The following is a 72,089-nucleotide window of genomic DNA, read 5'->3' on the forward strand; positions in this document are numbered from 1 at the left end:
TGGAATTTTAGAGAAAGTGCAAGGGCAAAATGGGAACACATGCTTATATTAATTGATATAAGGCTTTATTTGAAGAAACCCTAACCCATATCCAGCCCTTGTTCATGCCACTCTACCCCATTTTTCTCTCAATTTTCTTCACTAAACTTCAAAGGAAAATCATAGGATTTGGCCTAGATTTTTGGAGATTTTCAATCTTCAAGCATCCTAAGGTAAAATTCTAGCAAAAAGGAGTGTGATTAAACTTTAAAGTTTTAAATTCTTATGGTTTTGATATGATTTAGGTCCAAGAGAAAGAGATTTGGAGAAAAAGGGAAGTGATCTCACATATTCAAGGTAAGTAAACCTACTTTGAAACTTAATTTGAGCAAAACATGTGTTGAATGAATTTTTGCATGTTTGTTTGTGATGGTATAAGAGAATTGTGGGCTGTTCTTGATGTATTAATTCTAGCCATGAGAAATAGTGTATGGTTATGTGAAGAGTTGGTGAAGTTGTGGAAGATTTGGTGTTGAAATTTTTGAAGTGTAGAGAATTGTGAAAATGGACAGGTTTGATGCTATAATTAGTGAGTTTTTGGCTCACAATTTGGTTGAATTAGAGAGTTGTTGAAGTGTAGCCAACAAGGTAGTTGCATGTGCATATGAAGTGTTTGATGAAAATCCAAAGAGAAATTGCATGCATGAGTTGGCTAAACCCTAATGAGGAAAGAGTTAGAGAAAGGAAAGACTTGAAGTTTGAATGTATTTTAGTGATCTTTTAACCTGTTTTCACAGGGTATAATGGTTAGGAAAGGTTAGGGAGTAAGTGGAGGTAAATAGGTATGGAAAAGCTTTAAAGTAGGCATGTTACCAAGGTTGCCCTGTCAAACCCGTGACCTTCTGAGTGATTTTTTGGCATCTTGTCTTTCGAACTGGGTTGAGTCATAAACATAAACGTTGTAGCCCTTTCTCTAAGCTTTAAAATGAGACCAAGATCATAGCAATCTGATGTGTATACTGGAGATATGCCTTCTTGAATATGACATGTGCAGAATGACTATCTCAAGAGTGCTTCCACTTTATTAGTTTATTTGTAGTCTAATAATCTATAATTGATTCCAAGTACGAAAATGATGCTTAAAGGGTTGTGAAGCATGTTTGAATGAGTGGTCTTTGTGATTATTTAATGATTGTATGAACATATATGTTTGATGTAATGAATGACCATGGAGGCTATGTTCAGAGAATGCAAGTGTAGAATTTCCATAGCTTGGAAATTCATGTTGAAATGTGCATAGTATCTCTTTCTATTCTCTTTCTATATTATACTATGATATAAGGTTTTTGCGATGGGGAACTCGTGAGTGATAGAGATGCCCACATACACGCCGCCACGAGCGAGCGGCATCAGCAGCGAGATATAGTATTTGTACAGTCCTTGAGTAGTGTATGTGGATGAGGACTGTACCCAGTATAGTATACCTACGTGCACGCCGCCACGAGTGAGCGGCCACATCAGAGAGATACAGTACTTGTACAGTCCGTGAGTAGTGCATGTAGATGAGGACTGTACCCACTCACATGGCCAGGGTTCCAAATCCATGCATCAACCTGATCCGATCGGCAAACTAGAAAGAAGAAATAAAAGAAAGAGAATCAGAAAAGAAAAGAGAGAGATTACAACATAAGAGAAACAGAAACAGGAAAGAATGAAGAGTATAATCAAAGAATAAAGTGAGAAAAGAAAAATCAGAATATGAGTAACGGAGGAAACACAGTAGTGTAGTTTGGTTTACTTACTGAGCAATTAATGCTCACTCCGTTAATTTACTGTTTTGCAGGTACTAGATGATTTGCAATCGGGTGGGACGTCAAGAAGTGGTGGAGTTTGGCGGCACTGTTCAAGATTACCTTATGTTACTAAAGTATATCAATGTTATGTGTATATATATATTTATGAATTAAAAATTAGAATTTTTGGATTTACATTATGTATATATGTTTGTAAAAGTTATCTAATATAAAATTTTATCTTATATTTCTTACAGAATTAATAGCTATATAGTATATTACAAGAACGCAAATTTATGGCATTAAAATTTGTATTTAGAAAGTTGTACAAGACATGTTTGTAACATTAGAAAATATTAGAAAGTAGTTTATATATATATATATATAAATTTGAGAAAATCTAGTAGCACAATTGGGCAAGTTAGTAGACTTAATACCTAAGTTGTGGCATAGATTTTTATTGAAGAAATTGGATTGCCCAGAATGTAGAATTCATTCCCTAGTTGAATTGTGCCGTTTTAATATCTCACTAATAGAATTATAGAAGAGTAGAATTTGTGAGAGATAATGTAATTGTGTGTGTGTGTACATTTTACATAGCATGATAAAATTGAAGAATTACATAATTATGTAGAAATTATAGAATCGCGTACATACACACGATGTATAGAATTCAGAAATAAAGAATAAAATAGAAAATGTTTAAGTCAAGCGTGTTACTAGAATAAAACTTTGGGCTTTCCAGAAAAGTATAGAAATAAAAGCCTTAGAATTAATAGAATACATGCCAAAGTTAGACATTTATTTTGCAATCATGCATAGATAGCATATAAATACAAGACATAGCATAGCATGTATTTAAGAAATTTTAAAATTATTGGAAAATGTCTAGCTAGTTATTTTTCAAATGTACATAGTATGTTTTCAGAGGGCTGTTGCGATGGCAAACTTGTGAGCATTCATTGCGTTAGTTAGTGGCGACAGAGATGCAGAAGTTTCCCACATGCATGCTGCCATCAGTGAGCAGCCTCCGAATAGAAAACAAAATTGTACAGTCCGCTAAAAGTACATGTGGATGAGGACTATACCCAAAAAGAATTTCAGAATACGCTCACATCCAAATCCATGCCTTAACCTAGTCCGATTGGCAAACAGTAAAAAAAGAAAGAAAAGAATTCCAGAAAGAAAAGAAAAGAATTTCATAAAGAATTAGAAAAGAATTTTTAGAAAGAATACAAACATGATCATTTGCATATGCATTAGACATTTTATGTGCATTGCATTTTATGCATTTATGCATAGGTTAAAGAGTTTATTTTATCATTGCGTGTCTGACTAGCCAAGAAAAGAAAATAGAAGCCCATGAGAATGGAGAAGAAAAGAAAATAGAAGCCTACGAGAATAGAAAAGAAATTAGAGATATACGAGAAATGAACAGAAATTAGATACATGCTAGAAAAGAATAGAAATTAGAAACATGACAAATAGTAAGGAAACTTAGCGATTCGTTGAGTAGAGAAGGAAATAAAAAGATGTAATCTAGCAGAGAAGATAAATAAAATGATAAAGAATGGCATAACACTAGAAAGATTTAGAAAGATTTGAGAAAAAAATAGAAGACTGTTAAGGAGTACACCTAAGAATAAAGAGAAAGAGCAAGCATAAATTTAGAAGCAGTACAGCGAAAACAGGGACGATGGAGTAAGAGCGCAATTAGGTTTCATTTAGTTACTGAATATTTATAGCTCACCTCGTTGTTTTCTTTATTTTTGCAGGTATTAGATTGTAGCGGTCGAAAGACGTCAAGCCGGTGAGAGGGTTGCACACATTGTCTCAGTGAAGGAATTAATGTGGATTTATGTATGTATTTTTGGTAATAATAATATTTGGAAAACATCTTCACGCTTTCCAGTTCATTAGAAAATAATTCTATTTATTTTTATATATGTGAGAAATGGTCATTGTGTAACAGTATTTTATAACTGGATTAAGGATAAAAAATTTAGACAAACACTTTTTTTAAGCTAGCAATTCTCTGGATTCTCTCTATAGGATACTCAGTGAATACTTGCCTAGTGAGAGATTACAATCTTCGACTTGCAAATCTTTCTAGAGGTCAGTTTATGATTGTATACCAACGATTAGTAACATTCGGATTGACTCCTCTGGCACGTTTGCTACCTTACTCTGCTCGTTTTAGAATCACGTGAGGTATGCAGTTAAGGTCTCGCCCTTTTCTTGTGGAATGTTACTTAAATAACTTAAGGGCATGGCAAAACATCTCCTACCCTGGAATTACTAGAGGTACAATGTTGTGAATTGTCACCACGAGCAAACCAAGTTTGCCTGCAGGCGCTTATACCACCTTGTCTCATCACCAATCAGTATGATCGCAAAGCAGTGGCACTTCGTGTGCTCTAAGACCTGATGTAGTTCCATAAGTCATTGAAAGCATTAAGATGATCTTAGGGGTTGCCTTTGCTGTCAAACTTCGTACCTAGAGCTTTGAAGTTTGTGGACAAAAAGGCGTACAAACTTCTTCTATAAACGAGGAATCGACTATCCCTGCTGATGGGTCATCCTATTGATTTCTCAGGTTGTCAAGCAGTCTCTGTACATGGTCCATTTGGTCATTGTCTTGAGGATTTTGTGGTTGTGCTTAGTAGGTCATTAGATCGATTGGGTGATTTTGGTATTCTCTTCGTCTTGCGTTAGGGTAGTTGAGCTTATGGTGCACACTTATTCGTGTTGTTGAGTTATTGCCACCAGGATGGTAATTGCTATCGTCGTTCAGACTGGTTCTTTGATGATGAGTATTTGCATCAACTTGTAAAGGTCAGCTGTTATCCAAATGAATGGTTTCTTGATGACCTGCTTGCCTCGTCGTTGGTTCTTTTCCTAGCCTCCTGCTAAGAGACTTCTGCCTTTGAGCTTCTCGCTCCCACGTTTCTTTCATGGTTTGCACCAGAGGGCGTTGTATGCTCTCTTGTCCGAACAAGGTTGATTCAGAACCTATCGTTTCAAGCTTCCAACTTGGAGTTGGTTGGTTTTGGGTGTTCATAGGCAGGTGAAGTCCTTCCTACGCCTCCCTTATCTCAGGTGCATTCTATCGTAGGGCTTGTATCATGTTAGTTAGCGACTTTAGCGTATCCATCATATGGACATTATTGGAAGTGCCCTCCTCAAGTGGATCCGTTGTTGGGACGATCGGTGAGGGTAGGACTGCCGTAAGGGGAGTGGCCTAGGCCCCCTATTGAGTTTCTTGGTGCCTAGTTTCCTTGAGGCCGACTACTCAACTTCTAGAGGTCTTGGTAAGGACCATGTTATCTTATTTTGTATATAGCTTGTAACTGGTGTATTGTGTGCGGAAGGATGTTTTCTCTGGAAAATTGTTCAACAGGAAGGCCCTCATTCTAGTGCCAAAATGGTGATGCGATAAATCATATCAATCAGAGATACTCAGCCTGCCTCAGGAGGGGCTAAGCAAGATGTATGTGTGGCCATGAGTGGCCAATAAGGTCACTAAAGCAACATAGTAAAGTAAAGGACACAAGAATTTTATGTTGGTTCGGTGGTTATCAGAACCAAACCTACATCCACTGTTCTACTATTATTGCAAGGGTTTTAAATAATGTCATGAATTTAAATAAGGTTACAAACAGGGGTAGATCACGGGCATAGACTGAGGGTCCCTAGATTCCGTGACCAATCTACTATCTAACTCTCTTTAAAAAATCACTGTATTTTCTCCTTGAGCTTTACTAATGCTGGAAGAGTGTCCCTTTCAACGGAGGTCAAGGGCTCCTTTTGTACTCGTTCTATCTAATAGTTGGTGGGAATGCGTGTTGCAGAATTCCTTGCACGCATAATCCCTTTAATTAGGATCTGGATCAGTAATCCTATGCTTGTTGCAGGTTAGACCATACTAATGGCTACTTACCATGTACTTATGGCAGTAATTGATGCGTGTTTCCTACAACATGCAATATGTAGCAAGTATACTAGTCGCACTAAGTAATAAAGTGATGAGTGAGTATCGTTCCCACGAGGATAGTGTTACTAAGTACCGATTTTTCTAGTTAAAGTCCTAATTGAAGCAACAATATATTGGATTGATGGACGATTAACAAACTAAAAACAAATGAAAAACCCAACAACTTAATTAATTAAACAATGCTAAAAAATGCTAGGGTGTTGATTTCACCTAGATACGCTAACTCAAATCATAGAATCTATTACCCAAGTTCTAATTCCTTGATTGAAAATCGAATTCCCTAAGTTGTAAAACATACATTCTCATGCTACATTTCCCTACTTATCCCTATTAAGCTTCCGCACCCAACAAAATGAAGATTAATAGTTCAAAGGATTTTAAGCTTTGTGGAATTCTATCTAGATTTCATAGATCGCTAAACCTATCTCTAGCGTTTGCTAATCTATGGTATTTATCCCAAGAGGCACAATCACAAATCACTTCTCAGTCTCATTGTGAACAACACACATTTGAATGGTGATCAAGCATCCAAAAGACATTAAGCAAAGAGATAAACACTCAATCATGAAATTAAAACTCAAAGTAAATCAATCCATATAAATTTGAATCATTGTATCAAGATTACATCAAACTCTAGCTAAACAACTCAGTTCATACTCAAAAACGAAATAAAACAACAAAAACAAACTGAATCAAGATTCATCATTGAAAAGCAAGCAAAAGATGGAGAAATCTTCTTTAATTTGAAGCCCAAATCTTCTCCTTCCATGAGCTGCCTCCCAAATCACGAACCAAGACCTCTTTTCTCTTCCTTTTCGCTCTAATTTATACCTCTCTCACTTAAGGATGAAGCCCTAGCAAGCCAAAACGCGTCATTTTATTTTTACATCTGGCAGGTTTCACCACGGCGAAGACTTTTGGGCCAAATATGAGCATGATATAGTCTGAATATAAAAAAGTGTTAAACATATGAATTATATCCCTTTAAATTATCTTTCGTTTAGTTCAAGAATCAGCACAATCCGAGGTCTTCAGCTAAAGTTATGGCAAAAATACTGAAGCACGTCCAAAGACGTTTTTCTTCAGTTCCCAGCGTACTTTTCACGACTTCAAGCCAAGTTTTCACCATTGTCCAGTCAGAATTAGGAAAAACCCAAAACATGAAAGTTGTAGCTCTTCTTCTTAGCTTTCCAAAGCTTCTTAATTCAGGTCATTCCGAGTTTCTAATCTCAAGTTACACAATTTACGCTCAAAACTATTATTTATGCTCAAAATCATCGTTTAGGCCTGCAAAGACAAATTAATAGAATTAGGTAGCAATTATGGCCCAAATTGAATGAAAAGTATCCTAAATCCTATCAAAATTCAATGAAAAATCATAGTGTAAAATATGATTATCAGTAATCGCCTTGTAAGATAAGTTAAACACCATGAAGATGACACATAGGAAGATCTTGGACGTTAGGTTGCTATGTACTTTAGAGACACGTGTCATTAATCAGGCCATTCGGGGATTAGGCATAACATTATGTCACTAAGATGTCAAAGCTTATTTATTCATAATATTATAAATCTCAGATGGATTCAATAAGTTAAATTGTTGTAGTAAGTAATATCTATGTGTTTAATCTGTGTAATCTCAACCTTTTGTTTTTATATGTTAAATAAAAAATATTAAAAGGTATTGTTGATGACTTTAAATTCGCAATGCTTTGAACTTTTGAGATTGATAATCTTATGACATTTAATAATATTTTGCTTTGATAGTGCATACGGTGCCAAATAATCTGGCCTATATATATTTAAGTTAGGATCTTGTTGTTGAGTGTTGGAAATGCAGATTTATTTAGTGATTCAGGGGTGAAACTGGAAAGAATTTAAGGTTTAATGCATGATTTATGATGTGAATTCTTGCATGTTTCGTTATCTTCTGGAATCACGGGTGTTGTGTGTGTTTTCAAGTATTCAAGTGCAAAAGAATGGATTATTCATGCTTGTGTTGGTGTTCTGACATCCTAGACCCATTGAGTGCGAATAAATCAAGACGAGAAAAAAAAAGAGAGAGAAATTCTGACTTTGCATCGCAGCACGTTTTCTTGAGCTGCAACGTGGTACGGTTTTTATCAAAGAAGAAATCGCCTGAAACGTGTTATAGGGCACAATTTAACTGCGTCGTGGTGCAAATAAACTCCGTTGGGGTGCATATCGCGCAGAATGTAAAAATGTTGCATTTCAAACCCTAATTTCGACGACCAGTATTTACAAGTTTGCCATTTTGTCTAAAAACTGTATAAAGGCAACTTTAGTCCATTTTTAGGAGAGTTAAGGTTTGACATACACATTTTGGAGAGAATTCATTTGCGGCTTCTTAGAAAGGTGGAGATTGGAGAGGTGATAAGAGGAGGTTATCTTCCTCTCCTCCTCCTTTGTTCTTCATATTATGGTTCCAGGTGTTGTTGTTTCTTTTCCTTTATGTTGTAGTTTGTTTTGTTAGGAAACGATCCATATACGTAGCGGAAAACAAAAATCATAATACAAGGATCATTCCAAAGAGCCAATATCAAAGGTATAATTTTACAGTTTATAGTAGAAATCTGCAGAAAAATTAATCAGGAGTTTAGAAAACATACGCACATTTGGAGGCTCCTCCAAATTTGTCTTTGAATGTTTTGCTACCGACCCAAGTGTAGGATTGAACCGACGTAGTTCACACGAAGACAATCACAAAGAACTAAAGAGGGATTTGCTAGATCCTCTTTAGCTTTAAGATTAAAGAAGAAAAGAAATGTTTTGATTTTTCCAATCAATGAATGAAATGAAAAATTCACTTCTGCTGTGGGAGAGGAAATATGGGGCTGCTGTGTTTTGCTTTTCAAAGAAAAGGTGAGTAATGAATTAACTCTATTTTACAATTAACATTTTCTTTTATATTGAAATTTTGGTTGCCCTATTCCCATATGGAATAGGCTTGGGTCCCAACCCAAACACCCCATGTTACCAAACACTCCCAATTAGATATTTATTTTAATTCATCATTATCTCAATTAAAAATCAATTAATATATATTTAATATATATATTAATATTTAAAAATAATGATGATTTAATTAAACATATACGAACACATATTTAAACGTAATTTAACTTACTTAATTTTTTTAATAAATTAAATAAGGGCTACGACCTCAGCAAATTTAATTGCACTATGAAATTACCAACATACCCTTTCACCTAAAAAGACGAAAACGCCCTTTTTTCTTCTTGGCTCTTAAATTATCTTCTATGTGTGTGACCCATAGGCTCCTCATCATACCGGCAGTGTATAGTATCGCGATTAAAACCAATTAATCGTCTCACTAATACACAGACCAAGATTGGCCCCTATCAAGGCATCATGGCCACCCGATAGATTCGGATTCAGCAAAGTAGCTACCTGTCAACGATATGGTTACTGTACAATTTGATCCTTTCATCATACGTTAACTCGATGAGATGAAGGCATAGAAATAGTGTCAACCTTCAGTTACTCTCGATATTATGTATTCAGTTTCTGGACCAATGACTTGTATTATAATCTGGATAGAGCAATAACTCAATCCCACTATGGCCATAGTTTTAGTGTCATTGCCATATACTGAATTGCGCCATGAGATAACTTCTCCCGTACCCGGGAGTGATGAATCCTCTGTCTATCCACCATAGTCTTGATAGACTCCTCGATGCAGCCAATCACCACCGTATTGACAACTCTGAAAAGAACTGCGTTAGGCTAATGTCAAACTACACCAATCAGTGCACAAGGCGCTTTGGTGATCTCAAGTCTAAGGATCACATGCACCACCATTCGTTAGAGGATTTGTTCCATAGACACTGGGGTTACCATCCATATGGAATCCTCTGGTGGGTCAGTCCAGTGAACTTGCTGCGGTATATCCGCCTACAACAAGCACCCATGTGTTGCACCAGGTTGTCACCAAACAACCTTGACAAGTGAGATCAGTCACTGCCTTTCGACAGGGTCGTTCAACACTATGATAGCCTTACCGTATTATCTGTGCCCTTACTTCAGAATAATACCGGGGCTACGGACGTTTCTAGAATGGCCACCATATGTGCTCATAGGGTTCTTACTATCAAGATTTGAAACACTTGATACCCTCGTCACGGTTCTACCATTCTAAGGACATATATCAATACATATTGCAATAATAATGATTTACGCGGTATAGAATAAAATGCCATTTATTATTGATTTATGAACATTATTACAAAGAGTCAATTCTACAATAATTGATTGACTCTAGGGTATCTACTCTAACAATCTCCCACTTGCACTATAGCCAATCATTCATGTATTTAATACCAAATGATCTCAAGTGCCTTTCATGCTTCAGCTACGACAGAGGCTTTGTTAGTAGATCTACGAGATTGTCGTTAGTATGCACTTTACTAATCTGCACGTCTTTCCTCTCAACTATCTCTCTGATGAGATGGAATCATCTAAGTATTTGTCTGGACTTTTGATGAGACCGTGGTTCCCTGGCTTGAGCAATTGCTCCATTGTTGTCATAATAGATGTCTATAGGATCAACAATCGTGGGAACCACACGAAGTTCGATAACGAACTTCTTAATCTAGACTGCCTCCTTGGCCGCATCTGACAATGTAATATACTTAGCCTCCATTGTAGAGTCCGCTACCGCTACAATGCTTTGGTTTGAGCTCTTCCAGCTCATTGCACCGCCATTGAGACAAAATACAAACCCTGATTGTGATCGATAATCATTTTTGTCTGTTTGGAAACTAGCATCACTGTATCCTCTTACAGTGAGCTCATCTTCCCCTCCATAAATCAAGAACATATCCTTAGTCCACATTAGATACTTAAGAATATTCTTGACAGCCATCCAGTGACGCTCACATGGATCCGATTGATATCTACTACAAGTGCTTAAAGCACATGAGACATCAATCCGAGTACATAGCATGGCATACATGATAGATCCAATTGCTGATGCGTATAGGATCCTCTTCATCTTATCTCTCTCATCTTGTGTTCTAGGACACAATTCCTTAGAGAGATAAACACTATGTGACATTGGAAGAAATCCCTTCTTAGATTCTTCCATACTGAATCTTTTCAGTACCTTGTCAATATATGCACTCTGACTTAGGCCAAGCAATCTACGAGATCTATCAAGATGGATCTTTATACCAAGGATGTAGGTTACTTCTCCTAAGTCCTTCATGGAGAAGCACTTGGATATCCAAGTCTTTACCGACAACAAGTTCGGTATATCATTCTCGATCAGAAGTATGTCATCGACATACAACACTAGGAATACTACTACACTCCCACTCACTTTCTTGTAAACATAGGGCTCATCTTCGTTCTTGATAAAACCGAATTCTTTTACAGCTTCATCAAAACGAATGTTCCAGCTCCTTGAAGCTTGCTTTAGTCCATAAATGGATCTCTGCAACTTGCATACCTTATTAGCTTGACTATCAAGAACGAAACCATCAAGTTGTGTCATATACACATCCTCCTCAAGGTTTCCGTTCAAGAAAGCAGTTTTGACATCCATTAGCCAAATATCATGGTCATGATATGCAACAGTTGCAAGCATAATCCGGATGGATTTAATCATGGCAACAGGCAAAAAGGTTTCTTCATAGTCAATGCCATAAATTTGTTTGAAACCTTTGGCAACCAGTCGTGCTTTATAAGTATGCACATTGCCATCCATGTCGGTCTTCTTCTTGAAGACCTATTTACACCCTATGGGTTTTACCCCTTCAGGTGGTTCCACCAGAGACCACACTTGGTTCTGGTACATGAAGTCCATCTTAGATTTCATGGCTTCAAGCCATTTTACAGAATCTGGATCCGATATAGGGTCTTCATAGGTTCTGGGTTTATCATCTTGGTAGACTAGTGCGTCACCATGTTGAGTCACGAGATAACCGTATCTCTCGGGCTCATGGCGTACTCTCCCAGATCTACGTAGCTCCTATGCTACTTGAGGTGGTTCACTTTGATAATCCAAGATTTATACTGTTTTTATTAGCTTTTTGGTCGGATTGTAGATACTTCTTAGTTCATTTTTGCCTGAATTGCTACTTAATTCTTTACATTTTTGTGTTTCAGGCCAAAATAGACATTTTGAGCAAATAATGAGCGAATTGGAGTTTCTGGACTCAGAAGTAAGCGAATCTCAGAAGTTGGGAGAGTTCTGAAGCAGAGTAAAGCACTATGAAGCTTGTTCCCACGGGGGAGCATCGAAGATCGAAGATCGAAGATCGAAGATTCAAGCAAAGAAGCAAGCGGAGGGCAATTCTGTAATTTTAGAATTCTTCATGAAGATTCGCCATGGCGAAATGAGTTGCGCACAAGAGTTACTTTTATTTCGTCACCGTGGCGAGATTCCTTCTTCGTTGCGGCGAAGTCTGCAAATTTCAGTTTCTTTAAAACGCACAGTTTCATTTTTAGGCAAAGTTTTAGGTTTTAGGTTTTTGGTCGAAGTATAAAAGCAAAACTTTTCCATTTTTGAGGGGGTCGTGTTTTCTTAGTAGAGAGCAGTGATGCGTGTTTCCTACAACATGCAAATGTAGCAAGTGCACTAGTCGCTCAAGTAATATAATGATGAGTGAGTATCGTTCCCACGAGGATTGTTACCTAAGCACTAAGTTTCCTAATGTTCTCAAGTTGAAGCAATCGATTTCTTTTGGATTGATGGGAGCTATTTCTAATTAAAACTGAACAATAAATTTTAAACTAAAATTAACTATGAATGCGAGATGAAAACATGGATAGCAATCAATTCAAGTAAAACGGGTAGGGTTTTGACTTCATTCAGATTTTATGGGTTAAACCTAAGAATTAAACTAAATTCATATTCATATGTATTGGTTGTAAATTGAACTCTCTAAAGTGTTAAACATACCTTCTCAGGCTATGTTTTCCTACTCTTCCTTATTAACTTTCCGCACCCAACAATTTGAAAGTTAACAATTCCAAGCTTATTAAGCAATATAATTCTACAATGATTTGATTGATTTTTGAATCTATCTCTAGCATCCAATACTACATTGCTGATTACCCAAGAAGCCTAACATGATTCATTTCTCAATCTCACCATGTTCATCACATATAAGCATTAAAATTCAGAGTAAACACACAATCAAAGCATAATCATTTGAAAATAAAACAATCAATCACTTAACCCATTATAATCCGAATTACAATCAAAACCCTAACCCAAAATGGGTTAGTTCATAGCTAAATCAACACTGCAAACAAGAAAAACGATAATATTAAAGTTCAGCATAATGAAATGAGAGAAAAGACAGAAATCTCCCCAAATGATGAATTCCCTGGTTCGAAATCGAATCTTCACCCTTGTTGCAGCTCAAAATCGCTCAAAACTGAAAACTAAGAAAATGTAAAAGCTGCTCAAACCCTATTCGACCCCCCTTCCAAAAAGGCTAAGTGTTTCTTTTATACCTCGCCCAAATTCCCCAAAAAAACACGCACAAAGTAAAACTGTGCATTTTACAAAATTGGAATTTACGACCGTCGTCGTGGCAAAGAAGAAATCTCGCCGCGGTGGAGAAGGAAGCAGAAATGGTACTTGACTGGCACACTTCGCCGCGGCGACGTACAAGTCTTCGCCGCGGCGAAGCTTCTTGAAAAGTTCTGAAATTACAAAACTGCCACTCTGCTTGCATCTTCGCTTGATTCTTCGATCCTAGTTGCTCTCCCTCGGGAACAAGCCTCATAGTGCTTTATCCTGCTTCAGAACTCTCCCAACTTCTGAGATCCGCCAACTTCTGAGTCCAGAATTTCCAATTTTGTCCTTATTTGCTCAAAATGACCAATTTAAACTGAAACACGAAATGTAACGAATTAAGCAACAATTCAGGTTAAAATGAACTAGAAAGTACCTGAAATCCGACTAAAAAGTCTAATGAAAATGGTATAATCCACGGATTATCAAATACCCCCAAACCAAACATATGCTCGTCCCCGAGTATACGGTACAAAACTAAAGGAAACAAAAACAACAAACTACTAACAAAAACACAAAACACACACACATCAAAACTGAAAAATGAACAAAAACCAATAAGAATCAAATTCAACAAACGAATTGCCTAGAATTTACACAAGTCTCAAAAGTTGTTGAAAAATTATTATCAGGAAATGTTCAACACTCCAAGAAGTTATAAGCTATATCGACTATCTTTCTCAATCAGTCCACCAAGTAGGTGATCCCCACTTCAATCCACATTCCAACTTCCCGGATTATTTTATGCAAAAATGTAAAGTTTATCAAATGGTGACGGACTCCATAAGCCTAAATATCGAACTACTCTCCACTAATGAGGACTAGACAGAGATGAGAATCACAAGGTCTTTAAAAGCTTGTAACGTTAGGCTCGGGTAGTGGGTTCCAAGAATAAGGATAGGAAAAACAAAGTAAGAAAACTCGGTTTTTCTAATGCAAAACTGACATCAAATCGAACTCCACTTCTTCTTAACCACTAATTGAAATGTCCACTAATTCACAACCCTCAAAAGTGTATTTTTCTTATTTCGAAAACCATAAATGCGGGGGAATTTTTTTTAAGGTGTATGTGGCGTTGTTATACCAGAGGTTGCCAAGTACTGCTAGGAAGTTTTTAAGGCGGGTTCTGGTTTCCAGCCGGTATACCCTTAAACTAGGCAGAATTCGTATATTTTTTTTTTTTTTTGAAAATAAAACAACAATTCAATTGAATTGAGGTGACTACCTCTTTTGTTTTTATTTCTCTTCTCCCAACCCCCAAACTATTCTTTTGGCTTATTCGTACAACCCTTTTGTTTGCATTAGGACCGAATTCTCCTAAGGGTACGATAAAGTGTTTAGGGTATAAGGATTGGACAATTTTGTTGTTTTCCAAGAAAAATAAAGCAATAGAATTCATATAGCTCAAATGGGTGACTAGGGACAATTTCATTCATGGGTTGGCTAGAAAGGCTCAAACGTTTCGAAAAATGCCTAAATCATTTTCCCAACCCTGTCTAATCCTAGAATTTCGCCTCAAGCACTTCTCTACTAGGTTCTAGAGTCCACCAACATTATCAAACTTCACCTAACCACATAAAATGAATCTAAGCATGCCGAAATAAATGAATATTGTGGCTGAACCACTCAACAAACCTTAATCAAAATCCAGTCAATAAACATAAACTTGAAGCAATGCTTAACATTTCTCAACAATAAAATTGCAACAACCCTATTCTCATCATTGATTTATACAATTCATCATCGGCAAAAACAATCAAACTAAAGAAGAAATTTTTTTTTTTTTTTTTTTCCGTTTAAGGTGTACGTGGCGTTGTTATACCAAAGGTTGCCAAGTACTGCTAGGCAGTTTTTAAGGCGGGTTCTGGTTTCCAGCCAATATACCCTTAAACTAGGTTTTATTTCTATTTCCTACCCTCAAAATAAACATGACATTGTCCCCAATGTTCCATTACGCATAGATCAGGAATAGAAAATCAGAATTAACAAAGGTACGAGAAAACTCCCTGGTTAATCCATGAAGTGTCGCTCCACAATGCACACCCGGTCTCGGACTTATCATCACCCAAAATCTGTCAAAACAATTAAAACTGTGGTGTCCCTTGTGTTAGCACAAATTCACAAACTAACTTGAAAATATTACAACCTAATCTCGTCTTTTCAACAACTACAAATTAACAGAAATAACTAAAACAACTAAACAAAATCCAAAACAAAAATAAAACTGAGTTTAATGTTTAAAATGAACAACAAAATTAAATAAAAACAAATAAACATAAAGACAAACAAAAACAGGTGCTCTGGCTCATTCTTCTTCTTCCTCATCTTCCTCATCTTCCTCATCTTCCTCGGAGCCCATCCATTCTTCTGAGTCTTAGTTGGCCCCTTGGTATGCTGAAGTGTCAACGTGGAGCTTTTTAAAGCTATTCTTCTGCATCTCATACATCATGTGGGTCTGTTCAACCACCCAATCCTGATGCTTTGTCATCCGTTTCATCATACCCATCATCTGATGCATCATCTCTTTCTGTGTAGCTGCGGAGCTTGATGATGTGGCAAGGCCTGTTCTCTGCCTTTTTGCCCCTACTCTTGGTTACGCATCTTCCAGACGGTCAAGGTGCTTCCTATAATACTCTGAGTTTAGAACTGGGGTAGCATGAATACGGTGCTCGTCATCCTGAACCTCGACTCCAGCTCTAAGACACAAGGCTATGATGAGATGTGGGAAACCGTAACTTGTTCGCCCTGGTTTGGAGGCCTGCTTAATGCTGTTCCAGATCATGTCTCCCACATCGATACACTTCCCTGTGGCAATAGAGTAAATCAATACCGCCTTCTCGTGAGTAACTGTGCTGTAGTGCGATTCTGGCATCAATTTTGCACTGACAAAATATTGCCACAGTCGAGCCATCGGTGTCAACTGAGTTCCCTTGAGAGTCTTCTTCTGTTTCTTCGAAACTGCCCAATCTGCATCCGGTTTTGCAATTACTGGAAGGATGATACTGTCCTCAAACTGTGATCTCTTAAACTGTACGTACTCATCCTGGAAAATTTCAGTCAGGTCATAGAACTCATTAATCACCCTTTCCGTAAATGGCACATTAGCCCCTCTTACAAAAACTGTACCTTCCTGACAATCCGGGNAAACAAATAAACATAAAGACAAACAAAAACAGGTGCTCCGGTTCATTCTTCTTCTTCCTCTTCTTCCTCATCTTCTTCATCTTCCTCGGAGCCCATCCATGCTTCTGAGTCCCAGTCGGCGCATTGGTATGCTGAAGTGTCAACATTGAGCTCCTTAAAGCTATTCTTCTGCATCTCATACATCATGTGGGTCTGCTCAACCAACCAATCCTGACGATTTGTCATCTGTTGCATCATACCCATCATCTGCTGCATCATCTCTTTCTGTGTTGCTGTGGAGCTAGATGATGTGGCAAGGCTTGTTCTCTGCCTTTTCGCCCCTGCTCTTGGTTGTGCAGCTTCCGGACGGTCAAGGTGCTTCCTATAGTACTCTGAGTCTAAAACTGGGGCAGCATGAATACGGTGCTCGTCATCCTAAACCTCGACTCCAACTCTAAGGCATAAGGCTGTGATGAGATGTGGGAACCCGTAACTTGTTCACCCTAGTTTGGAAGCTAGCTTAATACTGTTCCAGATCATGTCTCCCATATTGATTCTCTTCCCTGTGGCAATAGAGTAAAGCAATACTGCCTTCTCGTGAGTAACTGTGCTGTAGTACGATTCTGGCATCATTTTCGCACTGACAAAATATTACCACAGTCGAGCCATCGGTGTCAATTGAGTTCCCTTGAGAGTCTTCTTCTGTTTCTTCGAAACTGCCCAATTTGCATCCGGTTTTGCAATGACCGGAAGGATGATACTGTCCTCAAACTGTGATCTCTTAAACTGTACGTACTCATCCTGGAAAGTTTCATTCAGGTTATAGAATTCATTGATCTCCTTTACCGTAAATGACACGTCAACGCCTCTTACTAAACTTTTAACTTCCTGACAATCCGGGAGATTGGCATAGAACTCATTTACTAGCGGCTCTACAGCCGGTTGTGCAGGAGCACTCATAAACATCTCCCAACGTCTCCCTCTACTACAGTCCAAGGACTGACTCGCTGTCAATCTGCACTCAGGAATAATACCCTTATCCTTTCTTTGGATCGCCCCTTTATACCTTTTATGGGCTTCATCATTAACAAAACGGTTGTCAACATTCTTTCCTTTGGCCTTACCCTTACCCTTGTATGGATGCTTAATTTTGGCAGGCATTGTTCGCAATTTAAGTTCACTCAAAAATGATATCCCAACAATTCAAACCTAGTTGTTCTACACAACCAATTCAATCCTGCAAAAACAACAACACTTCCAAAAATTTGCGCTTTACCCCCAAACTACGAATTTTTCAAATCCACACAAACACTTCAATTTTTCAAAATCCCATACTCCACACAATCACCCAAAGCATGAAATACTCTTCCTCTAACAAAATCAATGCTCAAAATCACCCAAATTCCACAACTCAATCGTAACAAAAAATTGCAGATCTACAATTAAAAACTTGAAATTGTGCGATAAAAAGCTTTGGGTACTTGAGATCTTACCAATATGAACGAGTATTCGCCACCAATTGAACCAGAAATAGCCCAGATTGAAAAGTCCAAAATTTTTTATCCAAAAATTTTCGTGAAATTTTCACAAAAATTGTTGTTGAAATGGGTTGTTTTGGTGTTTATGAAGGTTAGGGAGTAAGAATTTTGGTTAGAAAAGCACTAGGAAAGCAAAAGGTTGAATTTTGAAAATTTTTCTCTCAAGTGAAAATGAAAAGTTGCGTGAAGAATGAAAAAGAAGAGTGAGTATTTATAGAAAAATACCGTCGCCGCGGCGACGTTCTTCGTGCATGAACCCTAAAAAATTACCCAGGTTTCGCCGCGGCGAAGAAACATTCTTCGCCGGGGCGAAAACATACAGAGGCAACTCGCCTCGGCGAAGAATTTTCTTCGCCGCGGCGACAATGCCTTAGAAAATTTTCCAAATTTTTATCCTACTTTCTTCGCTGCGGCGAAGACAATTCCTTCGCCGGGGGGAAAACTTCCAGGAGCTGACCTTTTTGTTTTCGATTGCTTTGCCGCGGCGAAGAAAACTTTTTCGCCTTGGCAAAGTTTGGAGCATTTTGTGTCCTTTCCTTCTCTGAAAATTTCACCTGAAACACCCACAAACACACCAATAAAAAATCATTCAAAATCATAAAGAATTCAAACAAATTCAGACACAACGAAATGAAAAACAAATAATTAAAAACACTTGGGTTGCCTCCCAAGAAGCGCTTGTTTATAGTCGATAGCTCGACTCTCTCAATCCTTCAAGTTAGGATGTCAAGCCGGATTGGGGTGGATTTGCAACTCATCATCCCAACTATGTAGGGCTTCAATCTCTGTCCATTTACTGTAAAGGTGCCCTTTTCTTCATGTGACACTTCCACCGCTCCGTATGGGTGAACTCTTGTCACTGTGAACGGTCCGAACCATCTAGACTTCAGTTTTTTGGGGAAAAGCCTAAGTCTAAAATTGAACAACAACACCTTCTGTCCTACTTCAAAGTCCTTCTTTTGGATATGCTTGTCATGCCACCTTTTTGTCTTCTCCTTGTAAATCCGGGCATTCTCATATGCATCGAGACGAAACTCATCGAGTTCATTCAAAGTTAATAACCTTTCTTCTCCAGCAGCTTTCAAGTCCATGTTTAGTTGCTTGACTGCCCAATATGCTTTATGCTCGAGTTCTACCAGCAAGTGGCATGCTTTCCCATAAACCATCCTAAATAGAGACATTTCAATAGGAGTCTTAAAAGCGGTTCGGTATGCCTAAAGCGCATCATCCAGCTTCCGTGACCAATCTTTCCTAGATGCATTAAATGTCTTTTCTAAAAGCCCATTGAGTTCTCTATTCAACAGTTCCACTTGCCCGCTCGTTTGCGGATGGTAAGGTGTTGCAACTCTATGTGTCACTCCATACTTACTCAATAGTGCATCCATTTGCCTATTGCAAAAGTAAGATCCTCCATCACTAATGATTTCCCGTGGTACCCCAAACCTTGAGAAAATATTCTTTCTCACAAACTTAATCACTACCGTAGCATCATTAGTCGGCAATGCAACTGCCTCAACCCACTTCGACACGTAATCCCCCACTACCAAGATAAATCTGTTCCCAAAAGAACTTGGGAAAGGACCCATGAAATCAATCCCCCACACATCAAAAAGTTCAACCACTAGGATGTTGTTCAATGACATCTCATCTCTTTTTGAAATATTACCCATCCGTTGACATTGATCACACTCTTGAATCATCTGGAAGGAATCCTTAAAGAGGGTTGGCTAGTAAAACCCCGATTGTAAAACCTTGGCTGCTATTCTAGCTCCCCCAAAATGGCCACCTACTTCATTCTCGTGACAATGCCGTAGAATGCTTTCCATCTCCTCCTCCGAGACATATCTCCTCCTCCGGGACATATCTCCGTATCATCTGATTAATATAGTGTCTGTGTAAGAATGGTTCTTCCAAAAAGTAGTACTTCAAATCTGAGAAGAATTTTCTCTTTTGTTGGTACGTCATACCACTTAGGAGCACCCTTGATGACAAATAGTTTGCAAAATCCGCATACCATGGTGCTTCTTCCACTCTCATCAACTTCTCATCCGGAAATGTTTCTGTAATTGGCATTTCCTCCTCATTTCTGTTGTTTGGTCTCTCAATTCTCGACAAGTGATCAGCCACCACATTTTTCGACCCCTTTTTGTCTCAAATTTCCAACTCGAACTCCTGAAGTAGTAAAATCCATCGTATCAGCTGAGGTTTTACTTCTTGCTTTGCCAATAGGTACCTGAGTGCTGAATGGTCTATGTAGACGATCACCTTTGCACCTAACAAATAAGAATGAAACTTGTCAAAAGCAAAAACTACAGCCAACAATTCTTTTTTAGTGGTGGTATAATTCAATTGTGCATCAACGAGTGTTTTGCTAGCATACTGAATTACATGCAACACTTTGTTTTTCCTCTGTCCTAAAACTACCCCTAAAGCAAAATCACTAGCATCACACATCAATTCGAAGGGTAGTCCCCAATCGTTAACTGCAATTATAGGTTCAGATTCTAATAATTTTTTTAGAGTTAGATAGGCATGCATGCAATCATCATTAAAGTCAAAAACAACATCTTTATTCAACAAATTGCAAAGGGGTTTAGAAATCTTATAAAAATCCTTGATGAAGCGTCTGTAAAACCCCACATGCCCAAGAAACTTTGGACTGCTTTGACATTTGATGGTGGTGGTAGCTTCCCAATCACTTCCATCTTTGCTCGATCAACTTCTATTCCATCCTTGTAGATCCTATGCCCGAGCACTATTCCCTCTTGGACCATGAAGTGACACTTCTCCCAATTGAGCACCAAATTTGTCTCTTTACATCGCTGCAAAACAAAAGAGAGATTAGTTAGACAGTTATCAAATGATGAACAAAAAATTGAGAAGTCATCCATGAAGACTTCTATAAACCGTTCCACCATGTCTCCAAAGATTGACATCATGCATCTTTAGAATGTTGCTGGTGCATTGCATAACCCGAAAGGCATTCTTCGATAAGCAAAAGTGCCGTAGGGGCAAGTGAAGGTAGTATTCTCTTGATCCTCAGGAGCGATGGTTATATCCTGAATACCCATCTAGGAAACAGTAACAGGCATGTCCTACCAACCTCTTCAACATCTGATCAATGAAAGGTAATGAAAAATGATTCTTCCTTGTCGCCTCATTCAATTTACGGTAATCAATGCATACTCTCCAGCCCATCACCGTCCTTGTTGGTATCAACTCGTTACTCTCATTCTTTACCACCGTGATACCTCCCTTCTTCGAAACTACTTGTACTGGGCTTACCCATGGGCTATCAAAAATAGGATAAATAATCCCCGCATCTAAGAGTTTCACCACCTCTTTTCTCACCACTTCCTTCATCGAAGGATTCAATCTCCATTGTGGTTGCACCCTAGGCTTAAAATCATCCTCTATGAGAATCTTATGCATGCAAAATGATGGCGAGATTCCTTTAATGTCCGAGATGGTCCATCCAATTGCTAGTTTATGTTCCCTCAACACCCTAATCAACCACTCTTCCTCTAATGTACTCAAACCTGAACTAATAATCACCGAAAAAGTTTCTGAGTCTCCAAGATAAACATATTTGAGTTGCGAAGGTAAAGGTTTCAATTCAAGCTTTGGAGGTTCTTCATTTTTTTCCTTCTCCTTCTCTTTGTCAAAATCAAACTCCTCAAATTCTATATCTTGACTCTCATCAATCGGTTGAAGTGCTTCTAACATCCTCGCACAATCATTACTCGTCGACTCTTCTACCTCTACTATTTTTGATTTGGCTATACACGTTTCTAGAGGTAATTGTGGGGTGTTTTCTTCCATCGACTCCTCAACCAATTTGTCCACCACATCGACACTAAAACATGAATCCGTTTAAGCCGAAAACTTCATCGCCTCGAAGACATTGAAAGTTACTGTTTCATCTTGAACTCTCAACAGTAACTTTCCTTCCTGCACATCAATAAGTGCTCTCCCCGTGGCCAAGAATGGTCGGCCCAAAATCAGAGGAATTTCCTTATCCTCTTCCATGTCCAACACCAGAAAATCTGCTGGAAAAATTATTTTTCCCACCTTCACCAATACATCCTCTACTATCCCCCTCGAGTGTTTTATCGACCTATCCGCTAGTTCAAACGACATGGTCGTTGGCTTCACTTCACCAATCCCCAATCTTCTGAAAACAGAAAAGGGCATCAAATTAATACTAGCTCCTAGATCACACAAAACACGATCAAATGTAATATCTCCTATAATACAAGGAATAGTAAAACTCCCTGGATCTTTGAGCTTTAGAGGTAACTTCTTCTGGATGATGGCACTACACTCCTCCGTGAGCATCACCGTTTCCTCGTCGTCTAACTTCCTTTTGTTCGATAAGATTTCCTTAAGGAACTTCGCATAGCTCGGCATCTGCTGCAATGCATTTGCAAAAGGAATGTTAATATGCAATTTTTTAAAAAATTTCAATAAACTTTGAAAATTGCTTATCCTGATTTTTTTTCTTCAATCTCTGAGGAAAAGGCACGGGTGGGGTGTGATGTTGTCACGCCTGCGGCCCCACACAGGAGTTCCTCACGGTGCCCACACAGGTACGTGACTCACAAAGTACTGTCTCCCCCCTTAAGGGATTTCTTTTGCCTCCCCCACCACTCGAACCCAAGACCAAGGGCCATGCTTCCCAATTGACTATAGCCCCTTGGTCTTGGGTTCGAGTGGTGGGGGAGGCGAAAGAAATCCCTTAAGGGGGGGGGGGGNCAAACAGGTTCCAAACAGGGTACCCTTTTTACAGGTTCAGGTTCCGGTTCCGGTTCCGGTTCCTCTGGGGGTAAGAACCGGAACCAAAACCGCACAGTAGCGGTTCCAAAAAATTGGAACCGGAACCTACCCGCACAGTGTAGGTTCTGGGTAGGTTCCGGTTCCGGTTCTTACCCCCGGTTCCGGTTCTACCCGCTACCCATGCTCACCCCTACTCAAAACAATTGAAACAGTGGTGTCCCTTGTGTTAGCACAAATTCACAAACTAACTTGAAAATATTACAACCTAATCTCGTCCTTTCAAAAACTACAAATTAACAGAAACAACTAAAACAACCAAACAAAATCCAAAACAGAAATAAAACTGAGTTTAATGTTTAAAACGAACAACAAAATTAAAAAAACAAATAAACAAATAAACATAAAGAAAAACAAAAACAGGTGCTCCGGCTCATTCTTCTTCTTCCTCATCTTCCTCGAAGCCCATCCACTCATCCGATTCCCAGTCGGCCTACTGGTATGCTGAAGTGTCAATGTTGAGCTCTTTAAAGCTATTCTTTTGCATCTCATACATCATGTGGGTCTGTTCAACCACTCAATCCTGACGCTTTGTCATCCGTTTCATCATACCCATCATCTGATGCATCATCTCTTTCTGTGTAGCTGCGGAGCTAGAAGATGTGGTAGGGCCTTGTGTGGTTCTCCGTCGTTTTGCCCCTGCTCTTGGTTGCGCAGCTTCCGGACGGTCAAGGTGCTTCCTATAATACTCTAAGTCTAGAACTGGGGTAGCATGAATACGGTGCTCGTCATCCTGAACCTTGACTCCAGCTCTAAGGCATAAGGTTGTGATGAGATGTGGGAAACCGTAACTTGTTCGCCCTGGTTTGGAGGCTAGCTTAATGCTGTTCTAGATCATGTCTCCCACATCGATTCTCTTCCCTATGGCAATAGAGTAAAGCAATACTACCTTCTCGTGAGTAACTGTGCTGTAGTGCGATTCTGGCATCAAGTTCACACTGACAAAATATTGCCACAATCGAGCCATCAGTGTCAACTGAGTTCCCTTGAGAGTCTTCTTTTGTTTCTTCGATACTGACCAATCTGCATCCGGTTTTGCAATGACCGGAAGGATGATACTATCCTCAAACCGTGATCTCTTAAACTGTACGTACTCATCCTAGAAAATTTCATGCATGTTATAGAACTCATTGATCACCCTTTCCGTAAATGGCACGTCAACCCCTCTTACAAAAACTGTACCTTCCTGACAATCCGGGAGATTAGCATAGAACTCCCTTACTAACGGCTTTGCAGTCGCTTGTTCAGGAGCACGCATAAACATCTCCCAATGTCTCCCTCTAATCCAGTCCAAGGCCTGACTCGCGGTCAATCCGCGCTCAGGAATAATACCCTTATCCTTTCTTTGGATTGCCCCCTCATACCTTTTACGGGCTTCCTCATTAACAAAATGGTTGTCAACATTCTTTCCTTTGCCCTTACCCTTACCCTTGTATGGATGCTTAATTTTGGCAGGCATTGTTCACAATTCAAGTTCACTCAAAAATTATATCCCAACAATTCAAACATAGTTGTTCTACACACCCAATTTAATCCTGCAAAAACAAACAACACTTCCAAAAATTTGCACTTTAACCCCAAACTACAAATTTTTCAAATCCACACAAAACTCCAATTTTTCAAAAACCCACACTCCTCACAATCACCCAATGCACAAACTACTGTTCCTCTAACAAAATCAACGCTCAAAATCACCCAAATTCCACAACTCAATCACAATAAAAATTTGCAGATCTACAATTAAAAACTTGAAATGGTGCGATAAAAAGCTTTGGGTACTTGAGATCTTACCAATATGAAAGAGTATTCGCCACCAATTGAACCAGAAACAACCCAGATTGAAAAGCTCCAAATTTTTGCTCCAAAAATTTTCGTGAAATTTTCGCGAAAATTATTGTTGAAATGGGTTGTTTTGGTGTTTAGAAAGGTTAAGGAGTAAGAATTTTGGTTGGAAAAGCACTAGGAAGGCAAAAGATTGAATTTTGAAAATTTTTCTCTCAAGTGAAAATGAAAAGTTGCGTGAAGAATGAAAAAAGAAGAGTGGGTATTTATAGAAAAGTACCGTCGCCGTGGCGAAGAACAAGCTTCGCCGTGGCGACGTTCTTCGTGCATGAACCCTAAAAAATACCCAGGTTTCACTGCAGCGAAGAATAATTCTTCACTGGGGCGAAAACATACAGAGGCAACTTGGCCCGGCGAAAGAATTTTCTTCGCCGCGGCGACAATGCCTTAGAAAATTTTCACAAATTTTATCCTCCTTTCTTCGCCGCGGCGAAGACAATTCCTTCGCCGGGGTGAAAACGTCCAGGAGCTTACACAATTTTCAGGTTGCTTCGCCTTGGCGAAGAACAATCTTCGCCGCAGCGAAGTCTGGAACTTTCACACCGAATTCTTCTTTACAATTCTTCACCGCAGCGATGAATACTTCTTCGCCTCGGCGAAGTCTGGAGCATTTTAATTCATTTCTTTGGCTGAAAACTTCACCTGAAACACCCAAAAACACACACATTAAAAATCATACAAACTCATAATGAATTCAAACAAATTCAAACAACCAAAATGAAAAACAAACAATTAAAAACACTTGGGTTGCCTCCCAAGAATTGCTTGTTTATAGTCGATAGCTCGACTCTCTCAATCCTTCAATTCAGCCCGGACAATCCAAGTACATCACATCCCGGAAATTTCCCTTGTACTGGAGCTTCATTTGCTAATGATCTTTTTCACACAGTGGCTTTGTTGAGAGTTTCACCACCCATTTACATCCCTTGGTTATAACTTTGGTAGCTCGACTCTTGTCACCTACCGCCTTCCGTTTTCTTGGCTTTACTTCACTCTTTTTGATCTTAGAGACCCGTTCCTTGTGCGAACTCAAACTCAACTGCGGCTTGTCTCGAAATTTTGTGCAACCCCTTTCGTAATGGTCCTCACTCTCGAATTGATTCAGTTTGACAATGCAACTCTTAACTTGCACCATAGGATTATTCAGTTGGAAGGTTTCAATTCTTGACTGATCCACCACATCGATTTTTAAACACGACTCTTGTTTAGGTGGGGCTCTCATTGATTCAAGGACATTAAATGTTATTTCTTCATCTTGCATCCTCATGATCAACTTCCTTTCTTGAACGTCAATTAATGCTCTTCCTGTTGCTACGAATGGTCGCCTCAAGATAAGAGGAATCTCTTTGTCTTCTTCCATATCCAACACAAAGAAATCCGCAGGAAAAATTAACTTGTCCACCTTAATCAACACATCTTCCACTATGCCCCTCGGATTCTTTATTGATCGATCTGCAAGTTGCAAGCATATGGTTGTCGGCTTTACTTCACCAATTCCGAGTTTCCCGAAAACAGAAAAAGGCATAAGGTTAATGCTAGCACCTAGGTCACATAAAACTCGATCAAAGTTTATATCTCCTATAGTGCAAGGGATAGTAAAACTCCCTGGATTTTTGAGTTTCGGGGGCAGCTTCTTCTGGAGAATAGCGCTGCACTCTTCCGTAAGCATCACCGTTTCCTTATCTTTTAGCTTCCTCTTGTTCGATAAAATTTCTCTCAGAAATTTCGCGTAGCTCGACATCTGTTGCAATGCATCTGCAAAATGAATGTTAATATGCAGTTTTTTAAAAACATCAAGAAATTTAATAAACTGCTTATCCTGATTTTCTTTTCTGAGTCTTTGAGGAAAGGGTACGGGTGGTGTGTGATGTGCCAACTCTTGTGGTATCTCGGGGAATGGCAATTTCTCCATCCTTTTCTTTTTCCCCTCTTTCTGCTTCTGATCATCTTTCCTTAGGCTAGGTGGTTTCTCTTCAGCTTCAATTTCTTCATCAACTTCCTCATCAGATTCTTCATTTTTCTTTGATGAAGTTTCCTCTTTCATTGAATTTCTCACCTCTTCTAAAATGTCCCACTTCTCAACGAAATTGCATTTACTTGCTCACGTGGGTTAGTTACTGTATTGCTTGGTAAGGAACCCTGCGGTCTCTCATTTAGTTTCTCGGCCAATTGGCCCATCTGTACCTCAAGATTCTGAATGGATGCCCCTTGATTTCTAAAATTCGTCCTCGTCTCATTCATGAATCCCGTGGTCTCCTGCATAAATTTCCCAAACATATCTTCCAACTTTGTCACTCTTAGATCTCTCGGTTGATTATTCACCCCTAGTTGGTAATTTGGAACTGTCCTCTGGTTCCATTGATTATTTTGCTGGTTCTGATTTCCCCAAGCCAGATTTGGATGATTTCTCCACCCCGGGTTGTATGTGTTGGAGTATGGGTTGTTTGGTTGTCTCTGATTTCCTGCCAAGTAATTTACTTGCTTCGTTGATGAAGATGACAAAGCAAATGTGTTCCCAACTTGACACTCGCTGCTCACATGGTTTCCTGCACAAAAATCACAAGTTAGTTGAGGTGCTTGGATAGAGTTTACCTGCATAGTTCCTAACTATTTTTGAAGTGCCGTGAGTTGGGCTGAGATGGCTGTAAAGGCATCAACTTCATGAAGACCCGAAGATTTCCTTGGTGTTGCTCTCTCATTTGGTCTTTGATAGTTGTTGCTTGCCAAAACCTTAAGCAACTCATAGGCCTCTTCTGGTGTCTTATTCTGCAAGGCCCCTCCTGAAGCTGCATCCACCATGGTTTGCACATTACCCATCAATCCATTGTAGAATGTTTGGACTTAAAGCCAATCTGGCAAGCCATGGTGTGGGCATTTCCTCATTAACTCCTTGTATCTCTCCCAAGCCTCATACAATGACTCGGACTCATCTTGTAGAAATGATGTGATATCATTCTTAATTTTGCCGATTTTGCTGGAGGGAAGAACTTAGTAAGGAATTTCTGTGCTAGATCATTCCAAGTTGTGATAGTTCCCGGTGGTAGTGCCATTAACCACCCCTTGGCTTTATCCCCCAATGAGAATGGGAATTACCTCAACCTAATAGCGTCATCTGACACTCCGTTCGACTTGAAGGTGTCACAAATTTCCAAGAAATTTGCAATATGCTGATTCGAATCTTCCTTCAAATCACCATTAAATCTAACCGACTGCTGGATCATCTGGATGATTGTCGGCTTGATCTCGAAGTTGTTGGCTTGCACCGTAGGTCTAGTAATACTCGACCCATTACCATTCACTGTGGGAACTGAAAATTCCCTCAGTGTCCTGTTTTCTGGTTCTGCCATTTCAACAACTGTTTCTTCTGCTTCAACAACTATTTCCTTTCTTTCTCTTCTCTCTCTGTTACGTCGTCTGATGGTTCTCTCAATCTCAAGATCAATAGGAACCACTGGTTGACGTCTCGCTCTTCGCATAAACTGCAAAAACAAAAATGAAGGAAAGTGAGACCACAAACCAACTGAAAATTAAAAACAAAATAAAAACTCCAGTCTAGCTAACTATAGAAAAACTCAATGTTAACTTAAAACAAATCCCCGGCAACGGCGCCAAAAACTTGATGCGTGTTTCCTACAACATGCAATATGTAGCAAGTATACTAATCACACAAGTAATATAATGATGAGTGAGTATCGTTCCCACGAGGATTGTTAGCTAAGCACTAAGCTTCCTACTATTCTCAAGTTGAAGCAATTGATTTCTTTTGGATTGATGGGAGCTATTTCTAATAAAAACTAAACAATGAATTCTAAACTGAAATTAACTATGAACGCAAGATTACAAAAAAAAAAAACACGGATAGCAATCAATTAAAGCAAAATGGTTAGGGTTTTGACTTCATTCGGATTTTATGGGTTAAACCTAAAAATTAAACTAAATTCATATTCATATGCATTGGTTGTAAATCGAACTCTCCAAAGTGTTAAACATACCTTCTCAGGCTATGTTTTCCTACTCTTCCTTATTAACTTTCCGCACCCAACAATTTGAATGTTAACAAATCCAAGCTCATTAAGCATTAGAATCCTATAATGATTTCATTGATTTTTGAATCTATCTCTAGCATCCAATACTACAATGGTGATTACCCAAGAAGCCTAACATGATTCATTTCTCAATCTCACCATGTTCATCACATATAAGCATTAAAAATTCAGAGTAAACACACAATCAAAGCATAATCATATGAAAATAAAACAATAAATCACTTAACCCATTAAAATCCGAATTACAATCAAAACCCTAACCCAAAATAGGTTAGTTCACAGCTAAATCAACACTACAACAAGAAAAACGATAATATTAAAGTTCAGCATAATTAAATTAGAGAAAAGACAAGAAATCTCCCCAAATGATGAATCCTCTGGTTCGAAATTGAATCTTCACCCTTGTTACAGCTCAAAGTTGTTCAAAAATAAAATCAAAGGAAACGCAAAAAGCTTCTCAAAACCCTATTCGATTCCCCTCAAAAAGGCTAAGTGTTCTCTTTTATACCTCGTCCAAATTCCCCAGCAAAAACACGCACAAAGTAAAACTATGCGTTTTACAAAACTGGAATTTACAACTGTCGTCGCGGTGAAGAAGAAATCTCGCCGCGACGAAAAGAGAAGTAGACATGTTTGTGTCTGGCGTACTTCGCCGTGGCGAAGCTTCTTGAAAAGTTCTAAAATTACAGAACTGCCACTCTGCTTGCATCTTCGCTTGATTCTTCGATCTTCGGTGCTCTCCCTTGGAAGCGAACTTCTTAGTGCTTTATTCTACTTCAGAACTCTCCCAACTTCTGAGATCCGCTTACTTCTGAGTTATGAATTTCCAAATTTGTCCTTATTTGCTCAAAATGTCCATTTTAACCTAAAACACGAAATGTAAAGAATTAAGCAACAATTCAGGTTAAAATGAACTAGAAAGTACCTAAAATCCGACTAAAAAGTCTAATGAAAACGGTATAATCCACGGATTATCACTCTACTCGAGCTGGATTGCCAACCTAGTTTTAGTAAAGACGCCCAACGGTAAGTGGCAGACCTGTGTTGACTTCACTGACCTCAACAAAGCCTACCTAAAGGACAGTTTTCCCATACCCAGGATCGACCAGCTCATTGATGCCACCTTCGAGCACGAGCTGCTGAGTTTTATGGACGCATACTTGAGATACAATCAAATCCCGATGTATGCGCCGGATGAAGAGTATACCTCATTTGTTACAGATCGAGGGCTGTATTGCTATAAGGTTATACCCTTCGGCCTGAAAAACGCTGGAGCGACTTACTAGCGGATGGTTAACCGAATGTTTTTCCAGTAGATTAGAAAGTCAATGGAAGTCTATGTTGATGACATGCTAGTTAAGTCGCATGTCGTTTCAGATCACATACAGCATCTCGCTGAGATGTTTGACATCCTCCGAAAGTACATAATGAAGCTCAATCCTTTCAAATGCTCATTCAGAGTATCCTCAAGAAAATTTATAGGGTACATGGTTAACCAGAGGGGAATAGAGATCAACCCCGAGAAAATCCAAGCTCTCCTCGACATGAAAAGCATGACTAACTGAAAACAGGTTCAAAGTCTCAATGGGCGAATAGCGGCACTTAGTTGCTTCATATCGAGGGTAATAGATCACTGTTTGTCGTTCTTCAACATCCTTAGGGCCAATAAGAAGTTCGAGTGGACTCCCGAGTGTGAACAGGCGTTTCAGAGCATTAAAGAGCACCTCGGAAAACCACCTTTTCTGTCCAAGCCTCTCCCGCAGGAAATTCTACTCCTGTATTTGTCTATCTCTCAGTACGCGGTCAGTGCAGCTTTAGTTCTGGAAGAGAGTAGGGTTCAATGGCCGGTTTATTACGCGAGCAAGGGTCTGTTGGATGCCGAGATACGGTATCCAGAAATAGAGCGATTGGCTTATGCCCTGCTGATCGCTTCCAGAAAGTTGCGACCTTACTTCCACGCCCACACAATCCATATAATGACCAGTTACCCGCTCAAGTAAGTCCTCCAGAAGCTCGAGGCATTGGGTAAATTGTTCAAGTAGGCCATGGAACTAAGTCAATTCAATCTGCAGTATAGACCGAAAGCAACCATCAAAGGGCAGGCTGTTGCAGATTTCATGGCGTGTTGTCGTAGGCACCCAGAATTAAAACCCTAAAAATACACGTAGTAGTGTGAGTAGGGATCGTTCCCACGGAGAGTGTCTAACCGAATTTTATGTTATGTGAACAAGGCTGGGGGGGATTTTAGTAAAAACGTAAACAATTTCAGGAAAATAAATTCAACCTAAATTACCGAAATCAATCAAAATAACAAAACTTGGTCTAAGTCAACATCCACCATCGGAATCTTACAACTGATCATTGATGTAAAATAAATCAATTCTTTTTGTCCTACTCCGGAACTCTCCTAACTTCTGAAATCCTTCAATTCTGAGTCAAAACTTGTCAAATTTTGTCTTTATTCACTAAAAGAGTCCATTTTAACCTGAAATACGAAAAGTAGAGAATTACGCACCAATTCAGGTAAAAATGCACTAGAAAGTACCTGAAATCCGACAAAAAGATTAAATAAAAACTGTATAATTTACGGATTATCAGGGCGTCATTATAATTTTTTCATACTATATAAGTCAACCATCTCTCAAGCCCTAATCCTTCTTTACTCTCCCTCATGGCTCACACAAACAAACCAGTGGCACTATGCATTTCCTGGTGATTGACGAGGCTGTCATCACCATGGAGACAACCTCGTGAGTCACCAGTCCCTTCTACCTTACTCTGTTTCTAGTACTGGGTTTCAGTTTTTTACGATACCGTATTCTACGTCTAAATCCGTGCAGTTTAGAAAACATTTGCCTTGAGTGGACGTCGAATCTCAAAGTTATCGCCTTCTGAACATTCTTCGACAATCCAAACCCCTTAGGGGGTTAATTAAAATAAAGGCATTACCTAGGGGGTCATTATAATTTTTTCATACTATATAAGTCAACCATCTCTCAAGCCCTAATTCTTCTTCATTCTCCCTCACGCCTCACACAAAAAAACCTCCCACATGCCTCACAGAAACAAACCAGTGGCACTATGCATTTCCTAGCGACTCACGAGGCTGTTGGTGTGCTGTCGCAGGCAACCAAAATTAAAGCCTAAAAACACATGTAGTAGTATGAGTACGGATCGTTCCCACGGAGAGTGTCTAGTCGAGTTTTATGTTACGTGAACGGGGGGGGGGAGGGGGTTGGGATTGAGTAAAACGGAAACAATTTCAAGAAAAACAATTCAAATTAATTAATCAAAATAACAAACGTTGGTATAAGTCAACATCTACCATCAGAATTTTACAACTAATCATCGATGCAAGTATATATCAATTGCTACTTCGAGTATTCACCATTGGAACTATTTTCCTATCTCTCGTTAGTTGTAGTTAATTAGGAAACAAGCGATCTAATTAATCTTACTCCTAAACAACCCTAGACAAGCGCTAAAGGTTTAATCCAGTAGCAGCCTTAAGGGCTAGAGAAATCGATGAAGTTGAACAACACAAACACAAGCGGTTGTATTTAATTTAGTTGATTGTTCTTCTTAAGATTTAATAATTCCTGACGTAGCAAATTCTTAAACCTTAATTACTCACAAGTTAGAGGGTTCAAACAATTACGGATTTGATATTTAACTTAGCAGTAGATTGCAACAAACAATAAACTAATAGGCCTCTTAGTAATTAAATGAAACAATCATGAAAATAGGCATAGAAGAACATCCAATACTCAAAACATATATTGAACACTAAAAAAATAGATTAGATCTCACAGTTTTATTGATTCTGAGGCCTCCGTTTCCTTCGACCAATTTATAAAAGTTTTAGCCGCTCATGGCCATAATCAAAACTCAAAAGAGAAAAATTGCAGAAGAGAAGAAGGAGAGGCGTGTGTGTTTTTTTTCTCCCTCAATCTGATCTCTCTCCCCCTTTAAAAATATCCAATTCAAATCTTTTAATTCTATTCAATCTCCTAAAAATATTCTAATATCATAAAATAACATTTATCCTAATCTGATTAATTGCAAATAAAATAAAGTCCTAAAATAAAATAGGAAAGTGGTGTTTCCAACTGTAAATTGCGTGCACTAGGCCTTCAAAACTTCCAATAATAAACTGCCTATTTGACTTGCATGATAAGGCGGAATGTTCCAAAACGTCAGTAGTGCAGGTACGTCAACTTTAAGCCCGATTACAACCTTGATGCAGCGAGTATCTCTCCAAACACAAAACATGAAAGTTGTATATCTCTTTCTTAGGGTTCCACAACATTTTGAATCATCTAAATCTAAGTTTGGATGAGAGACTTATGCCCTGATTACAAAGCGATGTTGAAACTATCCGAATTCAACTAATTAGTTTTGTTTTGCATTTAACGCCTCCATTTGCATCCTAAATCAAAATAGAATAATAATGAGTACATTTAGTCAAAAAATAAGTATAAAATACTAACATTAAGAGGGTAAATATGACATTTTGCATTCTCATCAGTTGTCATCACCATAAAGACAACCTCGTGAGTCACCAGTCCCTTCTACCTTACTTTGTTCCTAGTACTGGGCTTCAGTTCTGTACCATACCATATTCTATGTCCAAATCTGTGCAGTTTAAAAAAAAAAAATCACCCCAATCGGACATCAGATCGTAAAGTTATCGCTTCCGATCATTCTTCGACAATCCAAACCCCCTAGGGGGTTAATTAACATAAAGGCATTTCCTAGGGGGTCATTATAATTTTTTCATACTATATAAGTCAACCATCTCTCAAGCCCTAATCCTTCTTCACCCCACCTCATGCCTCACACAAACAAACCTCCCTCACGCCTTACACAAACAAACCAATGGCATTATGCATTTCCTGGTGACTCATGAGGCTGTTATCACCACGAAGATAGCCTCGTGAGTCACCAGTCCCTTCTACCTTACTTTGTTTCTAGTACTGGGTTTCAGTTCTATACCATACCGTATTCTACGTCAAAATTCGTGCGGTTTAAAAAAAAAAATCACCCTAATCAAACATCGGATCGCAAAGTTATCGCCTTCCGAACATTCTTCGACAATCCAAACCCCCTAAGGGGTTAATTAAAATAAAGGCATTACCTAGGGGGTCATTATAATTTTTTCATACCATATAAGTCATCCATCTCTCAAGCCCTAATCTTTCTGCACTCTCCCTCATGCCTCACACAAACAAACGTCCCTCACGCCTCACACAAACAAACCAGTGGCACTATGCATTTCTTGGTGACTCACGAGGCTGTCATCACCACGGAGACAGCCTCGTGAGTCACCAGTCTCTTCTATCTTACTCTGTTTCTAGTACTGGGTTTCAATTTTGTACCATATCGTATTCAACGTCCAAATCCGTGCGGTTTAAAAAAAATCACCTCGATCGGATGTCGGATCGCAAGGTTATCGCTTTCCGAACATTCTTCAACAATCCAAACCCCCTAGGGTGTTAATTAAAATAAAGGCATTACCTAGGGGGTCATTATAATTTTTTCATACTATGTCAGCCAGCCATCTCTTAAGCCCTAATCCTTCTTCGCTCTCCCTCACGCCTCACACAAACAAACCTCCCTCACGCCTCACACAAACAAACCCAGTGGCACTATGCATTTCCTGGTAACTCATAAGGCTGTCATCACCACGGAGGTAGCCTCGTGAGTCACCAGTCCCTTCTACCTTACTCTTTTTCTAGTATTGGGTTTCAGTTCTGCACCATACCGTATTCTATGTCCAAATCTGTGCGGTTTAAAAAAAAAAAAATCACCCCGATCGAACGTCGGATCACAAAGTTATCACCTTTCGAACATTCTTCGACAATCCAAACCCCCTAGGGGGTTCATTAAAATAAAGGCATTACCTAGGGGGTCATTAGAATTTTTTCATACTATTCAAGTCAACCATCTCTTAAGCCCTAATCCTTCTTCACTCTCCCTCACGCCTCACACAAACCTACCTCCCTCAAGCCTCACACAAACAAACCAGTGGCACTATGCATTTCCTGGTGACTCACGAGGCTATCATCACCACGGAGACAGCCTTGTGAGTCACCAGTAGCTTTTACCTTACTCTGTTTCTAGTACTGGGTTTTAGTTCTGTACAATTTCTTTTTTTCAAAATTTAAAACTTTACTACGCATGAAAAGAAGTTGAAAAGTTCTTGTTTGATGTTTGTAGTTTTTGTTTCTGGGTGTGAAAAGAAATTCAAGATCTAGATGTTGGGTTGCCGTTTTGAGCTACCCTTGGATCCCCATGTAAATAAAACCGGAGACATCTGGCACATGCATATCAAGGTAGTCTTGCTGTTGGGTTTCGTATATCTCTATCTATGTTTATGGGTTATGTAAATCTTTCTTTTTAATGTTCAATGATTAGGTTTCAGCTATATTAATTTTTATTAGCATTTATACCTTTCAGTTCATTGAATATCATGGATTGAGTTTGCAATATTATAAGATTTCTAATAAAGTTTGAAAACTGATACAACTGTCTAAGGGCCAACTTTAGTTTAATTGGCAAGAACCATTTTTCTTTAAATTACAAACACCTATTTTACTGGATTATTGTTAATGCTGTTGACATACTTCTGTTAATGTAGGATCTGCCTCGGAGCAATATTCTCTATTGCATTGATTGGGGAGAAAATTACAAGCTTCCAGTAAAATTTTCAGTTGCTGGTAGAGGGTTCAAGTAACCACTGAGCATCAAAATTTTCAATTGCTGATGTTCTTTCCCTGCCGATATATATGGAAGTAATATCTGTTACAAAAGCTTTTCTTGCGAAACTTATCTGTCTTTTTATACATTAGTAGCTGCAGAAGTCCGTGATTATTGCATTTTCATATATTCCTGAAATATCTTATCTGAAATTTTTTGACGATTCCACATCTTTTAGAGCGAAGTGTCAAAGCTGTGGAGTTGCTGCCAGTCTTTGAGTTTTAGTTTCAAAGGCGCCCAAAAATTTGCTGCCAATCTTGGTGTGTATTGTGGCTTGCCTTCAACTTTTCATGTACCTGTTATTGTGAAATTTCAGAAAGCTTTTGCAACATAATTTTTTCTTTGACTATTTGTTACATCCCAGTTGTTGAGTCTTATATGATAAATTCTTTATTACTTGCTCTAAAACACGAATTTTCCTATCAAAAAGCTGAACTCTTATGTGATTCATTTTTAAACTTCTATTTTTTATATTAAGTTAATTGCCTCATGCAATGTTTTGTTTTTTTAACGTGAATACCATATGTTGTTCATCTGTGAACATAGTTGATAATCCCATGGATATAGGCTCACTTTGGATTTCTATATGTGAGAAATTTGACCATTGAATTTAAAAGTTATAAGTTCTAAAATTTTCCTCCTTTGTTATTCTTTTTTCCTGTGTGCCAAACTTAACCCTAGTCAATCCGCGAGGCCAAATCTCTAGTGGAAATTTTTGCAATCTTGTGGCCTAATTTACTATTTTTTTTTTAACTTCAAAAAATGGTTCGAAGATGAGAGATCGGTAGGAAGATGAAGAATTAGCTAAATAGATATGTCCAGATTTGTTGTGGATGAGTGTAGCACTATTTCATGAACAAAACTTTGCATTTATGTTGTTTTCTTTTTAATTATGAATAAATTAGCCTAAGTTGGGCTGCTAGGAATTCACACTTCTGTCTTCACGATTTCAGGAGGAATTCATAGTAATAAGAGTAATAAGAAAAGTTGTTACATAATTTACTCGTTCATTCATTGTTTTCTTTTCCATTATTGTTTTCCATGATCCAAAACTATATAAACTATAATGTTAATAACAAAAAGCATCCTTTCATATGCATAAACTATGGTAGAATTCTATTTATCTGTTTCCTGAATTCTGTGTAAACATATGACTCAGTCCAAAGTTCTCTTTACCAAGACTTTTACCGAGTTTCAGCTGAAGATTCTGTATCGGCAGATTCATAAGACGAACCCAGACTTCACATTGACGGATGGATTGATGGTAACTTGATAATATTGCTATTATAAGATTATGTACCACCTTATGCTGTACAAATTTGTCAACCCATTTAATTATGTCAATTTATGTATGCTGTGTTATTGCAACCCACCTATTTGCATTTTATTTTAAGATTCTTGTACAGTAATGTGTACTATATCTGTGGGCCAGTTCTTTTTCAAATAATAGTTTTTTTTATGACTTTTAAGATTCTTTCCATGTGTACTTGAAACCCTAGTATAGATATCTATACCAAATGAATGAATACAATTTTGTTTGCACTTCACCATAATTCCGCTGGTGCTATACTCTATTCCAGGAGTACGAGAATTTCTTTTTAAAGCTTATATCAACATCTAATTACTTCGTTGACATTAATCCTATGCTTTATCTAGATTTTCGTCATTGTGCTTGAGAATTAAAAATTCGAGAAAGTAATTGTATCTTAGTACTTGAAATAAGATATCATCAGTAGTTTACCGCAAACTCAAATTTCTCCAGCTTTAAACAAATACATTGAATGTTTCATCTGAATTTGTTTTCCAATTTTTGTTTTAGGAATGGGTGTTGGGATTGAAATATGCTTTACAATATCGTATGTTTACAGGTATATTATCATTAGTATCATTAAGTGCTACCAAAACTTGTCGAAACATGTATTGAAGATGCAAAAGAAATCTAAAAGTGATGTCGAATGCATCGGTCTTGTTCCTTGTATCGACACAGGTTTGCGTCGGCCATTTCTGTAGAACACACTGCAATCTAAAGCAATATTTTTTTTGTCATCAAAACTTGTATACTCTATAATTGTAAAATGTTCAGTATTTTTTATATTCTAGATCTATACTGGGTACCTTACAAATGCTTAGAACATGTTCATTTCATTTCTCATTTCTCAAAGACAATATTTAATTGGTCCTCAATTTTTTGTATATATTATGAGGAGCTTTCATCTTCAGGCAAGTATACCACCCGATCCCACTTTCCTGTACATAATATTGCAAACCAGGCATATCAATAGGAGTCTCACATGTTATGTGATTACAATGAAATGAATTCAGATATCTTGAACACGATCATGGGCATAAATATTTTTTACATAAAAAGAAAAGTTGTCAACTTACATTAGTCCTCACAGAAGCGTCTTCTCATCATTGCCCTCTTCTTTTGAAGACCTACAGTTTTTGGCACTCTCTGCATCAGGCATACACTGAAAAGTTCTGATACTATAATTTTACAACCCTAATCCCCACATTCTCTAAACAATTCTATAAAAGGCCCCAAAATCAAACAAACTACAACTTCTATGGCAATTAGGTTCTTGGTTCACATAAAAGACTCACCACCTAGCAAAATTTTCATTAGGTAATCAAACAGCAACGAATCACGGCAATTTATATTTTTTCACCATACAACTTATGTCCCCAACCTAAATATACTCATCTCACTAAAATTGCAAAATTTCACCTTAATAATAAACTAAACTAGAGTAAGAAAACAACATAATAATTTTTTAGTGGTTGCAAACTACCTGCAATCCTCGTTCACATTGATAATCATAAAACACTATTCATTTTATGTACACATCTCAATCAGTTTTGAGTGGTTGCTAACTACAAATCATCTGGAAATTTACAAGTGAAGAGCAATCTGGTTCCAAACATCACTTGAACCTCCAACAATTCCATTATATGATTGTCTGGAATGAAGGCAGAACATCAAATACAGAGGCTTCCAGTCTTTAACAAGAAGAGACACATCTTCAAAATCTCTTCATAAGTTTGTAGTATTTTGGTACTTCCCCACACAAACCACAAGAAGAGACACATGATCAGATATCAAAACTGATGACTGGTATCAACAAATTGTGATTAACTGATAAGAGTTGGTTCAAGGTTCATCACTTTATCCCTTTTTTTAGTATTTAAATTGTATTATGTTGACACTAATGTAATGTTAACAGTGTAAGTGTAAGAGCCATAGATTCTTAACCTCGAGGGTCCTTTGGCTCTTTAGTGAAGCACAGATTGAAGGAAATCTCTAGTAAATTATTGATAAGTGTTAGGGCTAAAAATCGTCTTGGGCCTGACGAGGCCCAATCACGAAATAAACATGTCATGGCCCAAGGCCCCAGCCCAATCCCGATTGGGCCTATGCTTAAAATCACCTTGTGAACTACCCACTCTATGAGTTTGGCTATCCTACAAGTTAAGCTGAACTGAGTTCTGGCCCATTAGCCTGCAATAGTCCATAAATAGGAAATCAGAATCATTCTATTTCCCCTTTTATGGAGATTCTGAATCTATTAAACTTAATTTGATAAAGGCAATAAATCATATTTCTTTCTTGATAGGGATTATCTCCCAAAATAGGACTTAGTGTCCTAATAGGATTCCAACCCCTTTGGTTCACTATATAAACAAAGGTCTCCCCTCTCATAAGGGGAGTGATCTCCCATAGTCAATCTAAATTAATCAAAACCATCTATTTACTCCTAAGTTCTTGCTCCCAAGAACCCGATGCCCCCGCCGTAGTCCTAGCCTCTGACAAGACTCATGGTAATCATTCTTCTCCTTAATTCTTATTAAATCATCTCTTTTAGCCTTCCTGACTTGAGCGTCGGAGTGCTTATGGCAAACACCACCCTGGTGTTTTTCGTAAACTTTACGCTTGTCTTTTCATGTGTGCAGGTTGTAACACCCAACATTGAGGTACATGATTTAAATTATGTTGTATAGCCCTTAGTTAAATTTTGTTAGAATTATTTTAAGAGAATATGAAAAAAATGCCTTAAATTTGCATTAAGGGTAAAATAGTCTTTTCACTCAAAACTAGTTGATTTTGTGGGGAGTGAAAAGAGATAGAAAATCATAGAGAATTCAATAAAAGTGAAGGCATTTTGGTAATTGACTAAGGGACAAAGATGGAATTGCATTCTAAGGGACAAAGATGGAATTTCTAGGAAAGAGTAAGGGCAAAATGGGAAATGAGTTTATAAACTAAAATGTTAAGGGTTTGAAACCCTTATTTCGTTCATACCACCCCCACACTCCTCCTCCTTTTTCTCTCAAATTTTCATTCACTTTTCCAAGGTTTTTGAGGGCTTTTGAGTAGATTTGCATAGGGTTTTGATTCAAGGCATCAAAAGGTAAGGATTCATACTCTTTATCAATGATTTATTTGTGTAAAGGTTGAGTTCTTATGAAGTTTATGCTTAGGGTTAAGAGAAGATTGGAATCCAACAAGAGAGAGAGTTTAGGAGGACTACTCAAGCCAAGGTAAGTAAATTCCACTCAAAATCCAACTCAAGCTAAAATTTAAGAATTCAAGTGAGTAGAGATTTTTTAAATATGCATATGTTGTGATATGAGAAATTGAGATGAGATGTATGATGTATTATGCTTATTGTTGGATATATTTGAATATGAGAAGTATATGTGATGATTTGATGATGGGTTGAAATTGAAAGAATTGGAGAAATTCTTTTGGGAGTGGTTTGCCATGTAGGTATGTGATGCTACAAGAGAGTTTTTCTCTCATTTGGATGGTTTGAGAAATAAATAGAATGATAATTGAATTAGAGTTTGTTTGTGCACAACTATGTTTGATGAAATGCCTAAGTGAAACATGTTAGCAAACTGCCCTGTCACAGCCGTGACTTTCTAAGTGATTTTGGGCATTTTACACATCGAACTGGGTTTAGACCAAAACATAAAAGTTGTAGCTCTGTCTCTAAGCTTTAAAACAATACTAAAATCGTATCAATCCGATGTGTATAACTCAGTTATGTCTTTTTGAGTGTGACCTGTGCAGAATGACTATCTTGATGCAATATTGCATTTTGTATTTCATAAGTGCATTAAGTAAGAAACTTTAAGCATGAACCATACTTATGCATTAAGAAGTAGTTTGAAAAAGAGTAGAGAACTTTGTGAATGACTACTCTAAAAGTAAAGAGAGAAAAAATCTAAGAATGGGTTGGTGGGTTGGTGCTTTGTGAACTCCACCCGGAAGTCACGAAGAGTGGGTTGGTGCTTTGTGAACTCCACCCAGCCGTGCCTCCGGTAAGATGAGGCCGTGACATTCAAGTGAGAAAGAAAGAGAAAATATGAGAAAGAAGAGAGAAACAGAAATGAGTAGAAGTCACAAAGAGTGGGTGGGTGCTTTGTGATCTCCACTCAGCCGTGCCTCCGGTAAGATGAGGCTGTGACATACAACAGAAAGTTAATAGAAAAGAGAGCTATGTGAAAGAGAAACAGAAACATAAAAAGAAAATAAATGAGAGGAGAAGAGTGTAAGGAAAGAATTAAGAGAAAGAGTTACAGGGATAGACGAGTAGAGGATTTACTTACTGAGCATTATTTTGTGCTCACCCCATTGTTTATCTTTGTGTTTGCAGGATCTAGGTGAGGACGCGGTCGGATGAGCGTTGGCAAGCGAGGAGCAATAGCTACACTGTCCACTATTTTTGATAACTTTTACAAATGATACCTTACTTTATATAAAGAATGATTATATGTATTAAAAAAAAATTTCGGGCCCATTTACTTTTGCTAATATAAATGCATTTTACTTTATGTATTTCTATAAGTAACCTAGTATGAAGCAGTTATTACACAGGTCTAGTAGATTGTCAGTGGCCTCAATCTCACTGGATCCGACCCTATTTCCGTAGCTTTAGATTTTTTGCATTACAGTTTGGCGCCCACCATGGGGCCCTGAACTTACTTTGATTGACATCGTTAATCAGAAAGCTCAATCACGATAAGAAAAAAAATTTCTTTACTTTTCTTCATTTGTTTTATCTATTCACATGTCATATTATATCTATTCAGCACATCATAATTTGTTTTATATTATGTCTATCCTGCGAGTAATATGATACTTTGAAGCCTCAAAACACATCTCTCATGTTCGTAATAAGTTCATGCGACTCTCCTTTTCTTTTTAGCAATAAAGGAAAAGTACAGATGTTATTTAGCTCTGCAAAATGGGCACATTCCAACCAGCTCTTTTAAGGGAATAGCCAGCTTCGTTCTTCACACCTCAAACCACTACCAAAATCTCAGAAGCATAGAACTCACCTCCTTAATCCTCCAAGATCAAGAACCCATGAGAAATCCACTAAAACCCATTAGAGGAAAGGAAGAAATCAGAAGAAAACCAACACCAAGACTCTTTCACGCATATTCTTTTTCTACTTCTCCTCCAAAAATATGCAAAACTCAATAAACCCATGAAACACATTCAGCCTCCTCTAAAAAAACAAAGCCACCAAGCGTTTGGTAAATTATTCCACTCCAAAACTTCGTCTTTTTCCAGAAGTTCACCTACCTCACAACAAATCCAACCCAAATTATTTGCCACTCTCTACCCTTATTCTTCTTCACCTATAAATTCTCCCTTTCCACCTCTTTCTTCTCATGCACTCTTCCTTTCTCTTTTATTTATACCAATGCCAGCCTCCTCCAAACGCCAACAAAAGGAAGCTTAATTGCCCTATTCTCTCCAGTAATCATAACTAAAAACCAAAACGATTCTCTCACCATCCAAACACTACTCAAAGAGAAGAAGGCACACCCTTCCTTCCCTTGATTTCTCTCCTCTTTCTCCCTCACTTGTTCGCACTTCTTCATCTAAATCTTCAACTCTCAATCATGTTTCTTTTAGAATCCTCCAGAAGTTCTCTCATACCAAGCTTCCTCCACTCTTATTCTTCTCCTCAAAAACCCATCGCTAACTCCAAACCTTACGTCAATGCTCCTACTGTGTTGTCAACTCCTTCCTCTACCAGGCAGAGCTTCTTTGAGCCAATTCCCAATGAGCTTAGCAAGATTGAGATTTACTCTCCCGCATCCTACACCGCCTATACTACCGGCGGTATCCACAACTGTGGTGGCTGCTCCATCAACCTCTTCACCCACTCAACTTCTAATTTCCAGCGTTGGAACCAGTCAAGACTTATTTAAAAGTGCCAATTTGGTTCTCTCCATCACCTATAGTTCCCTTCTCACAACCGCTACATCCACTACAAACCCTTTTATGGCTGCTTTTGCTCATGTTTTCAAGTATAGAGCCTCGGTAACCCCAAGCACTAGAAGTGGCATGTTGAAACTACTTCTTCAACTCCTAACAACTAGGCTCAAGTTTCTAACCATGAATTCCTTCCTTCGCACAGAGAAACTTGGCTCAGATTGCTGACAGTCTTCTTTCAATCTAGACAGTTTCACACACTCTTTTTTGTTCTCCCATCCTTTGTTCCACCATTAAGCTCTTCTGTTTTTCCCATTTATCCCCGAGTCTAGAGAAGAACACCACCAATGCCAACTTTGCTGTTTATTTGAACAAGAACCTAACCAATTACAATATGCTTCATCTTAGTGGAGTTGACTCATTTAAGAACTACTCCAACGGTAACAACCTCCCAGCTGGCTTTCCTTCAATCAACACTACAAAAGTGGCAGCACCCTTGTACTTATCACCATCCGCCATCTCTCACCACCGGACTCACACGCACTTGTCTATAGAACAACTCAGTTTGATCTGCTCACCCGCTAAAACTCACTCTACTCGGTTTAGTCATACTGATGCAGTGGAGTGTCAATGAAAGTTTAAATCAAGTCACCTTCCAGAATCCCCTTTTTCACTCAACTCGGCCAAATTTAGGCCGACTAGTGAAAAATTGTCATTGATTTATCGGACTGCAGTAGGCAGAGCACCTTACTCTCCCTTCTCTATTCACCACTTGGTTTCTTGGGTCTTCCAAAGTGTCAAGGATTGGCTTAGACACACCAATTGCTGAAAGTTGTGCCAAGTAGAGAGTAGAACCTCCAATCAAAGTAACTGCCACTAACAAAAGTCTTCAAATAAACCCCTTGACCACTCGATTTTATAAGTTTGAGCCAAAGCAAGCTGACTCAGCTCGATCAAATTAGGCTGACTGGATAAGTGTCAATCACCTCACCCAAGTGCCCCACTTTGCTCAACCTTCAGTGCCGAGTCAATCCTTGCAAAACACAAACCACTTGCCCTTTTCCCCACCATCCAAAAACAAGATGAAAGTTGGCACACTTGGTGAATGACACGCATAGGAACCACCTCCACAGCACCGATTACTTCACCGTACCCTCATGCAGCTTCCTTTTCCTTTTTTCTAGGTTCCATTCCCTTTTTTGCAGTTTCCTTGTTTCGTAGGTTCCCTTTCCTTTTTTCGTAGCTTCACCTTTCTTGGCTTCTATTGGGTTTTCGATCCCATCTAGTTTCCTTTTCACAAACTACCCAAAGTCAATCGACTCTAGAAGATCAAAAGCTTCATACAACCAAACAGCCAACCCAACACAAGCAACAACCGTAGCAGAACAAGTCACCAAACACTTTATTTAGATCAAAAGCCTCCATTGGCTCATCCATTGAAGCTATGGACCACATTCGGCCCTATGTTTCACCATTTGGTTCACTACTTAGTACATGCATCCCACGCATATCACTGCTCCATTTAGCTTATTCTTTTCTTTCATTTGGTCTGTATTAAACATGCATGTCATGCATACTACTTCTCCTTTTAGCTTATTCAAATTTTGCTCACCACGTGTTCCTCAATCATTAAGAGGATTTTTTGTTAGTCTATCTCTCCACTTTGCTCTTCCAACTATTTTCCAGTTGTTCATGGCCGAGAATATTTCAACGACTAATGCTAAATTCAGGAATAACATTGCCCCTGGATGATCTTGGCAATGAAACAGGTACCAGGTTTACATATTCAGTCAAATTGTTGAATCAACGCTAGCAACAAGAGAACTCTCAAGTCAAAAAACAAATACTCCACTTGTTAAACAAGTGTGGGTGGCAGCACTCAAAGGGGAAAGCTCACTCTTCATTCGGTCCATAACACATGCACATCATGCATATTGCTTTCTCGTTTGGCTTGTTGCTTAAAACATGCATGCCATGCATCTCGCTTCTCCAAGTGTTTCAAGTCATCTACTATGTTCATCTTCTATCAATTTACGTTGACTTGGATGCGAGACCCGAATTACATTGACTGTCAGTCACACGGATAGGGCCTCGGTACTTAGCATCTACAAATCTTTCAACTACAAGTGATTTAAATCGACTCGGACACGAGGCCTAAATTACATCGATAGTCAATCATACTGAAAAGGCCTCAATACATCTACAAATAATTTCAATTTTAATGAATTTACATGGACTCTTTCGCGAGGCCCAGATTAGATCGATAGTCGATCATACCGACAAGGCCTCGATACATCTACAAATAATTTCAACTCCAACGAATTTACATCTACTCGGTCGCGAGGCCCGAATTACATCGACATCCGGTCATACCGACAAGACCTCGATACATCTACAAATTATTTTAACTCCAATAAATTTACATCGGCTTGGTCATGAGGCCCAGATTACATCAATAGTCGGTCATATCGATAGGGCCTCGATACATCTACCAATTATTCCAACTTCAACAAATTTACATCGACTCAGTCGCGAGGCCCAGATTACATCGAGAGTCGGTCAGACCAACAGGGCCTCGACACTTTTAACATCTATAAATTTTATAACTACAATTGATATACATCGACTCGGTCGTGAGGCTCAAATTACATCGACAGTCGGTCACGCTGATAAGGCCTCAATACTCAGCGTCTACAAATTTTTTTAACTATAATTGGTTTACATCGACTCGACCAGAAGGCCTAATTCCTTGATTTTTTTTCAACTACAAGTCGGTCACGCCGACTCGACTACAAGGCCTGACTTCTCAAATTTCAAATACAAGTCGGTCACGCCGACTCGGCCACGAGGCTTGATACCTTAAGTTCAACTACAAGTTAGTCATGCCGACCTGATCATGTAACCTAAACACCTAGGTTTTCTATTAAAAGTTGATAACTTCTCCTAAGCCAAGTTGGCTGAGCGAGTCTTCATATTTCTCCCAACCCCGGTTGGTCAAGCATTCACCTCCCAACTTAGGGTGGTCGAGAAAAATCCTCCCACCTCGGGTTGGTCGAGCGAACTTTCTCCAAGCAACGGTCTATCTGAACTAACAAGCTACTAGCACTAATCCGCTCAGTCTGCACTCATTTGATTAAATCTACTCTCTAAACTTAATACCCTTTAACTTGGAGAATGGGGGCCTAACTATTAGGGCCAAAAATCATCTTGGGCCTAACGAGGCCCAATAACGAAACAAACATGTCACGGCCTAAAGCCTCAACCCAATCCTGATTGGGCCTACACTTAAAATCACCTTGTGAACTACCCACTCTATGAGTTTGGCTATGCTACAAGTTAAGCTGAATTGAGTTTTGGCCCATTAGCCTACAATAGCCCATAAATAGGAAATCATAATCATATTCTATTTCCCCTTCTATGGAGATTCTGAATCTTCCTCAAACTATTAAACTTAATCTGATAAAGGCAAGAAATCATATTTCTTTCTTGATAGGGATTATCTCCCAAAATAGGACTCAGTGTCCTAATAAGATTCCAACCCCTTGGTTCACTATATAAACAAAGGTCTACCCTCTCATAAGGGGAGGGATCTTCCATAGTCAATCTACGCTACCCAAAACCATCTATTTACTCCTAAGTTTTTGCTCCCAAGAACTCGACGCCTTTGTCGTAGTCTTAGCCTCCGACAAGACTCCTATTCTAGTGGATTGTCAGTGGCCTCAACCTCACGGGATCTGACCCTATTTCCATAATCGTAGATTTTTTACATCTACAATAAGTATTATATACCAATTCATCAAAAAATTAAAAGAAAAACCATAACATTCTCACTAACATTGCAAAATTTAAATAGTTAACACCAAAATTAACACAAATTCAACAGTGACCAACAATAAATTTTACTAGAATTAATTCTTGGCTTTAAGTAATGCAATCTTTTGGAAGGAGAATTGAGAAAAGAGAAATTTTTTCTCTTCAATTGCACTGCACGGCCAGGAATTAATTAGGATGTGTAAAACCTAATTTTACTTTATTTAAATAATAAAGCAAATATCCATTCCACCCCTCAAGTTTAGCATCAACTCAAACTTTAGGTAGAATTGCATATTAACCCAATTTAATTATTTAGTTTAAATATTAATATTAACTCTAATAATTAAATTTATAATTTTGCTAAATTACTCCAATAATGAAATTGGACATAGGCTACAACCTCAGTAAATTTAATTACATAGAAAAATTACCAATATGCCCATTCATCTAAAAGATGAATATTCCCTTCTAAAATGTCATCATCCTTAAACTATCTTCTAAGTGTGTGACCCTTGTTGGAGTAGGTGCCCTAGCGCCAACGGTTTAGCTCTTGTAAATTCATTTCAAATTAGTGAATAAAAGGCATCACTTATTTATGAGCATATATTGTAGCATCTATTTACTGTGCGTAAAGAAAATAGTATATGTCCTTAGAAAGGTTGGAACTAGTGACGAGGGAATTAACTATTATAAATCTTAATTGTGGAACCCTATGAGCACAAATGGTGGCCCTTCTTAGACCGTCCATAGTCATAGTATAAATCTGACCAAGGACACAAATTATATAGAGAGACTATCATTGCTTGAACGTATTGGGATTCATGCATTTTGGACATGGAAATGGTGTAACATGGATGAACAAGATGATGGATGCAAGGTAGAACACAAACATAACACATAAGCCAAAAACATTTCAAGGTAAGGATGGAATATTACCTACTCCTTTGCTATTCAACACTTGAATCTTCTTTCTTGGAGTCTTAGTTCTTCAAGTGAACTTGAAGAACCTCAAAATGTGATCCACACAAGTCAAGGAAGAGAGAGCCAAGAGAGTGAGAGAGAAAATGAGAGAGTGATTTTGTTTTAATTGATTCAATTCAATTAAAATGGTATAAAACTTAATTTATATACCATGGGCACAAAGTGTAATTTTAAATTGTTTTGGGAAGGCCTCAAACAATTTAAAATTAACTTGAGAATAAACATTTATGTCAAGTCCTTGGTTTTATGGTTAACTCATAATTAGACCAAATTTTAATTCCATTAAATATTCTAACCCCTTTAGAATAAAACCAATGCACTTTTGCCCCCATCATTGAATCCAATTCAATAATAATATTTAATAAATCTTTATTACCCTTGGTTAGTGCTAGCTATTCATGGATAATCATTTCTGACCAATACATTAATTCAAATGCAACTGTTTACGTCCGAACATCATTAATCTGATTAATGATATGTATTACTCTCTCTCCTTGAGCTTGGTTTTATGTGTGACTATTTTGGTTCACTGTGATCTAGCCGTGGGCCCAATATTTGATTTTGATATGTTTCATTATAATTCTTTATAATCAAAACTCCCACTGATTATGGTAGACGTCTAGCAATGTTTCATAACCCCTAAACCACAATGAAGTGTAAACTCCAATGAACCTATTCTGATCGTATGTACCATGTAGTCAAATCCCTTCGTTATCTAATCTTGATTAAGAATGGTTCATGGTATGTCAAATCCTTTAACTTAATCTTTAATTGAATTGTCAATCGATACAATGGAACTCGTCAACATGAAACTACTTTTCATCTGACATTCATTATACTTTGGCCAGAGATTTCCCTTTTCCAATGTTTATTGATATTCGGCTGGGAACTCGAGATTGGACTATTTTGAGTTAACGGATCCCATCTTGACCATCACTTGTCCTTGCACATGAATAACATATGACCAAACCTGCTTATTACACAAGACATGATTAGTCTCTTGCTTCTACATCATATGAACCATATGCATTTTATGTTGAATCCAACCATGATGTCTTAGGTCTAAGGATCAGTGGTACAATAGCACGATCCTATGATGCATCATTGACCACATTTATGTGATTCATCGTAATCAGTCGTATTTGATAAATAGTTCACTAACCGTTTATCCATGCTAATGCCTTAGTGACATACCTCTTATAATTACCCACACTAATACCATCACATGATATTCAATGGAGACATTCAACATGCCTACTATGCAATGTTATTACCCAATTAACATTACTTGTGTAGGGAATTCTTTGATGATTTGATCTTCTAAAGATCCGTGTCATCCGGACATTTCACATGCAATATTAAATATAATATAATATAAATGAAGCAAAAAATCAACATGTGAAATAAGAACACTTTCTTTTATTCATAATACATTTACAAGATATAATGTCCTGAAATCGACAACACGATAACACATTTCCCAGATTGTCCTTGGGCCAAAAAGGGTATTTCAGTAATTTGGGAGTCCAGGGGCATTTTCGTCATTATGTGCGAGAAGGGCACTTTGGTAATTTTGCTAAGGGGTTAAATTTTTTTACTAAAATTGGAATCATATTAATTTTAATTAATATGGAGAACATATATTTAATTTAATTTAATTAAATATATATTAAACCCATTTATTAAATATGATAAATATATATGGAATAAATAAATAGTAATATTTATTTAATTAGAATATGTATTTATATAGGAATTAAATAAATATGAATATTTATTTAATTAGGATTCATATTTAAGTGAGAATATCTTTAAGAGATATTCTAATCTCTTATATCATGGATTGCAATCCAATTCAGATAGGAATTAAAAGGATTGTAATCCAATCCAAATAGGAATTAAGGATTTACAATCCTTATTGGATTCTTATTTGGGATTGCCATAAAGTTAATATTTCAAATTGAATAGCAAAATTAACTCAGTTCATGCTAAACCCTAGCCACCATGTGAGTTTTTCTCACACTAATTTTGGCCACCTTCACTTAAGCCCTCCGATTGATCTAGCAGTCAATCCTAGGGTGATCTCAAGCCTAACTTCAGTGGATACCAATGGACTCAATCCTACATTGGATCAATAGCAAAGTACTTGTGAGTAGTACCTATGAACAGTACCCCCTACGAACAGTACCTATGAACGGTGTCAGTGAATAGGGCTAGTGAACAATACTGAAAGTTCTAGTCCAGAGAAGGAGCAGCCAACGAGAGTTATATCACATAATCTTGTATGGTTGTTTTAATTTATGTTGATTAATTTAGTCAAAATCGTGATCTTGGGTTATGGAATAGTGCCATAGCAAGAATTTTTTTTTTTTTTTTTTTTGTTATTCTGTGCTTGCCATGACATGGTTCCTACAAGTGCTATTAGAGCTTTGATTTGGCTATTAATTGCACATATGTGATTGGGTGCTAGATTGGCATGTGTAGGTTTTAGTTTTAATTTTAAACCTATTGTTTTTCATTTGATTTTGTTGATGGAGTTTCTTTGAAGATTGGTTGGATTAGGGTTTCGAAAACCCTAAAGATGGTGGCTGATTTTCGGGGCTACACATGGTAGTCCATGGTTGCTCGTTGGCGTGCGCAACCCCCTTCTCCATGGTTATGCATTGCCACGTGCAGCCATCCTAACCATGGCTGTGCATGGTTGTGCATAGCCACTTGATCAGGGCTATGCATGGGTGCGCATAACCTCGGGGCAACCCACCCTTAGCACCTCTCCTGCTGCATGTTGGTGCATGTGACACTCCCTCTTTCTACGCATTGTCATGCACAGTTGCTGCTGGTTAAGCGTCGCCGCATGCCACCAGGCTGCCCCAAGGGCCCTTGGTCATGCCTTTATGCACGAATGCCCCTCTTTCAAAGGTGTGTGCCTTACAGTGCATTGCCCCCTGGCACATGGTGCCTGCCACACGCAAGCGTGCAACATTAGCACTAACATACCTAGCCTCCCAAGACTTATGGGCCTTGCACTATGTGTTTGGGCCTAGTGAGAGTGGCTTGTTTTGGGCTACTAGGGTTTAATGGTTGTTTTCGTTGGTGAGGATAAACCCTACGGTCTTTCATGTGGGAATTAGAGGGTTGAAAATGACTTATCGCGTTGTCGCGGGATAAGGATATTTTAGGGAATGACATTTTGAACTTTTATGTTTAGCCATCACTAGAATAATAAGTTGTGGCTATTCTTGACTATTTAGTCCATTTTCAAACTAGAGAGGGACTAAACATAATTTACAAAGTTTAGGGACCAATAATAACTATGCAAAATTAAGGGGGTAAAGTAAAATTTACCCAACAATTCAAATATGGTAAATTTGAATTTATGCATTATATGATTGGTGTCTATTATGCATGGTGTTTTGTACTCGGCCATAGACCTTATGTTTTATTATTTTGAATTTGTTTGTTTTAAACAGGGTCTGCATGACCTACCTTACCTCCCATTCTTTAATGTAAATTCTCTTCTCATTTAAATCCCCTCTAATGTAACTCAATGTTTCTTTAAATTTATATGTAAAGTAGAATAGGCTTTGAAGATGAGGCAAAGGCGTGACGAATCCCAAAGATGTTTTATTCTTTGTAATAGAATAATAAACCTAGGGTGACCTATCAACTTCCTCTAAGCTCGAAGAAATTGGTGTTAGAATGGCCATGTACCAACGTGAGTTTATGGAGTATCTTATTTGTAGAAGCATGCTAAGGTTGAATGCCAAACAATAACATGCTAAATAAGATAATAAAATGGTGAGAACTTTAAAGCATGAACCCCTCATAAAAGATATTAAGTCAAAAATAAATCGAGCCTTCCATCCCATAGGATTAATCAAACCATTGTTCATCGTGGTCTCACTTGCCCCCGTAGGGAGCCATTTCTACCTTTGGGAGGTTAATCATCATTGGAGTTTTTCCTTAATGGTAATGGGAACTAGGCATATTTTGCTGGATTTGCCTTCGTGAAAGGTTGATAAGTATAACTAGAGGCATGGTAGAGTAATGCATATTTAAAATGCACGAGTGGGCATTGGTGTGCTATCGCAGGCAACCAAAATTAAAACCTAAAAACACATTCAGTAGTGGGAGTAGGGATCGTTCCCACGGAGAGTGTCTAGCCGGGTTTTATGGTACGTGAACAAGGATAGGGGGATTTGAGTAAAACAGAAACAATTTCAGGAAAAACAATTCAAATTAATCAATCAAAATAACAAACCTTGGTCCAAGTCAACATCCACCATCGGAATTTTACAACTGATCATCGATGAAAGTATATATAAATTCATACTTTGAGTATTCACCGTTAGAACTATTTTCCTATCTCTCCTTAGTTGTAGTTAATTAGAAAACAAGCGATCTAATTAATCTTACTACTAAACGACCCTAGACAAGCGCTAAAGGTTTAATCTAGTAGCAGTCTTAAGGGTTAGAGAAATCAATGAAGCTGAACAACACAAACACAAGCGGTTGTATTTAATTTAGTTGAATGTTCTTCTTAAGATTTAATAATTCCTGACGCAGCAAATTCTTAAACCTTAATTACTCACAAGTTAGAGGGATCAAACAATTACGGATTTGATATCTAACTTAGCAGTAGATTGCAACAAATAATAAACTAGTAGGCCTCTTAGTAATTAAATGAAACAATCATGAAAATAGGCATAGAAGAACATCCAATACTCAAAACATATATTGAACACTAAAAAAAACAGATTAGATCTCACAGTTTTATTGATTCCGAGGCCTCCGTTTCCTTCGACCAAGTTATAAAAGTTTTAGCCGCTCATGGCCATAATCAAAACTCAAAAGAGAAATTACAGAAGAGAAGAAGGAGAGGCGTGTGTGTTCTCCTCCCTTTAAAATATCCAATTCAAATCTTTTTAATTTACTAAATCTCCTAAAAATATTCTAATATCCTAAAATGACATTTATCCTAATCGGATTAATTGAAAATAAAATAAAGTCCTAATATAAAATAGGAAAGTGTTGTTTCCAGCTATAACTTGCGTGCACCAGGTCTTCAAAACTTCCAATAATAAACTACCTATTTGACTTGCATGACAATGCAGAATGTTCCAGAACGTCAGCAATGTAGGTGTGTCAACTTCAAGCCCGATTAGAACCTTGATGCAGCGAGTATCTCTCCAAACACAAAACATGAAAGTTTTAGATCTCTTTCTTCTAGTTCCATATCATTTTGAATCATCTCAATCGGAGCTTGGATGAGATAGTTATGCCCAGATTATGAAGCAATTTTGAAACTATCCGAATTCACCTAATTAGTTTCGTTTTGCATTTAATGCCTCCATTTGCATCCTAAATCAAAATAGAATAATAATGAGTAAATTTAGGCAAAAAATAAGTATAAAAGACTAGACATTAAGGGCGTAAATATGACATTTTGCATTCTCATCAAGCATGTAGTGTCCAAACTCACCGATCCGAAAGTTACACTTGAGGCCAATGGTTGGTGCCATTGGATTGTGTAATTGGTTTGTCTGCAATACTTACATTTGAGTTTAATAAGTTGGTGCTATTAAATGGTGTAAGCTAGAGCTTAAGGCCTACCTACTCATCCTACTTTGGTCTACTTGCCCCCGTGAGAGGTCAAATTAGGAATGATGGGATTTTGGCCCACTAGGAAGACCAACAGGCCTTCCTAAGTTTAATAGTGAGGGCTATTAACTTGAATGAAAATAGTGGGAGCATATTAATTGATAAAAAGTCTTATTAATTAATAAAAGAATATTAACTCTATAAAATTTGTACCTGTAGAAATCCATTTAGTGGGTTGATGCCCATAGTGATCGATCATCAAAAGGAAACAGGCTGGATGGTAGTAATTTTATAGACATGCATTGATTGTACTTGGAGTTTGAAAGAAAATTATACCATTGGGCAAGCTCTGCCTCAAGAGCAAGGTGATAACATCACCTAGGAACAGCAAGATGGATAAAGGTGCCAAAGTTGATCCTCATGTACCCAACATGATTGGGTATATCGATAGATTTGACATCACCTATTCCAATTCAAATGGGAATTAAAAGGATTGTGATCCAATCGTGCATATATAAAAGGTCATTGTGTTTTGATTTAATAGAGCAATTCTGATAAAGTTAATTTTTCAAATTGAATAGCAAAATTAACTCTCCCATTCACGCCAAACCCTAGCCACCTTGTGAGTTTTTCTCACACTAATTTTTGCCACCGTCACTTAAGCCCTCTGATTGATCTAGCTGTCAATCCTACAATGATCCCAAGCTTGCCTTTGTGTGGATACCAATGGACTCGATCCTATACTGCATCAATAGCGAAGTACTTGTGAACAGTACATTTGAATAGTACCTTATGAACAGTGCTGGTGAACCATATTGAAAGTTCTAATCCGGAGAAGGAGCCACCAGCGGGAGGTATATCACATAACCTTGTATGGTTGTTTTAATTTATGTTGATTAATTTAATCAAAATCGTGATCTTGGGTAATGGAATCATGCCATGGCAATAATTTTTTTTTTTTTTTTTTTTTTTTTTTTGCTTGCCACAACATGTTTCCCACAACCCCTAGGCTCCTTATCATATTGACAGTGAGTAGTATCGCGATTGATACTAATCAATCGTCTCACTACACATAGATCAAGATTGACCCCTATTAGGGCGTCATGGTCACTTGATAGATTCAAATTCAGCGAAATAGCTACCTATTAATGATATGGTTATCATACAATCAAATCTTTTCATCATACGTTATCTTATCAAGGCTGAGGTACAGAAATAGTGTCAACCTTAGATATCCTTGATATCTTTGTATTCAGTTACTAGACCAATGATAGAAATAAAAAGTTGGATTGAGCAACAACTCAAACCCACTATGACCACAGACTTAGTGTCATTGCCATTTATTGAATTTTGCAATTGTAACGACTCCATTCTACTCATATTCTTTGAAAAATATACATAGTAATAATACATGTAAGAAAGCATAAAAATTGGGCCCAAAATTTTCTTTTATTAAACATACACATTCTTTATACAAAAGTTTGTATCATATACAAAAACATCAATAACAGCGTGGATAGTGTAGCCATATCCCTTCGCTTGCCGACGCCCATCCGACTGTATCCTCACCTAGATCCTACAAAACATAGAAAAACAACGGGATGAGCACAACTAAGGCTCAATAAGTAAATCCTCTACTCATCTATTCCCGTAACTCTCTCTCTAATTCTTTCCTTACAATTCTCATTTACACTCTCTTTTATACTCTCTTTGTTTTCTCTTTCTCGTAACTCTTTTCTACTAACTCACTCTTAGTAAGTCATGACCTCATCTTACCGGATACACAGCCGGGACTCGTTCCCACTCTCCGTGACTTCTACTCATTCTAGCCGATCGGACTCAGTTATGCATGGATTCGGAACCTTTGGCCATGTGAGTGTATAGCTCTCTCTCGGGTATAGCCCTCATCCGCATGCACTCTCACGGGCTACACCACTTCTCTCTCTATGCTCATGCCGCTCTCTCAATGCAGCGTACATGCGGGAATACTCTACCCTCACTCACAGGTTCCCCATCACACAACCTACTCTATTCTCTTGTTTAGCACTACTTTTTCTTTGGTCTCTAGTGCTCATTCTCTCTATTCTTTGAGTAGCTCAAACTCAATTTCTCTACTCTTGCTCAAACTAACACTCATAGTGTAGCTTATACTCAAAAATCTCTACTCTCTCTCAAGCTATAACTCAATACACAATTAAGGCATATGGATGGTTTATGCTCAATAATGAAATTAAGAAATGTCAATATGCAATGTAGCAAGAATTAAGGTTCACAATTCATGCTCATACTTCTCTTAGATATTTCATCAAACAATTCATGTGCATGCAAAATCTCAACTATAATTACTACTCTACTACATTCTCTAGCCATCCAAATTGGGAGAAAACTCCCTCAAATAACTAGAAACCCTAACAAAGAAACATTTCCAAATAGGTTTACAACAAACTCCCTCCAACTTCTTCTATCAACCCAACTCAACATCATAGAAGTTCAACACTTCTCATACTCAACATAATCAATAAGAAATAATTACTAATCTTATCTCATCTCATCTTAACAACATTACACATACACAATCTCTACTCAAATGAATTCCTACACCTCAACTTAAATTGGATTTACTTACCTTGTGCAAAAGTGACTTCTCTAGCACTTTTCCTTTCCCTTGTTGTCTTGTCTTCTCTCTATAACTCAAAACAACAACAACAACAACAATAACCAAATAAGACTTCAATACAACCTTAGCAAAACTCACATCTAAAGCAAGAATCCTTACCTTAGGATGCTTTAGATGAAATCTCTACTCAAAATTACTCAAAAGCTCTCTTAAATCCCTTAGAAAACTTGGAATAATTGAAAGAAAAAATTGAAAGAGAGTAGAGAAGGAGAATGGCAGTGGAAATGGATGAAATGAGGGTTTATTACACTTAACCCTTTTTAGCTCATGAGAAAATCATCACTTCCCAACTTTGCCCTTGCTCTTTCTTGAAAATTCCATCTATATCCTTTGATTTATTACACTTACACCCCCATACTGACCTATTCTCCATGTAATTTCCTTACATTTCACTCCCCACTTTTCCTGCTAATTAGGGGTAGAATGGTCATTTAAGCCTTATGGAGAAATATCTAGAAACTTCATTAAACTTGTCAACTGTCCCTTCGCCACGGCGACGAAACTTTCGTCGCCTCGGCGAAAAAATACAGAGTCGACACCGCCTTACTCAAAGCCGCGGCGAAGACTGGAAAACAAAAATTTCCTCAACTTTCAACCAATTTCAAGGCAAACACTCAACCAACTCAATATACAAACTCAATTAAAGCTAAATCAATAAACATTTAAGCAAAACAGCAAATCTTAAGTACGTACCTCAAGTGGGGCGTTACAGCAATGAAATAACTTCTCCCTACCCAGGAGTGATGAATCCTTTGTCAATCTACCATAGTTTTGATACACACCTTGATGTAGCCAATCACTACCATTCTGATATCTCTGAATAGAACTACATTGGGCTAGTGTCAAAGTACACCAATCGATGCACAAGGCGCTCTAATGATCTCAAGTATAAGGATCACATGCACCACCATTCGTTAGAGGATTTATTCCATAGACACTAGGGTTACAATCCATATGGAATCCTTAGGTGGGTCTGTCCAGTGAACTTGCCTACAGCAAGCACCTATGTGTTGCACCAGTTTGTCAGCAAATAACCTTGATAAGTGAGATCAGTCACTGCCTTTCGATATGGTCATTCAACACTATGATACCCTTACCGTATTATCTGTGTCCTTGGTAAGAATAATACTAGGGCTATGGAAATTTCTAGAATGCCCACCATATGTGATCATAGGGTTCTCATTATCAAGATTTGAAAGACTTGATACCCTCATCATGGTTCTACCATCCTAAGGACATATATCAATACACACAATTATGATTTACACAATATAGAAGAATATGTCTTTTATTGATAAATAAATATTATTACAAAGAGTGAATTCTACAATAATTGATTGGCTCTAGGGCACCTACTCTAACACATAAATGGATCTCTTCAACTTACATACCTTTTCTGCTTGTCCATCAAAAACGAAACCTTTAGGTTATGTCATGTAGACGTCTTTTTCAAGATTTTCATTCAGGAAAACAATTTTGACATCCATCTACTAAATCTTATAATTGTGGTATGTAGCAATCGCTAGCATAACCCTAATGGACTTCAACATTGCTACTGGTCATAGTCAATCCCATGCTTTTGTTTGAAACCTTTTGCAACCAGTTGTGCTTCATAGGTTTGCACATACCCATCCATGTCAGTCTTATTCTTAAAGACCTATTTACAGTCTATGGGTTTGACCCCTTCGTGTGGATCCACCAGATCCCATACTTGGTTCTGGTACATGGAGTCCATTTCAGATTTCATAGTTTTTAGCCATTTTGCGAAATTTGGATCCGAGAAGGCATCGTTGTAGGTTTTGGGCTCATCATCTTGATAGACCAATATGTCACCTTCTTGAGTCATGAGAAAACCATATCTCTCGGCTCATGACATATTCTCCCAAACCTATGAGGACCTTGTATTGGTCGTTCACTTTGTTACACTCTCTGTGGAGTGACCTCCTCATGATGCTCAACCATTTTCGTTGGCCCGTCATCCTGTCTGTTGTTTGATGCATCTTGTGGATCTAGAACTTCATCGAGTTCTACATTTATAACACCATCTTCTTTTAGAAGGAAAACTTTCTACTCAACTAAATTATAGAAATAGTATCCTCTTGTCTTTTTAGTATACTCCACAAAGGTACATTTTTATGACTTTGAGCAAGCTTGTTCGAAGTCAATTTCTTGACATAAGCATCACAACCCCAAACTCTTATATGAGACATAAGGGTTTTCACCTGTTCCACAGTTTATATGGTGTCGTATTTACTGATTTTGACGGTACATGATTCAGTGTATAAGTCAAAGCCTCTAGGGCATAACCCTAGAATAATGTGGGTAAATCTATGAAACTCCTTATGGATGAACCATATCAAACAAGGTTCGATTCCTCCTTTCAAACACTTTATTGTGTTGCGGTGTATAAAAAAGTATGAGTTGAGATATTATCCCACATTCCTTAAGGTATGCATCAAACTCTAAGCTCAAGTATTCTCCTCCTCTATCAAATCTTATAACCTTGATGTTCTTTCTCAGTTGATTCTATACTTCGTTCTTAAATTTTTTGAACTTGTCAAAGGATTCAGATTTATGTCTCATTAAGTAGAAATATAAAAATCTACTGAGGTCATCAGTAAAAGTGATGAAGTAAGAATATCCACCTCTCGCTTGTACTGTTAGAGGTCCACATACATCACTATGGAAGATGCCTAATAGTTCCTTTTCCCTTTCATCATGTCTAGTGAAAGGTGACTTGGTCATGTTGCCTATTAGGCATGACTTGCATACCTTATAAGACTTCAAGTCAAATGGGTCCAAAACTCCGTCCTTGTGAAGTTTTGCTATGCGAGTCTAGTTTACATGACCAAGCCTACAATGCCAAAGGCACATTTGATTAAAGCCATCAACTTTGGCTTTCTTATTCTCAATCATAAACATACCTGATGAAGAAGATGCATTCTTCTTATTGCTTGCTAGGAAGGCCTTGTAATGTTTCTTCTAATGGCCAGGCTTACCACAATAGAAGAAAACTACCATCCATTGTCACATACAAACTTAAGAGTATCCTAAGGTTTGGACTTGAACTTGGGTTTGGTGTTAGCCTCACCCTTACTTTTATCCGCCTTTCTATCAACATTAGGAACTACTATCACTACTGGCTTCGACCTTTTGCTCAACAATCCCTAAAAGAGCTCACGGAGGGACCTCTCATTCATGCTCATGTTATATATGAATTGAGAATTAGGTAAGGACTAAGTTGATTGCCAAGTCAATATCTAAACCAGAACCCAAAGTCTCAAATCTCTTTATATACCCAATCATGTTGAGTACATGAAGACCAACTTTGGCACCTTTATCCATCTTCCTATTCCTAGATGATGTCATCACCATGCTCTTTGAGGTAAAGCTTGCCCAATGGTATAATTTTCTTTCAGATGCCTAGTACAATCCAAAGATATCAATACGTGTCCATAAAATTATTATCATCCAACTTGTTTCCTTTTGATGATTGATCGCTATGGGTGTCAACCCATTCATGGATTCTACAAGTACAAATTTTAAACAAAGTTAATATCTTTATTAATTAATAAGGCCTTTTATTAATTAATTTACTTCCATTCTTTTACTTAAGCTAATAGTCCTCACCATCAAACTCAGGAAGGCATGTTGATATTCCTAGTAGACCGAAATCCTATCATTCCTAATTTGACCTCTCACGGGGGTAAGTTGATCAAAGTAAAATGAATAGGTAGGCCACAAACTTTAATTTACACAGTGTAACTTTCAGATTGATGAGTTTGAACACTACATGCCTATTCGTGCATTTTTAATTTGTACTACTCTACCATGCCTCTAGTGTATTTATCAACCCTTCAAGGAGGCGAATCCAGCAAAATACATCTAGTTAAGTCATAACCCATGACCATTAAGGAAAAACTTCAATGATGATTAACCTCCTAAACGTAGAAGTGGCTCTTCACAGGGGCGAATGAGACCACGACAAATGATGGTTTGATTAATCCCATGGTGATGGAAGGCTCATTTTAATGTTGACTTAGTATCATTATGAGGGGTTTTTGCTTTAATTAATCTAACAAATTTTATATTATTTAGCATGTTATAGTCTTGGCATTCAACCTTAGCATGCTTATACAATAAGACAAAAAAAACGTGTTGGTACATGGCTAATCTAAAACCAATTTCCTCGAGCTTTGTGGAATTTGGTAGGTCCCCCTAGGTTCATACATTCTATTACAAAAATGTAAAATCTTCAAGATGTCTTCACACCTTTGCCTCGTCTTCAACACCTATTCTACTTTACATTGAATATAAAGAAACCTCGAGTTACATTCGAGGGGATTTAGATGAGAAGAGAATTACATTGAGAGTTTTGGAGAGAGGCAGGACACACAGGTTCTATTTTATAAAAATTACAACATCCATAAAACATAATAAATCCTAAGGTCGATGGCCAAGTACCAAACACCATGCATTATCAACACTAATAAGATATAACATATATTCAAATTTACCAAATTTCAATTTATTGGGTAAATTACTTTATCCCCTTCTTGCAAAATTTGAGTATAGTCCCTGCCCAATTTGAAAACAAATTAAACAGTCTAGAATAGCGTCAACTTATTCTATTCCTAATGTTGGCAAAAACATTCAGAACGCCACCTTAAAATCCCTAAAACGCCCTCCCTTTCACCTTTTAATTCACACACGAAAGCTCACAGGATTCTCTCTTTGATGGGACATTGGTAGCGATGACTACCAATATCGTAGCAGCCCAAAAATTGAGCCACTCCCATTAGGCTCGCGCATGTAATGGGAAGCCCAAAAATTATTGGGCGGCTACACATGTTAGTGCACAGCCTTGGCCTATACTGGTAGGACAGTGTCGTATGCTTGCGCTCACAGCAGACATTAGGCGTCTTGGACAGGTGCCTAAAATAGGCATTTAGATAGGGCTATGCACGGTGAAACGCTTACCCTATGTTGTGGCCAGCCGTGCGTTAATGCACGACCAAGGGCTTGGAAGATGTAGCCTAGATAGTTTGTTGTGCGTGCTAGCATACAACTTGCATGGGGGTTGTGCGTGGTTCAATGGTTGTGCATAGCCCAGATAAAAGGGGGTTGTGTGCAGAAACGTACAGCCAGGGATTGTGGCTATGCGTTCAGGGACAGCGGCTGTATGCAGAAAGGCGCAGCTAGGGAAAAACCACTAGATTTTTAGGGTCTTTGGAACCCTAATTTACAACCAATTTTACAATAACTCATTCAACAAAATTAAATAAAATTATACCAGGTGTAAAGAAATCAAATTAAACCCTAATCATTGCATACTAGCACACACCAAAATATACAAGTTGTAGTTATCAAACCTAAGATCTGATACCATTTTTATGGATTTCTATCGCAACAATTGTGGAATCACAAAAAAATTTTCTACAATAGAGTCTCGTAACCAAAGATCACGATTCAATAAATATACCCACAATATAATTAAACCATACAAGGTTAGATTTTATACCTTCATTGGCGTCTCTTTCTCTAGATGTCTCCAAGGTATTGCTATCAACCCAAAGTAGGATCGAGCATGACGGTATCCACACAAATGTAGGTTGTGATCACTCTTGGATTGTTTGCTAGATCAAGCTAAGAGCTTAAGAGGAGTGGCGGATTTGAGAGAAAATTCTTTCTAGGGTTGCGGCTAGGGTTTTGTGTTTGGGAGGTTTAGTTTAAAAATTAAACTAAAACTTTGCTCTCAAAAGTTGTAAAATCAACTAATCAAAAATCAAAACCCAAGTCCCCTTTTATAGTTGATAATCCGCAGATTATACAGTTTTCATTAGTCTTTTTATTCGGATTTCAGGTACTTTTTGGTGCATTTTGACCTGAATTGTTGTTTAATTCTTTACATGTTGTGTTTCAAGTTAAAATAGACATTTTGAGCAAATAAGGACAAAATTGAAAGTTTTGACTCAGAAGTTAGTGGATCTCAGAAGTTAGAAGAGTTCTGAAGTAGGACAAAGCACGATGAGGCTTGTTCCAAAGGGAGAGCACCGAGAATCGAAGAAGAAAGCGAAAGAAGCAAGCAGAGTGGCAGTTCTATAAATTCATAACCTTTCAAGTAGCTTCGCCCCGGCGAAGAATTATCCTTCGCCACGGCAAAGTACGGCAGACACAAACAAGTCTGAGGCTTTCTTCGCCGCGGCGACAGTCGTAATTTTTAGTTTTGTAAAACGCACAATTTTACGTTGTGCGTGTTTTTCTTAGAAATTTAGGGCGAGGTATAAAAGAAAAACTTAACCTTTTTGCCCAGTGGTCGTGTAAGAAGTAGGGTTAGCAACTTTTACATTATTTTTGGATTAAGCTTAGAGATTTTTAGCAATTGAAAGGGTGAAGATCTGATTTTGAAACAAAGGATTCATCAATTGGGGAGATTTCTTGTCCTCTCTCTTACTTTTCATTATGTTGAACTTGATTATTTTCGTTTTTCTTAATTGTAGTGTTAATTTAGCTATGAACTAACCCATTTTCGGTTAGGGTTTTGGATTGTAATTCGGATTTCTAATGGGTTAATTATTGATCATGTTATATTCATAGACTATGTTTTGATTGTGTGTTTGCTCTGAATTTAATGCTTTATGTGATGAACATGATGAGATTGAGAAATGAATCATGTTAGCTTCTTGGGTAATCACCATTATAGTATTGGATGCTAGAGATAGATTTAAGAATTAATGAAATCATTGTAGGATTCTTATGCTTAATGAGTTTGGAATTGTTAACCTTCAAATTGTTGGGTGCAGAAGATTAAAAAGGAAGAATAGGAAAACATAGCCTGAGAAGGTATGTTTAACACCTTAGTGAGTTCGATTTACAATCAATGCATATGAATATGAATGTAGTGTAATTTTTAGGTTTAACCCATAAAATCCGAATGAAGTCAAAACCCTACCCGTTTTACTTGAATTGTTTTCTGAGTTTTCATCTTGCAATTTTTAGTTGAATTTTAGTTTAAAAGTTATTGTTCGGATTAGTTATAATTAGCTCCCATCAATCCAAAGATTTCGATTGCTCCAACTGAGAACAGTAGAATACTTAGTGGTTAGCTAACAGTCCTCGTGGGAACGATCTCTACTCATCATTATATTACTGGTGCGATTAGTATACTTGCTACATATTGCATGTTGTAGGAAACACGCATCAATAGTGCAATCCATAGTAGGAATTTAATTATGATTGTGCATCTCCAAATTCCTTTTCAATTTGGATTGCAACTCTAAAAGGATTTGGAATATCTCTAAACGATATTCTCTTATTAAATATGTTTCCCAATTAAATATATATACCTATATAAATACATATTCCTAATTAAATAAACATTACTATTTATTTAATCCATATATATTTATATATACATATTTAATTAATGGGTTTTAATATATTTAATTAAATTAAATATATTCCTCCATATTAATTAATATTGATATGATTCCAATTTTTCTAAAATTCCTTCAATATAAAATATTGAATATTGGTGTCAACCCTAGCAAAATTAGCCAAATAACTTTCCGCCCAAAAGGACGAAAATACCATTTTCCTCCCAAATTATGGAAATACACTTTTTGCCCAAGGGACGAAAATGCCCTTCCAATCTGTTGTCTCTCTTAACTACCTTTTATGTGTGTGACTCGAAGGCTCTTTATTTTGTTAGCAGTGTCCCGATACCTAATTAAGCATCAACCAATTAGTGTTTCGTACACCAATCAAGATTAGCCTCTAGCAAGGCATTATCATTACCTAGCAAATAAAGAATCAGCGATTAGGCTTACCTTTTCTATAGTATGGTTACCACGCAATTCAATCTATTCATCATCTTATATCTTATCAAGGTTTGAAGTACAGAAATAGTGTCTACTTCAAAGTATTAACCTTGGCATGTTTATATATGGTTGTCGAATCTACGACTATACAAAATTAGATTCGAGCCCCAACTCAATTCCACTGTGGCCACAAATTTGCGATCATAGTTCTTAACCAAATATCTCGTCGAGATAAGATCTCCTATAACAAGGAGTGATGAGTCATTTGTTAATCCACCATAGTCATAATGTACTTATCGATGTAACCAATCATCACTATTCTGGTAATCTCTAAGAAAGACGACATTAGGCTAGTGTCAAATCACATCGATATTTACACATGGTGCTCTAGTGATCTCAAGTCGAAGGATCACATGAACCACCATCTGTAAGAGGATATATTCCATAGACACTAGGTTTACCATCTTGTATGAAATCTTTTGATGGGTCAGTCTAGTGGACTTGCACAAGCAAGCACCTATGCGTTGCACCAGGTTGATGCCCACAACGTTGACATCTGAGATCTATCACTACCTTTCGGTAAGATCGTTCAACGTGATGATAGTGTTTTCATATAATCTGTGTCCTAGGTCAAAGTTATACTATTACTGCGGACAATTTTGGAATGGCCACCCTATGTACTCATAGGGTTCTCATATTAAGATTTATAACACTTAATTCCCTTGTCACAGGTTTCAACATTTCTAAGGACATATACTGTTTTCTTTATATGCAATAAATAGATGCTTGTAAATAAGCAATGCCTTTATTCATTATAAATAATGTTTACAAGAGACAAATTATTGGCTCTAGTGCACCTACTCTAACAAGTTCCATAATGAATATCATTCAAACTAAAAGACATTGATCCATTAGCAATCTCAAAATTATATCCATAATCATCCAAAGTGGACACAAAAATAATATTCTTTGAAACAGTAGGAACATAATAACAGTTCTCTAGTTCTATGATAAGGCCCGAAGGCATTGATAAATAATAAACTCCTATGGCTAATGCAGCAACTCTCACTCAATCTCTAACGCGTAAGTCTGTCTCCCCTCAGCCGAGCACTCTACTCTGTCGTAGCCCCTACACATTGGTACAAATGTGAGAACCACATTCAATGTTAATGACCTAAGATGTTACAGGAGAAAAATTTATCTCAATCATAAACATACCTAATAAAGAAGATGCATTCTTCTTCTTGCATGCTAGGAAGGTCTTGCAATGTTTCCTTTAGTGGCTAGGATTCCCACAGTGAGGACAAACGTCCTTCCTGTCTACAATAATTCCTTCCAATGACTCTTGGGCCTTTTCATTTACACTTGAGTTTGCTTCAACTAACGTCAATGCCTTAGACATATTCATGCCTAGCTCAGTAGCCTCCAACATATCTAGAACCTCAGGAAGGGTGTTCTTCTCATTGTTCTTGACAAAGTCATAGACAAAGTAAGAATAAGAATCTGGCAAGGACTATGATATTAGGTCTATTGCTAAACCTTCATTAAGTCCACATCCCAAAATCTCAAGCATGTTCATATACTTTGTTAACTTGAGTATATGAGAGCCAATTTTGGTACCCTCATCCATCTCGCATCTTAATAGTGACTACAACACCTTATACTTTTCCTTATTCTGAAGAGTATATATTATGGTAGGTAAGTCCATATTTCCATACTGCATTTGTAATAATGGTGTCGTTGATGCTAACACGATATACCTCGTAAGTTTGACGTTAGAATCATGTGTACGTTTCATAAAAACATACCCAGTCTGTTGGGTGGAACTATTAACAGGCTCTGGTGACAAAGCCTCTTCGATAGTGTATAATCCGTTATTAGTCTTGGTAGTTCTATACCAGTCTACAAAACTTTCACCATCAAACTTGTTTCTTAGTTCGATGATTGATTGCAGTGATGACGTGTTCATTTTAGGATCTACAAGTGCAAAAATAAATAGAATTAAAACATGTTCAATTATTTAATAAGGTCTTTTAATTAAATAATTACTCCCACTATATTACTCAAGTCTTGATAGCCCTCACTATCAAACTCGGGATGGCCCGTTACCTAGTAGGCTGAGATCCCATTAATTCCATTCTAAACCTTTGTTGTGGCAAACAAAACCGGAATGGGTTAATTAGGTAGGCCAAGAAACTCAATCTTATACCAGCTAATGGCACCAACCATTAATCGTCAAATATAAATTGAGCCAACAAACCAATTACACATCTGATGGCACCAACCATCATCCTCAAGTGTAACTCTCAGGTAAATAGAGTGGACACTACATGCCCCATGTATACTTTGGTAAATATACTTCTCTATTATGCCTCTAGTTTACTTATCATCCATCATTGTGGTGAACAAGCAAAGCACACTCAGTTAAGTCAGACCCATCACCATTAAGGAAAAACTCCAATGACCTTCTAACCTCCCATTGGTAGAAGCATACCTTTCGCTGTGGCAAACAAGGTAACGATGAATAGTGGTTTGATCAAATTCATGGTGATGGAAGGCTTTAGGTTTCTTTGTTTGACTTAATATCTTTTACAATGGTTTTGCTATTATGTCTCATCAGACATTGTTGTTTTGACATGCTTTCCAAATGTAAAAACATCTAGCATGCATTCTACAACAATCATAAATACGTGCCAATACATGGCCCATCTAAAATCGATCTTCCCAAGCCAAGGGGAATCGGTTGGTCAACCTAAGGATCCTGTTAAAACAAATCTTTGGGAATGGCTTCACTTCTTATTCTCAATTTTCTTTACATCATAAATACAATTACAAAAGATAGACACCTCAATTTACATTTGAGGGGAATTAGATGAGAAAAGAAATTACAAAGAGATTATTAGAAGAAGGCAGGACACACAGGTCTTATTTAATAAAATGAAATGTTACAACCATTCATTCCCAAAAATTGAAAAAATCCCACAGGTCTTAGGCTCATGTATCGACACCATATAATCTCAAACATCATGGCATTGCATATTAGAAATCAAAATAAGAAAAAACTGACGTTTGATTGGTATTTGGTAAATTATGATTACCCTTTGAATAATGTTAGAATCTCAAATTGGTCCCTACACTTGCAAACTTTGTAATTTAGTCCCTACCAGTTCAAACAAAACTAAATAGTTAAGAATAGCACTGACTGTTTTGTTTTTTATGGCTTGGCAAAATGCCAACTCTATAGTTCCCAAAAGACCCTTCTCCCGTAACAACGTGACCCTACCAATTCCACACGAAAGCTTGCGAGAAAAAGCCTATCGAACGGGCTGCTGCTGGCAACAACCGACAACCACCCGATAGCCTAAAAACAAGCTTCTATGTGCAGATTGTCACAATAGTGCACAACCTTGGCTTCTCATGAGCAGGACATGGATAGGGTCGCGTGCACCATCGCTGTGCAAAAATGCATGCGACAAAGCTGGAATAGTCGTGTGTAAGCGCGCATGACACCTAACACAACCACACGCAAACGTGCATGACATCAGGCCCAACTGCATAAGCGATCATGTACAAGGCAGAATCAATACGTGCCCAGATGCATGATCGCTTACGTGATTTACTTTCTCACTTAAGCGATTGTTTGCTTTTACCCTTGGTCGCTTAAGTGATTTGGGATCACTTAAGTAATCAAGTCCAAGACAGAATCAAGATTTGCCCAGATACACGATCGCTTAAGCAATTTATGGTCTCGCTTAAGTAATTATTTGCTTTTACCCTTGGTCACTTAAGTGATTTGGGATCGCTTAAGCGATCAAGTCTGAGGCAGAATCAAGATCTAACCAGATGCATGATCACTTAAGCGATTTAAGGTCTCTCTTAAGCGATTCTTCGCTTTTACCCTTGGTCACTTAAGTGATTCTTCATTTGTCTTCTTATCTAGCCGATGTCTTGATATTGTGCACGTTTAAGTGAGAAATTATATTCCGTATTGTGGCTAAGCTTTATATTCAATCATAACCATCCATATTTGTGAAATGAGGTACGTTTCTACTAACATGCCACACTCGTGACTAATTCAGTAAATTGATTGATCGATTTGATTGTCTTGATACGATAATAATGTTGATAATATTTATTTTGTTTGTCTTGCTTCTTTGGGCAGCTATCAGTGTTGTTCAGAGGTAAATGCAAAATTTTACTAACTTAAACCCTTTTTAAAATTGATGAAAATAAAAATAATTAATTTGATTTAATACGTTATAAAGGATGATTATTCAAGGTAACAATACAATTTAAAACATAAAAAATTGAAAACAATAACTCTTCAACGGTTGGCCTTGGAAACTCTCTCGATTTCATCCTTCAAAGTCGTCTTGCTACCTTGGTTTGTCAACTCAAGCATATAACGACACGCTTCTAATACTACGTACCTGTGCTCAAGCATATAACGACAAGCTTCTAATACAAAATCTTATGTATGTTGTCTCCCTTTCCAACATTTCTAGTAACTAACAACACATCCCAACTCTGTACACACAAGTCTCTAAATATCTTTAGGAGATGGACCTTTCCCTTCAACGAACTGACTTTTGAAAAATTGTCCAATAACATCAGTAGAGGCTTGTTGATGCTCACCTGAAATATGTCCCAAACCACATGTGTGCTCATGGGTATATGTGCTAACAATAAATTTTTCGGACTCCACCAACCTTCTACAATAAACCCACCACATGCATGTTCTGTCATGACATACAACTCTCACAACCGATGAATTAGACTTTTTGGTGATGAACTCAAAATTACCTCTCACAGCAACAAGTTTTAGCTTTCTCACCACTTCCCCTTTGTTGTCAAATAAATACCCTATGCGCAACTCTGATCCATCCATAAAAACATGAGCTGGTTCACTATTACCTACAATTGCCCCCTCTAAACCTGTATAAAGGACCATAGTGTTCTTTCCCTCACAAACTAAACCTTCTACATAACCTGTATTCAAAGGAATCTCTACATCTGTGGGAACATGTACGAGGTCCTCCTCCTTAACATTTTCATTCTACCGCACATGACCAACCTCTTCTACAGTGTCCTTCTCACCACCCAAATCACCGCCCACTATTGATTTTTCAACAAAGAAATCAATGCCCTCATAGTTCAAATTAAAACTAATATTCTCTCTGCCAACTTTCTCGCTATCCCCTTCCTTTGAACCAACTTCCAATGGTTTATCTACAAAAAAAACCCTTTAAAATCAGCCTTGAACCATTATCGCCCACATCAATCATATATAACCTCACACCTTCATCCGACTTTAATATAGTAGAAGGTACCTTATAATGTTCAGAAACTCTGCTTAAAACATACTTCACAACTATATCACTACGTGAGCAACTCAAATCACCTCTTCTAATTATTTCATCAATCAACTCATCAAAACTAACCTCTATGCTCACAGTAATTGGTATAACTTCTTTGCTCTTCCCATTCCACTTCCAGCAACTTTCTTCCTCCACCTACTCACCAAAATATTCAACACCCAAAACAACTTGTCTCATGTCTAATAATAGCCAAGTACCTATAATGCAAGAAAAAAAATTATTAACTGATGTATTAAGGGTTAAAAGATTTTAAAAAGCATCTACATAGTCACTTGAGTGATCTGGTGTATTGATTAAGCAATCTGGCATATTTCTTACTGGATCGCTTAAGTGATATAATGGATCGCTTAAACAATCTAGTATAAATAAGCCTGATTGCTTAAGCGATCCATCATATCTAGAACACATTTTCAGTCATCTCCACCTACAATCGGTGCTACCACCCCAACTACCTACAATGCAGGAAAATATTCAACAAATTTCACTCCTTTCAACTTGCATTACATCAAACACAACCCAACAACCTAAACAACTAAATCAAAATCATAACCCAAACTCAATCCATCATTAAATCTTTGTAAATCGAAATATAAAATGGAAAAGGGAGATACACATACTTGGATGAAATGTCAGGAGGAGGAGGAAAAGGAGGATCGATGGCAGAGAAGATGTTAATGGCGGAGGAAGAAGATAGTGTTAATGGCGGGAAGAATAAGATGTACAGGAAGAATAAGATGTAGATGCAGAAGAAGAAGAAGAAGACGTAGACGAAGCTTAGAAGAAACAACAACCAGGGGAGGGATGCGTTAATGGCAGGAGGAAGAAGAAGAAGGTGTTTGGGTTTGTTTGTAAGAATTTCGGCTCTTTGGGGACATATTGTAATTTTCAAAAGATTACACAATACTTTATTAGTCCTAATTAACCACTAATCATGTTTAATTAACTTTAATCAATAATAAGGCTATTTACTTAACACTTTCAAACTACAAGGCCTTTTAATAAAATGTCCCGTGGGGATGAGGGAAGGTAAGTAGCAAGCAAGAAAGAAAATTGGGGGTTGGAGTTTTTGGGGTGGGGAAAAAATATAAAAGGGGCTGGGCAATTTTTTCTATTTATTTTTTTTCTTAATTATATTTTATACATTTTTTCTTTTTTTTTTTTTAAAAAAAAAACTTAATTTTTTCTTTTATTTAATAGACTAATTATTAACAAAAATAAAAATGTTTATCTCTGATATATAAAATATATATTATTATTCATCATATCAAACACAAATTAAATTATTCTACCCTTCATAATTTTTATAGATTTAACGACCCAAACTTTTCAACTAAGCTTTTTTTCAGGTTTTTATATCTGTTTAATTAATCAATTACTTAAGTGAGCGACCTAAGAAGAAGAAATTCCCACATACACGCCGCCTTAAGTAAGCGGCCTAAGAAGAAGAAGAAGGATTTGTACGGCCCGCAAGAGTGTATGTGGATGAGGGCTGTACCAAAAAGAAGTTCCTACATGCACGCCACCTTAATTGAGTGGCCTAAGAAGAAGAAGAATTTGTACGGCCCACAAGAGTGTATGTAGGTGAGGACTGTACTCACTCACTCACACAGCCAAGGTTCCGAATTCATGCATCAACCGAGTCCGATCGACAAAGAATAAGAAAGAATAAGAAAGAATGAGAAAGAAGAAGAAAGAATAAAAATAAGAATAAAAATGAGAAAGAATGAGAAAGCATGAGAAAGCAAGAAAAGAAAAGAAAGAAAAGAAAAGAGAGAGCAAGAAAGAAAGAAAAGAAACAAAAAGAAAGAAAAGCAGTGATTACATACTATAATTTCTTAGTATACTAGTCAAGAAAGAAGAAAGAAAAGAAACAAAAAGAAAGAAAAGCAGTGATTACATACTATAATTTCTTAGTATACTAGTCAAGAAAGAAGTTATTACATTTTTGGTATCAGAGCAAGATTTTGGGATTTGACAGTATGCCACTCTCGCCGCCACGACGTTCCATAGCCGATCGTTGTAAGTTAATTCTTTCCTTACTTAAAGTGTTATTTGAGTTGATTAAGTGTGGTTGTCTTGTAGATGAGGCGTAGAACTTGAGCAAGTAGTAAGAAGACAATGAGTGCAGGGGAACCTTCTAACCCACCAGACCCTACTCCCCCTACTCTTGATGAAGCTAGAATTCAGGGTATTATATAGCAAGTATTAGTAGAAAGCCAGGGGATAGTTGAATCAAAAAGAATTGAAACCCCCGTTCAACTACCGACCACCCTGGAAGAAAGAGAAAGGCCGATACCTTCGACAGTACAAAATCCGATTGAGCCGATATATGGGCTCCCAAGTTAGCACCAGCCATCAGAATTTAGAGGTACAACAGACCCATTAGTAGCAGAAGAATGGTTTAGGTCCGTGGAATGCACGACGGCATTGTTTTCTATGACTTGTTTCGAGGTGATACTCGAATCTGGTGGGAATTGATGGAGGATACTCATGATATATTTGTGATGACTTGGAGAGAGTTCAGAAGATTGTTTGAGGTTAAGTATAGAACAGTTGACCGGGTTCATGAGAAGATTCAAGAGTTTATTAGTTTGAAGCAAGGGTCGAGTACAATGAAAGAGTATTCGGTGAAATTTAATTCCCTTGCACGGTTTGTGTAATACTTTCTTTCTAGCTAGTATACTCATAAAATAATCAATAAAACTCATTAAAAATATATATAAGAAAATACACATATAAACGAGTAATAAAGTATGGGCCCATATTTAATTTTTCTGTATATACAAATATACTCAAAATAGCAACTTGACAGTGTAGCCCAATCCATTCCACTGCGTGACATTTCGAGTGACCGCAACTCACCTATTACCTGCAAAAACATTGAAAACAACAAAGTGAGCACTAATTGCTCAGTAATTAAACCCGCTATGCTACCCTTCTCTCTCTGTTGATTAAATCCTGAATTTTCTTTCCTTACAACTCATTTCCCGAGTATTCTTTATTCTTTCTCTGTTCTTCTCTTTGTTCTTTCTCATCCTTTCTCTGTTTGCTCACTGTTTTTCTCTGAATTTTCTAATTTTTTTACTACTCACGATAATGAGCATGGTA

At 37.6% G+C, this 72,089-nt stretch overlaps 1 long non-coding RNA gene and 1 other non-coding gene across 3 annotated transcripts; both read left to right on the forward strand.

The window, feature by feature from the left end:
* The first annotated feature begins 27,529 nt into the window (after window positions 1-27,529).
* LOC116146652 lies at window positions 27,530-27,636 on the forward strand. Its single transcript, XR_004130558.1, has one exon. It is a non-coding gene; the product is annotated as a small nucleolar RNA R71 (small nucleolar RNA).
* A 7,361-nt stretch (window positions 27,637-34,997) lies between these two features.
* On the forward strand, window positions 34,998-37,360 carry LOC116146649. Of its 2 annotated transcripts, XR_004130556.1 has the most exons (4): window positions 34,998-35,053; window positions 35,359-35,737; window positions 36,676-36,741; window positions 37,297-37,360. It is a non-coding gene; the product is annotated as an uncharacterized LOC116146649 (long non-coding RNA). The 2 variants fall into 2 exon arrangements; XR_004130555.1 differs by lacking the exon at window positions 37,297-37,360 and having other exon boundaries at window positions 36,676-37,034.
* The last annotated feature ends 34,729 nt before the right edge of the window (window positions 37,361-72,089 follow it).

The sequence above is a fragment of the Pistacia vera genome, unplaced genomic scaffold (assembly GCF_008641045.1).
Source record: "Pistacia vera cultivar Batoury unplaced genomic scaffold, PisVer_v2 Contig480, whole genome shotgun sequence".
Classification (NCBI taxonomy): domain Eukaryota; kingdom Viridiplantae; phylum Streptophyta; class Magnoliopsida; order Sapindales; family Anacardiaceae; genus Pistacia; species Pistacia vera.